The following is a 72,089-nucleotide window of genomic DNA, read 5'->3' as shown; positions in this document are numbered from 1 at the left end:
TCAAAGCATGGCAAATGATAGCTCATAGAAGTCAACAGCAAGACTTGCATCAAAAGTCAACTCAAACATTTCCAAAAATTACCAAATAAATCATGACCAATCATAACACATAGCATGGTAAGCATGTCAAATTTCATCACATTTGGACAAGTGGAAGGCAGTCAATGAAAATCAGAAAGGCAAGGCAAATTTGAACATGCTCAAAGAAGTCAACCAAACATGCATCAACTTGAAAAATTCATAAATCAGAGAGGGCATATGATAAATGAATGGGACTAAAACCATGGCAAAGTTTAGGATGTCTAGTTATCTCATGTAAAATTTCATGTCCATTTAATAAAGTATGAGGATTTCACAAATGAAATGGCAACATGCATCACATAAGGTCAACACTTTGGTCAAACAGGGGAGAAAATCTCAAACAATTAGGAAATGCCACAATTAATTCCAAGAAAAATCATGTGCAAGCTATACATACAAGAGTAGGTTCATGCAAAAATTCACATAAATTGGAGGTCAAGAAGCATGGTATCAAAAATCAACAAGTTACACATCAATGGTGTGACACAAATTGTCACACCCTACTTCAAAAATTCACAACTTACAATCCAGAAATGAGAAATTCACAAACTCTACATCAAAATAAACATGAATGAGTCTAGTTTGAGCACAAAAAATTTCAGGGCCATTGGATATATCATCATCATTTCACAATTGAATTGGCAAAAGGTACAAAAATTGGTCACATGCTACAAACCCTAATGCCATTAAAAATCCAACCATCAAAAAAATCAGCAAAAATCATGATAAAAAAGTAGAGATCCAACAGAACATGATGCAAAAATTTTCATGAATTTTGGAATTGAAATGAAGATGTTATGATTTTTACAAAATGATGCATCAATTTGGAATAAATATCACAAACAAACATGGTTTAATGAGTCAAAGTGGTTGACCGGTGGCATAATGGTAAATCTGTGAATCATTTATCAAAACGCAGCGTACAGCATAGGGTCACGAAATGTTTTGATTGGTTGTCATCAATGGAACAGTAACAGCAAACATGCAAACACGTGAAAATCAAATTTCTGGAAATAAATTAGGGTTTTAACAGCAACAGTGAAGCTTCATCACTTTCATTCAATCGAAAAAATCAAAATGCCCAGAAATAGCAATTAAGCATGGCAATCGAAACAACAAACCAAGCACATTCATAATATAGCATCTACATTCATCAAATCGAGCTAACAAAAGAGAAAGAAGCAAGAACAAGTTTGGTCATGAAGTTTAAAATCCAGATTTCTCTTAACACAAGCAACCACAATGCACGATTCTAAGCTTAATGCAACCAGCAAACAAAGATCTACAAGAGGCATGGCATAATTTAATGAAATATGAGATTCGAAAATTTACTTGGTTATGAAGAAACTTGAGAAACAGTTGTTATTTTGGAGATGTAGGCTCAAACAGATGAAGCTTGTGGTTGGTATTGATGGATACTTGAAGAAGTTTAGCTCAACAAATCCAAATCCAACTTAAATCAAAACTTGCCATGGCTGTGTGCTTGGTGAAAACAGACTCGAGATGAACTTCCAGTTGGTGATTGATGCTTGGAAATGGCTCACAATGATGGTCAGGTGATGAAACCACAAAGGGTTGTTCGAGTCTTTTGGAGTTTTTGGTCAGAAAATGCAAAGTGAGAAAAATGGTGATTTTGAGAGAATGAGTTTTCTGTGCGATTGATGGCTGCTGCTAGGGTTTTGGACAAAAAATATGCTTTATATCTTCTGTTTAGTATTGCATAAGTGAGTGTTAACCATGATTTGCTCAAAATGAACCAATTTGCTAATTGTCCAATTTTGGTTTGAGTGGTGGGGTGTATGGTACTATGCACGAATTGGGCCTTCCAACAAGTCAAAAATATCATTTCTGAACTATTTTGAATGGTAAAAGTGTTTGGAAATGGTTAATTGGAAAGTTCAATTTTCACCTCACTTGAAATTTAAACATGATAGTTCAAAAAGGGTCATTTTGATCCATAGAGTTTTGGTACATGAAAGTTACATTTTTGGAAAGAGGAGGTTAAATATGACTTGTTGGAAAAAACCTCACCAAATTTGGCCAAATGGTTTGAGAGATATGGCCTTTTGAAGTTCAAGAAATTTTGAAAATGAATTGATCATATCTTGCCAACCATACATGGGAATTGAGAGTTCTTGGACTTTTTGGAAATGGGAGAACAAGATCTTCAACTTTCATGTTGGGCAAAAATTCATTTGGAGCTTGTATCATGATGTAAGTTTGGGATCAAGAAGTTTCCATTTTTGGCAGTTAAAATTACAGGTCCAGTTTCTATTTTTGGAAATTTCTGATTTCGCTTCAAATTCTTCAATGGTGATGTTTGCCATGATATATGAGGCCTATTGGGACATGAATAAGCTCTCTCAAACCAAATCCATCCATCAAAACCATAAAATCAACCACAGTTGACCAAGTTTGACTTTCTAGGGTTTCTGACTGATTGTGCATTGAATGATGACCTCTGAGCCTCCAATCTTTGACCTGATCACTTCAAATGGATCCCCAAGTCATGTGAACATGTTGGACCAACCCTAGGGCCTTGGCTCCTTGAGAAACACACTTGCTTGCTTGATTGACTGATCTCCTGATCAGTTTGACCTAATTTCTTGATTGACTTGCACTTGAGGCAAAGGGACAATGCAATGCTATGCAGTGGACCATGTTTAATGTTATGACCTAATATGAGAATGTATGTACAATGATAGGTGCAAATTTGAGGTGCTACAGCTGCCCCTATTCAATCAGCTGGGAACCCGAATGGATGAGAGCAACGGCTGTCAGACTTTCAGGGTAAACAGGGATTGAATACTAAGAACCGTAGAAATTTGCACCGACTGGATATAATACAAGAATGCCTGTCAGGATCGGCAAAGAAAACAGTCTTGAAAGAATAATCCGTCTGGAACGGAAAAAAGAAAATCGGCCTGAATACCGAAATAGAAAACGTCGACCTGGATACCAAAATAAATGGTAACACAGGGATAACCACGGCCTGAGCGCCGCTCGTCAGTCTGAATACTGAGCATCGGTGTATGAGAGATTTGATGTCGATCTGAAACATCGGAAATTGGCCTGATCGCCACCTCGGTCTGAACACCGGAAAATTGGCCTGAGCGCCATAAGTACATCGACCTGATCGTCGGAAACTTCTTCGGTCTGAATACCGGAAAAAACATAAGTACATCGACCTGATCGTCGGAAACTTCTTCGGTCTGAATACCGGAAAATTGGCCTGAATGCCAAAGCGTGAATTGGTTTGTGTTCCAAAACACTCAACATCCTGAAGAGGGCTAGAAAAGCAGTCTTGTTAAAGGATGAACATTCGATTCCACAAGAAATACGAATCTTACTCGACTGGGGAGGACGACTTCGACCCAAGAGCGCATGAGACATATTATCTATAGCCGTCAGAACGTAGATAATACACTCGCATGGAAGATTATCCATAACCGGGTTGTAGGTTGTTAAATGAATAATCGACCGAAAACATCCTGAAGAGAGCGAAGGCAAACTTGTTAAAGGATGGACATTCGATTCCACAAGGAATACGAATCTTACTCTGCTGGAGATAACAATCGAAAGATTGACCAAAGAGTGCATGAGATATATTATCTATAGCCGTCAGAACGTAGATAATACACTCGCATGGAAGATTATCCATAACCGGGTTGTAGGTTGTTAAATGAATAATCGACCGACATCATCCTGAAGAGAGCGAAAGCAAACTTGTTAAAGGATGGACATTCGATTCCACAAGGAATACGAATCTTACTCTGCTGGAGAGGACGACTTCGACCCAAGAGCGCATGAGACATATTATCTATAGCCGTCAGAACGTAGATAATACACTCGCATGGAAGATTATCCATAACCGGGTTGTAGGTTGTTAAATGAATAATCGACCGAAAACATCCTGAAGAGAGCAAAGGCAAACTTGTTAAAGGATGGACATTCGATTCCACAAGGAATACGAATCTTACTCTGCTGGAGATAACAATCGAAAGATTGACCAAAGAGTGCATGAGATATATTATCTATAGCCGTCAGAACGTAGATAATACACTCGCATGGAAGATTATCCATAACCGGGTTGTAGGTTGTTAAATGAATAATCGACCGACATCATCCTGAAGAGAGCGAAAGCAAACTTGTTAAAGGATGAACATTCGATTCCACAAGGAATACGAATCTTACTCTGCTGGGGAGGACGACTTCGACCCAAGAGCGCATGAGACATATTATCTATAGCCGTCAGAACATAGATAATAACCTCGCATGGAAGATTATCCATAACCGGGTTGTAGGTTGTTAAATGAATAATCGACCGACATCATCCTGAAGAGAGCGAAGGCAAACTTGTTAAAGGATGGACATTCGATTCCACAAGGAATACGAATCTTACTCTGCTGGAGATAACAATCGAAAGATTGACCAAAGAGTGCATGAGATATATTATCTATAGCCGTCAAAATGTAGATAATAACCTCGCATGGAAGATTATCCATAACCGGGTTGTAGGTTGTTAAATGGATAAACGACCGAAAACATCCTGAAGAGAGCGAAGGCAAACTTGTTAAAGGACGGACATTCGATTCCACAAGGAATACGAATCTTACTCTGCTGGAGATAACAATCGAAAGATTGACCAAAGAGTGCATGAGATATATTATCTATAGCCGTCAAAACGTAGATAATAACCTCGCATGGAAGATTATCCATAACAGGGTTGTAGGTTGTTAAATGAATAAGCGACCGGAAAGAAAGGCATCGGGGTACCAGACTAGGTATGCAAAAGATGACCAATCAAAAGAGGATAAGGTTGCTTACTCGGAGCAAGTATCCAAAAGGAAGGGAAAGACCCAATGGGGACAATACTGCTTGATCAAGGCAAGTATCCAGAGGGGAAAGAATATCAATACCGCAAAGAGGGGATTACATCTACCGGTTTGTAGGCAGAAAACCACGGAAAAGTAACCAGTCATCGATAGGATGAGCACAAAGGGTTAACTCCACCAAGGGGAGAACGTGGGATTTTACAACTACCAGCTTGTAGGTAGAAAACCACAAAGATAGGACTTACAGCTACCGGTTCGTAGGTAGAGGCCACAAACAGTCTGCTGAGAGACAAAGTGAGAAAAAGGATTTACAACTACCGGGTAGCGGGTAGAAGACCGTAAAGAAAGGACTTACAGCTACCGGTTCGTAGGTAGAGGCCAACAAACAGTCTGCTGAGAGACAGAGTGAGAAAAAGGATTTACAACTACCGGGTAGTGGGTAGAAGACCGTGAAGAAAGGACTTACAGCTACCGGTTCGTAGGTAGAGGCCAACAAACAGTCTGCTGAGAGACAGAGTGAGAAAAAGGATTTACAACTACCGGGTAGTGGGTAGAAGACCGTGAAGAAAGGACTTACGGCTACCGGTTCGTAGGTAGAGGCCAACAAACAGTCTGCTGAGAGACAGAGTGAGAAAAAAAAGGATTTACAACTACCGGGTAGTAGGTAGAAGACCGAAAAATCCGCCAATAATCAGAATGAACCACAAAGGTTACCTCTGCTAGGGGATGAAAGTGGGATTTTACAACTACCAGCTAGCGGGTAGAAAACCACAAAGATAGGACTTACAACTACCGGGTTGTAGGTAGAGGCCAACAAATTCCACTGAGGATAAGATGAATGAGTGCCGGTTAGTGAGCGACTATTCATTTATGCCCCAGGGAAGCACGGGAGACAGCCAACAGGAAGCCAATTTAGGATCGATCCAAAAAGGCAGACTGAAACAAGACTCATCCTAATGAGGAAAGAACTCAATAGGGACAACCCATCCCGTGTAGGGAGGGAACGAAAGCAACCGTCATCCACGAGGATGTATCTCAGTGGGGAAATGGCAGGAAAGGATAGACACTTTCTGCTTAAGGGGTTGACTCTACATGGAGAGATCAGACACACCCAACTCTGCTAGGAGGATCTACTGGAGAGATCTGTATTAACAAATAGCAGGAGACAACCATCAACAGATACACGGCAACAGCTGCATCATGAGTATCCAAATGCTATGATTATGCATGTATGCATTCTACCTAAAATGTATGATGAATGCTGACAAACAGACATGCTCAAACCACAGGTCCGGGAATCAATCATCCGGAGAGAAAACCAAAGTCACCAGAGAGCCAAGAAAATCCACTGGAGACTGGGACAATAGGGAACAATCATCATCCTGCAGGGGAGGAAGAGCCACAAGAGGCTTCCGGAGGGATCGTCGGTCACAACCGAAGAGTAGCGTTTAATACACAGGCGGACGTGCCAGAACAACTCGTGCTGAAAATCAGATATACCAGGAAGCAACTCGATCTCTGATGAGGATAGATAGGCATAGAGAAAGCTCATCATGCCAACAACTCCGCTCGGGGATCTACCTGAGGACATGATGGAGTGCTGGGTGTTAATCCACGAAATACCGAATCTTTGCAGAAAAGCACCCACGCCGGGGGGAAAGGAAGATTGCTCTGCTGGAGAGGCGAAAGTTGAAGTCTTCAGTAAACACTCTGCTAGGGGAACTGCTCCACAAAAGTATTTCAAAAGCAACCTTGCTGGGAATGCCCCACGGTAGGGCTCAAACAAACCTCTACTGGAGATGCCCCACGATAGGGCTAAGAGGGACTTGGAGGAAGAATGTTGTACTGCCGAGAACATGAAGATAAACAACTTCAACCAACACTGCACTGAGCAACCTTGCTGAGGAGAAACCAAAAGAGGTTTGACAGAAAAAAGATACAGTTACGCTCGAGATACGAACAAATATCTTACCTGTTGGTAATCATACCACCCTCGGGAGAGCACTGCGGATCTCCTAAGTATCCTTCCATCATTGTGAACGTTCACTTTGCTTAAGAACAATTTTTTTGAAAATTTTTGTTTATTTTGAAAACAATGATACCTTATCAATTAAAAACATGCAAAACATTCGTTGAGTTGAAACAAATAAGAGTGCAAACAATTGGATAAAAGCTCAAATTGATGTAATGGAATGGTAGTCTGCAAAGGGCGAGACTCCATAGATCTGTACAAGTTTGAAATCGGTGATATATATTGGAGAGGGCTACATTGAACATAATGACCTTTCCTCTACCGTTCCGAATTTTCGATGTATTCGGAGCTTCAGTCGACGACGAATCGAGAATCCCTGACGGATGACAGATATAGAGCACAATCTTGTCAAGATGCAGTTACTTGCCAAATCCCTAATTTTTGCCTAGATTGCCCCAGTGTGAGGTGCTCAATCTAGCGGGATGCGAATTCTCTTTTTTTCAATGTCTCTAACTTTTGCCTGGATCGCCCTTTCGGGTTTTCAATCCACCGAGACGCTCCTTTTTGCCTAAGTCGCCCTTTGGGGTGTTCGACTTAGCGAGCTATTCTGTTTTTTTTTTGTTTAGGCGAAGTATTTCTTGACTGCATCGGGATTCACAGGACGAGTGAACTTCTTCATCCATTGTAGTAAGTGTCAGAACACTGCCTGAAAAGGCTCTCTTGACAACATATGGACCTTCATAGCTTGGAGTCCACTTGCCCCTGGAATCGGGCACGAAAGACAAGACTTTCTTGAGCACACGGTTCTTTTCTCAGAACTCGAGACTTGACCTTCTTGTCGAATGCTTTTTCACTCTCTGCTGATATGACTGACCATGACACATGGCAGTTGATCTCTTCTTTTCGATCGAATTCAGCATCAGTCAACTTGGGACTTTGAGGGTGCTATTTTCCTTTTGTTTTCTTTTGATTTTGCTTTTGATTTCTTTTGATTTGGGCTTCTTTTGATTTTGCACCCTCCTCTTTCTTTTTTTTTCTTCTTTTTTTTTTTTTGATAAATGCCCCAGTTGGCTGTTCTGCTGATTCTCGAGATGCAGCTGAGTGATCTTCTTTTCTTGCTCAAGAAGTTGGGAAATCTCGTCAGGAATCCCTTCAATCATCATCTTCTTCCGCTTCGAATACAGGGAATTCAAAATTGGGAGATGACGTCCGATCATTATGTTTAATGGGTTTGAGAAACAACCTGCATAAAGATTTTGATATGAAAAGCTCTTTGAAAATCAAACAAGACAATCGTTATGCAGATGAAAAGATTTGCTTTTATTCTTGTTTTTAAAGGTTTTTTGTGATCACCAATTTCATGTAAATAGCGAAAAGAGAAAACAAATGGAAAAACAAATGTTTAACATGAATTTATTTGAATGAAAATATCATTGCACAAAATGTTGCCAACAATGCCATCACGTCTCCTTTTGGCATGGGAGAAGGGTTTTTAAACAAAGTGATTATTACAAAGACTTATGAACAACTGTAGGAATGCCCACAGTGACCCAATTGTGATAGATCCCACCGGGGATGACAATCGTCAGTATCTCTTGCATCAGCAACTTCTATTTTCTGAACAACCCTTCTGAAGAAAAAGTCGGCGCCAGCCCAGGACTTGTTATCTTCAAGCTTGATTAACACGGGGACCTAAATCCTCCAAGATCAGAATACCTGACCTCACAAGGTCTTGAACCTTCATCTTCAGTTGGAAACAACTATCCACATCATGACCAGGAGCACCCGAATGATACACACAATGCTGTTCAGGCCTATACCACCATCGAGGGTTGACGGGTATTGGCGGCGGGTCTCTGGGAGTAATCAAGTTCCGCTCTAACAGAGAGGGATACAGTTCGGCGTAGGACATGGGGATTGGATAAAAAATGATCTTCTTCCTCTCATTACTTGTACCAGCTTGATTATCAATGGGAGGCTGGTAAGCCTGCTGCTGAGGATGACGTTGTGGAGTCTGATACTGCTGAGTTGGTCTTCTCGGCTGTTGTTGAGTTTGAGTTACTGGAATAGTCACAGCAGCAACTTGCCGATACTGTCCTCTATTCATACTTCTCCGACGGTGCACAACATTTGTTTCACCCTCTCCCCTTTTGGGTGCCCCAGAGGATGGCTTCTTAGCACTCGAACAACCTGAAGAGCCAGGGTCTTGTATCCTTCCTGCTTTGATAAGACTCTCAGTTCTTTCTCCACAGACAACAACATCAGAAAAGCTGCTGAACGGGCAACTTCCCAAACGATCCATGAACACACCTTGCAAGGTTCCAATGAACATGTCAGTCAGCTCTCTCTCCAACATCGGAGGTTGCACTCTTGCGGCTAGCTCACGCCACCTCTGGGCATACTCTTTGAAACTCTCCTTAGATTTTTGACACAAACTCTACAATTGGGTTCGGCTCGGCGCCATGTCCATGTTGTGCTGGTATTGCCTCAGAAAGGCTTCTCCCAAGTCTCTCCAGCTTCTGACTGATTCTCTCTTCAACTCCATGTACCAGTCCAAAGATGCCCCAGATAGACTATCTTGGAAAAAGTACATCCACATCTTCTCATTGTCAGTGTAAGCAGATATCTTCCTGAAGTAAGCCTGCACGTGGGTGCGAGGACAGGAGGTACCGTTGTAATTTTCGAATGAGGGTGCCTTGAACTTGTACGGGATTCTCAAACCCTCTACCAGCCCCATATTTGTAACATTAAATCCGAGGGAGTTCTGGCATTCCATCACACGGATCTTCTCAGCCAGGGCATCAACCTTACGATCCCTATCCTCCATTCTGACCACTTCATCTTCCTCACTCAGCAACGTGAACATGTCCTCTTGTTGGTCGACAAACGGAGCTGGATGACGAATCGGAGCCCGGGTAGCTCTGACATTGACCTCTGCAGCGAGAGGTTGTCCATTGATTCTGATGCCCCCCAACTCATCAACCCCATCAAAGTTACTGGCGGGAGCGGCAGCAGCAGCATTATCATCCACAGGAACACATACTGGTGAAGCACGGTTGGCAATTGGAATCATAACTTCTTGTCTCTAGGCTAAGGCACGCAGCTCCTCTTGCCCCTGAACGACCCCTTGCATCATGTTCATGAACTGGGCCATGTTCGCCCTCATCTCAGCCAACTCAGTCTGAACCTGATCCATACTTCTTTGATGATTGAGTCTGGTCGCGGTGCGGACGGTGATCAACAATCCTGTCTCAGTCAGGAACCAAGGTGAGAAGTCTCTCCCAAACATGTTTGTAATGCAAGGATGATATGTGTATGATATGCATATGATGCGAATGCTATTTTATCATGAATGATCCTGAAAAGGATATGCGTATGCGAGTTAACTTTTTTTCATTTTCATGCATTACTATTTTTTGAAAATAAATATGCTATGATGCAAATGATGGAGCCAAGACTGGCAGGAACTGGCATCTGAGGAACCATATGAAACCCCAAAGTCATCTGAGGAGCTGGCATTTGAACCCAAGTCTGGAGAACTGAGTCACCATCTGAGCGAGTACCCTCAAATTCAGCCCAGGGATCCGAAATAAACGGAACCCTCTGATCAATACCAGGGTCAAACCTCCGGCGTCCAGAAATATAACTCGTAGTCACTATCAGTATCAGGAGTCACCAACTGTACCTGTTAAAAAGATCAACCCTTCCCCACTCACGGGTGTCGTCTAGGCCAGGGTAAGGTCGAGAGAAACACAGCATAAATAACCTTTCGCAGAATACCATCATATACACACCTGAAGTATGCAACGACAATATCCCACCAGGGTCTGAACTGTTCGTGATATCAATGTTCCGCTGAGTGGCGCAATACCACCCGCTTCCCATGAATCACTCTATTCCTAGGTATCCTAGATTTCACTCATAGCCTGGGTACTGGGCCTTTTACCTCAAGTAACTCCCACCCCAAACAGAGAAACACAGCCAGATGAACAGATGAATATGAATGAATGCAAACATTAATACAAACAATAAATGCAAACAGTAAATGCAAATATATACAAATGAATGCAATAAATAAAGCACAAAGCAACCAAAACCCTAACCTAGAGAGCGCTAGGAGAGACTCGCTTAGGGAAGATGGACCAGCAAGAGGTCAACTTCTCTATATTCCCCAGCAGAGTCGCCAGCTGTCGCATTACGCGAAAAACCGGCGGGAAACGAAGAACAACAGAGCCGCCACCGTGCGTTATTTATCCCAAAAGAGGGAAAGGAAACGCTCAGAGTAAACCTGGAAAAGACGTGGTCTCGCGACCAAAGAGAATGGGTTCGGGAGTCGGTTATGCGAAGGGAAGGTATTAGCACCCCTACGCATCCGTCGTACTCGACGGGATCCACGCACAATAGAAAGGAAAATGGTTGCTAAAACGCTGCTCAAAACACACACACACTGGCTGAAAGAGACGCAAGAAAACAGACAAGACGGACTCGGCAGGATATCGCATCCTGGGCCTACTTAGTCTATCAGGCATAGACATCAGAGTCGAAGTAGTTCGGACTGGGGAAACGACACATGCTCGCTAGGATATCGCATCCTATGCATACGTATCTCCTTGGACGAAGGAGAATCAGAGCATTCGTAGCTCGGCTGACACGCACACAAACAAACACAGGCGAAGGCAAACGTGGAGCCTGAATGCCAACCACTGGACTTACATCAGCATCCGAACCAAACAAAACCACACTGGAACCCGAATGCCACTCGATGGACTTACATCAGCTTCCAAGCACACAACAACACACACAGAGGGGTTGAAGACAAAAGGGGTGAAAAAGAAAAAGGGCGCCCGGAGAGATCAGCTCATCTCCTGCCTACGTACCTCATCTGGTATGAGGATCAGGGCGACGTAGTTCCCCTACGCAGGGAAAAAGGACTAGCCTAACCAGATAACAGAGGAAGACACAACACTAGGGAGACTACGACTCGAGCCTAGATGTTGTCATGCAAAGTCGTCCCTAAGTTAAGGTTTCTAGCTAACTTGCACAGGAAGCAAGCCTATCCTAAACATGACTTGCACAGGAAGCAAGCCACAACTAACCTAACTTGCACAGGAAGCAAGGGGGGTCTCGATTGCAACTAGGGCAAGAGAAAGGGGAGGTCTCAATCGCAACAAGGGCGAGAGAAGAGAATTAGTGTTAGTTGTTAGTCAAACTCGACAAGACATCGCATCTCGTGCCTACGTATCTCATCTGGACATGAGAATCAGAGTTGCCGTAGTTCGGCTAAACTATTCCCGTTGGTTTGTGTTTTTTAAGTGGACAACGTCACTGCGCAATCTACCTGATGCTCGACCTTTGGAGACTTACTCACCTGTAGTAAAAGGAGTGGACGTATCCTTTAGAGGGGATAATGTTTGTCTGTGTTTTAGGAAAGCTCAAGCAAGAAAGGAAGTCCTATACGAAGGAACCGTGCTACCTTAATTGACATGCAAACGAGACTACACGGAGTCTAACAAACCTAGGGGATACAATCACACCACACAAGCACATACAGCATAAAATAAACACACCAACAAGGGGGCTCAAACATCAAGGCTAGGTTTTAGTCGAGGGGTCATATCAACCTCAACAAACAAACCTCTGGAACTGGGTAGATGTGCTCTTAACCTTGCCATTGAGGGGCTAAGGTGAAGCAGATGAAAGGTGAGTGAAGATGAGACTTCACAGCTCTTATCCCTGGCCTGGGAGAGCTTAAGACAAAAATGTGTGGGTTCAGAAAGTGGGAACCCTTCTACACATGTGAAACTGACTCAACTGTACAATTGTACAAGATCTTGGTTTGTATCTGCAATGCATCAACACAGTGGTGTGAGCAGAGCAGATGACACACAGAATAGCAGGGGATAGATTGCATATCCCTTGGGTTCTGCCAATTGCCTCTTCACTTAGGAGGTCTTTGACTCTATACAAGGACAAATTGTAAACATACACAAGCATTGCCTCTTAAGGAGGACTTCAGACAGTTGCCTGGCCAAGTAACAGGCCAGGTCTTCCAGACTACATGAAGATAGAAAGGTATACCTCAATGAAAATTGCTTATCAAGCAAAGCAAAGCAAAAAGTTCACAAGGAACTGAGCAACTAATGGTACCTGAAATAGTCAAACAGATCAGTACACAATTCAAAAGCAAAACAAAGGGAAACAGACATCAATAGTTAATCAGAAGCAAATGGATGTGCAAGGCACAAGGCTTAAGGCTTGAGAGCCAAGCCACCTACAAAACAAACAAGTTAAACAAAGATATTCAAGCAAACTCAATCAAAAGAATTGGCCTCATTGGTCATTTGTTGGTCAACCAGAAAACACAAGCTCAAAAGTGAGTAACAGGACCACTAGGGCAAGCCTAGGGTCAAAAGAGAATGAAAAAGTCAAAACAGCAAAGGGAAAGCATTCAAAATCATTTTTAATCAATCAAGAAACAAATCCAATTGGGTTCATGTTCATATCATGCATCATCAACATTTCATAAGCAAAAGAAATCAAAGCATGGCAAATGATAGCTCATAGAAGTCAACAGCAAGACTTGCATCAAAAGTCAACTCAAACATTTCCAAAAATTACCAAATAAATCATGACCAATCATAACACATAGCATGGTAAGCATGTCAAATTTCATCACATTTGGACAAGTGGAAGGCAGTCAATGAAAATCAGAAAGGCAAGGCAAATTTGAACATGCTCAAAGAAGTCAACCAAACATGCATCAACTTGAAAAATTCATAAATCAGAGAGGGCATATGATAAATGAATGGGACTAAAACCATGGCAAAGTTTAGGATGTCTAGTTATCTCATGTAAAATTTCATGTCCATTTAATAAAGTATGAGGATTTCACAAATGAAATGGCAACATGCATCACATAAGGTCAACACTTTGGTCAAACAGGGGAGAAAATCTCAAACAATTAGGAAATGCCACAATTAATTCCAAGAAAAATCATGTGCAAGCTATACATACAAGAGTAGGTTCATGCAAAAATTCACATAAATTGGAGGTCAAGAAGCATGGTATCAAAAATCAACAAGTTACACATCAATGGTGTGACACAAATTGTCACACCCTACTTCAAAAATTCACAACTTACAATCCAGAAATGAGAAATTCACAAACTCTACATCAAAATAAACATGAATGAGTCTAGTTTGAGCACAAAAAATTTCAGGGCCATTGGATATATCATCATCATTTCACAATTGAATTGGCAAAAGGTACAAAAATTGGTCACATGCTACAAACCCTAATGCCATTAAAAATCCAACCATCCAAAAAATCAGCAAAAATCATGATAAAAAAGTAGAGATCCAACAGAACATGATGCAAAACTTTTCATGAATTTTGGAATTGAAATGAAGATGTTATGATTTTTACAAAATGATGCATCAATTTGGAATAAATATCACAAACAAACATGGTTTAATGAGTCAAAGTGGTTGACCGGTGGCATAATGGTAAATCTGTGAATCATTTATCAAAACGCAGCGTACAGCATAGGGTCACGAAATGTTTTGATTGGTTGTCATCAATGGAACAGTAACAGCAAACATGCAAACACGTGAAAATCAAATTTCTGGAAATAAATTAGGGTTTTAACAGCAACAGTGAAGCTTCATCACTTTCATTCAATCGAAAAAATCAAAATGCCCAGAAATAGCAATTAAGCATGGCAATCGAAACAACAAACCAAGCACATTCATAATATAGCATCTACATTCATCAAATCGAGCTAACAAAAGAGAAAGAAGCAAGAACAAGTTTGGTCATGAAGTTTAAAATCCAGATTTCTCTTAACACAAGCAACCACAATGCACGATTCTAAGCTTAATGCAACCAGCAAACAAAGATCTACAAGAGGCATGGCATAATTTAATGAAATATGAGATTCGAAAATTTACTTGGTTATGAAGAAACTTGAGAAACAGTTGTTATTTTGGAGATGTAGGCTCAAACAGATGAAGCTTGTGGTTGGTATTGATGGATACTTGAAGAAGTTTAGCTCAACAAATCCAAATCCAACTTAAATCAAAACTTGCCATGGCTGTGTGCTTGGTGAAAACAGACTCGAGATGAACTTCCAGTTGGTGATTGATGCTTGGAAATGGCTCACAATGATGGTCAGGTGATGAAACCACAAAGGGTTGTTAGAGTCTTTTGGAGTTTTTGGTCAGAAAATGCAAAGTGAGAAAAATGGTGATTTTGAGAGAATGAGTTTTCTGTGCGATTGATGGCTGCTGCTAGGGTTTTTGGACAAAAAATATGCTTTATATCTTCTGTTTAGTATTGCATAAGTGAGTGTTAACCATGATTTGCTCAAAATGAACCAATTTGCTAATTGTCCAATTTTGGTTTGAGTGGTGGGGTGTATGGTACTATGCACGAATTGGGCCTTCCAACAAGTCAAAAATATCATTTCTGAACTATTTTGAATGGTAAAAGTGTTTGGAAATGGTTAATTGGAAAGTTCAATTTTCACCTCACTTGAAATTTAAACATGATAGTTCAAAAAGGGTCATTTTGATCCATAGAGTTTTGGTACATGAAAGTTACATTTTTGGAAAGAGGAGGTTAAATATGACTTGTTGGAAAAAACCTCACCAAATTTGGCCAAATGGTTTGAGAGATATGGCCTTTTGAAGTTCAAGAAATTTTGAAAATGAATTGATCATATCTTGCCAACCATACATGGGAATTGAGAGTTCTTGGACTTTTTGGAAATGGGAGAACAAGATCTTCAACTTTCATGTTGGGAAAAAATTCATTTGGAGCTTGTATCATGATGTAAGTTTGGGATCAAGAAGTTTCCATTTTTGGCAGTTAAAATTACAGGTCCAGTTTCTATTTTTGGAAATTTCTGATTTCGCTTCAAATTCTTCAATGGTGATGTTTGCCATGATATATGAGGCCTATTGGGACATGAATAAGCTCTCTCAAACCAAATCCATCCATCAAAACCATAAAATCAACCACAGTTGACCAAGTTTGACTTTCTAGGGTTTCTGACTGATTGTGCATTGAATGATGACCTCTGAGCCTCCAATCTTTGACTTGATCACTTCAAATGGATCCCCAAGTCATGTGAACATGTTGGACCAACCCTAGGGCCTTGGCTCCTTGAGAAACACACTTGCTTGCTTGATTGACTGATCTCCTGATCAGTTTGACCTAATTTCTTGATTGGCTTGCACTTGAGGCAAAGGGACAATGCAATGCTATGTAGTGGACCATGTTTAATGTTATGACCTAATATGAGAATGCATGTACAATGATAGGTGCAAATTTGAGGTGCTACAAGCAGTATGCGAGAAACTATCATGAGCCAAATCCTTCCTTCAATACCTATCCAAGGTGGGAATCACATTCAAGTTATAACTAGGACAACAATCACATTCAAAGTTTCAACTAAGAAGCGCCTCAAGATCCATCACTAGGGATATCACCCACATTAGAAGAAGCCTTGGCAAGTTTTATGCAAGCCACTCAAGCAGGTTTTGATAGGGTAAATAAGAATCGTAAAGAGATTATAAAGAACCAGCTGATAGTAAACAAGAACACATAGGCCTCTCTTAAGAATTTAGAGTTGAACATCGTCCAGCTGTCGCGACAAATGGCAACTCAGCTAGTTCAAGTGGGGGATTTATAGGCAATACGATGGATAACCCAATGGATGAGAATCATAGCTCCATGGAGTTGATGAGTAGAGTGTTAAGTTCTACCCAAAATACTACTGGGCTTAAGAAAACAAGACACATGTGCACTACTGGATGAAACAACTGAATCATGATTAAGCAATTTTAGTTATATTACTTTTTGTTTTTATATGTGACCCACATGTACCAATATGATGAAGAGAGAGAACTACTAAAAATTGCTCTATCTAAAATTTTATACTTAGTCATCCTCTCTAATTAATGAATGTATTTGTGCATGACACATGGCAGTTACCTCTTCTCTTCAATCAAATTCAGCTGATCATACCTGGTCTGATACCATTCAGCCTCAGTCAACTTGGCTTCCATCAAGACACGTAATGATGGGATCTCCACCTCTATCAGGAGCACAACTTCCATGCCATAAACAAGTGAGAAAGGGGTTGCCCCTGTTGAAGTGCGGGTGGATATACGATACCCGTGCAAAGCAAATGGGAGCATCTCATGCCAATCCTTATATGTCACGACCATTTTCTGAATGATCTTCTCGATGTTCTTGTTTGCAGCTTCAACATCCCCATTCATCTTGGGTCTGTAGGGAGAAGAATTATGGTGTGCAATCTTGAAATCTTTGCAAAGAGCTTCCACCATATTGTTATTCAGGTTCGAATCATTATCAGTAATGATCTTACTTGGCACACCATAACGGAATATGATCTGATTTTTGATAAACCTTACAACAACTTACTTGGTTACACTTGCATACGATGTTGCTTCAACCCGCTTTGCGAAGTAGTCAATTGCCACCAAAATGAAACGATGTCCATTCGACGCTTTGGGCTCAATCATACCAATCATATCAATTCCCCACATGGAGAAGGGCCATGGGGAGGAAATGACGTTCAAAAGTGTTGGAGGAACATGAATCTTATCTGCATATACAGTCAGATTGGGAACCTCATTCCAATATTTCACTATAATCATTGAAGCCAACGTTGCAAGAGCATCTGCCATCCGGTTTTCATCTCGAGGGATATGATGAAACTCAACCTTTGTAAAGAAAGTTGAAATCCTCCTCGCATAGTCTCTATATGGTATCAAATCGGGTTGATTCGTCTCCCATTCACCTTTGATTTGATTCACAACCAAATCTGAATCTCCATAGACGTCCAAATATTTGATCCTGAGATCAATGGCCTCTTCAAGCCCCATAATGCAAGCTTCATACTCAACCATGTTATTTGTACATTTGAAAGTCAATCTAGCTGTAAACGGAAAATGAGTGCCTTGAGGAGTAATAATCACTACCCCAATGCCATTACCATACTGATTAACAACTCCATCAAATACCATGCCCCAACGGGAACCAAGTTTTGGCCCCTCTTTAAGAAATGGTTCATCACAATCTTTCATTTTTAGGTACAAGATCTCTTCATCGGGAAAATCATACTGCACTGACTAGTAATCTTCAATCGGTTGGTGAGCCAAGTGGTCAGCCAAGACACTACCTTTGATAGCTTCCTGAGATCGATATTCAATATCATACTCTGATAACAACATCTGCCAACGGGAAATCCTCCTAGTTGAAGCAGGGTTCTCAAAAATATACTTGATTGGATCCATTTTGGATATCAAGCAAGTAGTATGATTCAACATATATTGACGCAGGCGCTTAGCAGCCCAAGCCAATGCACAACAAGTCTTTTCTAGCATAGAATACCGAGTCTCACAATCGGTGAACTTCTTACTAAGGTAGTAGATTGCATATTCTTTCTTTCAAGTTTCATCTTGCTGACCAAGAACACAACCCATACTCTTTTCAAGCATAGTCAAATACATGATCAATGGTCTTCCTTCAACAGGCGGAGACAAAATCGGAGACTCAAGCAGATACTCTTTGATACTGTCAAAAGCTTTCTGGGAGTCTTCGGTCCAATCACAAGACTGATCTTTCCGAAGAAGCTTGAATATAGGTGCACATGTGGCAGTCATGTGTGAAATAAATCTAGAGATATAATTCAAGCGATCGAGAAAACCTATGACTTGCTTCTCAGTTTTGGGCGCAAGCATCTCTTGTATTGCTTTGACCTTGGCAGGATCAACTTCAATACCCTTCTCGCTGACAATAAAGCCCAACAACTTACCAGAACGAACACCAAATGTACACTTATTGGGATTCAAGAGGAGTTTGTACTTCCTCAAACGCTGGAATAACTTCAACAAATGCTCAACATGTTCCTCTTCATATATAGATTTAGCAATCATATCATCAACATAGACTTCGATCTCTTTATGCATTATATCGTGAAAAAGAGTAGTCATTGCTCTTTGGTAAGTTGCACCAGCATTCTTTAAACCGAAAGGCATCACTCTATAACAGAATGTTCCCCGGGGTGTAATGAATGTGGTCTTCTCCATATCTTCGGGTGCCATCTTGATATGATTATATCCAGAAAATCCATCCATAAACGAAAAGACTTTGAATTTAGCTGTATTGTCTACCAACATATCAATGTGTGGCAGAGGAAAATCATCTTTTGGTCTGGCTTTATTCAAATCTCTATAATCAACGCACATATGGACTTTTCCATCTTTCTTTGGAACAGGCACAATATTGGCCACCCACTGCGGATACTCAACAAAATAACAAGGAAACCAACATCAGTCTGCTTCTGCACTTCTTCTTTGATCTTCACTGCCATATCAGGATGAGTTCTCCTCACCTTCTGCTTGACTGGTGGACATTCTGGCTTCAACGGAAATCTATGCTTCATAATCTCAGAATCCAACCCAGGCATGTCTTGATAGGACCAAGCAAACACATCTGAATATTCTCGGAGAAGATCAATTAACCCCTTCTTAACGTCTGGACATAGTCGAGACCTAATCTTGACTTCCTTCACATCATCCTCGGAACCCAAGTTGACTAGATCAATCTGCTCTTCAAAAGGCTGAATGTCTTTTTCCTCGTGCTCAAGTAGAAGAGACAATTCATCAGATACTTCTTCATCGCTTTTCTCCTCAGCCTCAAACACATGGAATTCAAAATTTGGAGAAGGAGAAGGATCATTGTATTCAATGGGTTTAGAAACCAACTTGCATAATGATTTGATATTTTGATTTTAGAGAAATGAATTGTGACCAAATATTATGTAGATGGACAAATTATTATTTATTTATTTATGTTTTTTGTGATTACCATTTTCAGAATAAAACGAAAAGTAAAAAAATAAAACATCATAGATATGGATGATTAGAATTATATTTTATTGATGGTCAAATTTGAAAATGCCAAGCAATGTTCACTTCTCCCTTAGGCATAGGAGAAGGATTTTCAAAAACAAATGAAAGCAATTACTTAGATCGATGCACAATAATAGGAACATCAAAAGAAGTCCAATTGTTGCAAGCTTTTCCACGCGTCACAAAATTGGTGCAACCTTCGTCTTCATTACCCTCGATCGCAGCAACTAAGTGTTGTTCATTACCATGAATGAACCCTCCGCTACAGAAACTGGGTTGCACATCTTCAACTCTAGTCACAGACGACCCTTGTTGGAATCCCAAACTGGCCCTGTTTTTGTTGTCGGAGACCTCTACCATTTGTCCCCACTGGTCAGACTTACCATCTTCAACAATCCTTTGCGCATCTTTAAATGAGGACATCGGTGCCCCAACTCTCTTTTCCTCAGCAATAGACAAGGCTTGGAACGGAGTTCCAACCTCATCCTCAGCTTCTACATAAGATAAAGATGATAGGTGGCTTACAAACAAAGCCTTCTCCCCACCAACAATGAGAAGTTTACCATTCTTGACAAACTTCAGCTTCTGGTGCAACGTTGAAGTAACAGCTCCTGCCTCATGTATCCATGGCCTCCCTAACAAACAGCTATAGGCCGGGTGGATATCTATTTCTTGGAAAGTAATCTGGAAATCGCTCGGACCTATCTTCACTGGAAGGTCCACTTCACCTATCACAGTTTTGCGAGAACCATCAAATGCTTTGACGATCACGCCACTATATCTCATAGGAGCTCCTTGGTATGACATCCTTGATAAAGTTGACTTCGGAAGCACGTTCAATGAATAACCAGTGTCAACCAACACATTTGACAGAGCAACCTCCTTGCAATTCATCGAAACGTGTAGAGCCAGGTTATGATTTCTACCCTCCTCGGGGAGTTCTTCATCACAAAAACTGAGGTTGTTGCAGGAAGTGATGTTAGCCACAATATGATCAAACTGATCCACCGTAACATCGTGTTTCACATAAGCTTGCTCTAACACCTTTTGTAGTGCTTCTTTGTGTGCTTCTGAATTCATTAGCAAAGACAACACTGAAATCTTGAAGGGATTTTGGAGCAGCTTCTCCACCACATTAAACTCGATCCTCTTGATTAATCTGAGTACCTCATCATCATCGTTAGGCTTCAAACCGCTAGATTCACCAGACTGATACTTTGGAGCGCTAATAGGATCTACTACAGGAACCTCAACCTTCTTATTAACAAATATATCCTCCACATTCTTTGGGAACACCGGCCCGAAGACACGACCACTACGGGTCACCTTAGTAATATCAGCTATACTCACAACAAAACTGGTCGTAGGCAAAGGAACCTCTTGACCATTCTCTAACATGGTAGCATTGTATTGATATGGGATAGCCTTATCAGATGCATTCGGGATGAGGCCCGCTAACCGTATAACCAACAACGATACCGATCTATTACTGACACTATTACTGCTGCTGCTATCATACTGGATCACCACTCTCTCTGGAGTTTTGAAAACGGGGACTATAACATTCACATCATTATCCACGTGACGAGACTCGAGAATCTGAATCGTACCTTCATCCATCAACCTCTGGATATCTCTCTTCATAACCATACAACCTCTAGGATTGACACTGCAAATTACACAACCATCATGGTCATGTTCACAATCACTAACCAAACAGATATTCTTGTGCATCCTCACCAAGGACCTTCTAATGAAGCGGACGTCAAATACTTTGAATTCCCCAGGACAGCCATCCACCATGTTAACAGATGAATTTCCAGGGGCAGGTAGTGGGTTAGCTTTGACATTCGGCGCACGGTCCTCAAAGGACACCATTCCGCTTTTAACCAGCTTTTGGACTTCGTACTTCAGGGGGTAACAATTCTCAATATCATGATCGGGAGCTCCTTGGTGAAAGGCACAGCGGAGTTCCGGTTTGTACCACCATGGAAGTGGTTCAGGAATTTGAGGTGGGTTTCTTGGTTGCAAAAGGTTCTTGAGAACCAACGATGGATACAATTTGGCATAAGTCATAGGAATTGGGTCGAAAGAGACCTTCTCCCTCTCAAAATTTTATTGTTGTTGATGATTGTTGGTATTGTTGTTGTTGTAGGTGTTTGTTCGTTGTTGCGGCAGTTGTTGACGTTGTTGTTGAATTGGTGTTGATTGACTGTTCAGAAATACTGGAATGACAGATGATACTTGATGATGATGTTGACGGGGTTGTTGACTTCTTCTTACATGAGGCCTCCTCTGCCTCCCAACAGATACTGCATTAGCCTCGTTCTCTTTCTTCTTAGAAAAATTGTTACCATACCTATTGCTGGTTGAAGTTTCCTCCTTAGATAATCGTCCATCTCGGACACCCTCTTCTAGTCTCATCCCCATGTTTACCATTTCAGTAAAATCGTTGGGGGCACTGGCAATCATTCACTCATAATTAAATGAGCTCAGGGTCTTGAGGAAAATCTTGGTCATCTCCTTTTCTTCCAAAGAAGGGGTAGTCTGAGCGGCAAGTTCTCTCCATCGTTGAGCGTACTCCTTGAACGTCTCCTTATCCTTTTGAGATAATAACCTCAACTAGTCCCTATCTGGCGCCATGTTAACATTATACTTGTACTGCTTTACGAATGCTTCACCCAAATCATTGAACGTGCGGATGCTTGCATTATCCAAACCTATGTACCACCTCAAAGCAGCACCAGTCAGACTATCTTGAAAATAATGAATCAATAACTGATCATTATCAGTTTGCATCGACATCTTTCTTGCATATATGATGAGATGACTGAGCGGACAAGTATTCCCCTTATACTTTTCAAAGTTAGGGACTTTGAACTTCATCGGGATTTTGACATTAGGAACCAAGCAAAGTTCCGCAACACTCTTACCAAACAGATCTTTACCCCTTAAAGTTTTCAACTCCTTTCGCAGCTCAAGGAATTGGTCTTTCATTTCATCCATCTTTTCATACACATCAGATCCCTCAGATGGCTCAGAATGATAGATGGTGTCTTCAACACAGGGTAGAGTATGCACAACTGGTGGTGGCACGGACATGACCGGGCTAGATGCCGGCATGGAAGCAAATATAGGCGCAAAACCTTCAAGCACAAAATTGGGCGGCATTCCCCACGGGAATCCGACAGGCATGGCAGGCGCAAAGTGAGTAGCAGTAGCAGGAATGGTAGAGGTAGCAACCTCGTAAATAACAATCCTCTGAGGAGGAGGAGTCGCATGCGTTGGAGAAGATTGGCTCTGAGCAGCTAGGACTGACTCCATCATGGCAGTCAGGTGGGCGATCTCGTCCTTCAAGTCTCTATTCTCTTCCTCTAGATGTTCCATCATTCTTGAGTGATTGGCGTGGGTATTGTATCGATGAGTCAGCTTGGCTGAAGCACATAAAAAATACTAATAAGACATCTGGCAAAAGAGAAACTTGTATGCAAATGATGCATGAAATGCAATGCTTGATTATTTTTTATTTTCCAAGGAACTTACTATATTATTTGGAGATATATATAATAATAACAACTGCAACAATTTTATTTTGACCATAAAAATCTATTTTATTTATATAATTGAAAGGATTACACTGAGTACAATTTCAGAAATCAAAAGTACATAATACAAGAGAAAAGGAAACTAGTCATCCTAAGGATCCCTAATAACAACATCAAAAGATCTAACTGTAGGCGCGTACTTCCTTCGAATGTGTCGAATCTCGTACTCAAAAGAAGTCTTCATCTGAGTCTTCTCAAGGACAAGCTGATCAACAATCTTCTTTCAAGCAACGGAAGGCTGAGGCATACTAGAGGAAGATGAAACCTTTGGCTCTCTCTGTCTCTTTGTCACTCGGTCTTCAAGAAGCTCAATAAGTGCATCTTTGTCCTTAGACTCAAGCTGCAACTCCTCATGATTTATGCTCAAAGCATGGAATTGCTCTTCCTGCATATCCTTTTCTTGCTTCATCTTGGTGAGCGCGTCTTCCAACTCCTCTAGATCTTGGTTAGGGAGAGTTAATGGCTCAACCACAACCATATACATAGGTCTTTCACAATCATAGGGCATCTTCAATTCCAAAGCTCTCTTCTTCACCCAAAGAGTGTAAGCTTCCAAAGCTACACAATTGTGTAGACAAAGCTCAGATCTTCCTTTCCTATGCACATTATGCCAAGCGTACACAATCTTATGCTTTAAATGTTAGGGATCTTTACCCTCTTGATAGAAAAGACCTTCTAACAAAGTGTTATTAGGTTTATCTCTCAAGAGGAACCCAAGTTGACGGCGAGCCAAAGCAGGGTTGTAGTTGATTCCACCTTGTGTACTAATGAGAGTCACATTAGAGAATTCACCACAATTGTCAATAATCTCCAAGCTACTCAATGAAGAGTCATACCAAACTATATCATCATTAGTGAGAGACATAAGTCTCTGAGACCACTGTAGACATTGTTTGTTCTCCATAAAAGCAGGTGTCTGAGGCAAGTGCGCAATAAACCACTTGTGTAGAAGAGGAACACAACAAATGATAGTTCCACCACCCTTAGAATTCCTTAGATGTAAAGAGAAGTACATATCTCCTAACAAAGTAGGCACAGGATTCCCAATCAAGAAAATTCTAATGGCGTTAACATCAACAAAACCATCAATGTTAGGGAACAAAGCTAAACCATAGACGAGCAACACAAATATAGCTTCAAAACCATCCACACTACCAGCTTGAGCAAAGGCAGTAGCTTCCTTGATGAGGAACTCAGAAGTCAACCCAAATAATCCTCCTTTCTTCACCTAATGAGCCTCTATCTCAAACTTCTTCAAGTGAAAAGCTTCAACTATAATATGAGATATGGGAATCTCTTCTAATCCACTAAATGGCACTTTGTTAGAAATAGGTATTCCGAAGAGATGGGCATACTCCTCTAACATTGGCACAAGCTGATAATCAGGAAAAGTGAAGCAATGATAGAGAGGGTCATAGAACTGAACCAACACACTTAAGAGTCCTTCAACCACATCAGCAGACAAAATAGATAGAAGCTTCCCATGACATTGCTTGGAGTCCAAGGGATCTAATACAAAAGATGATAGCTTCCTTAACTCTTTCAAGTCCGGACATATGAAACTTTACTTCTTAGTGTTCCTTCATCGATAATCCATGGTCTGAAAATATTTGCAAATAAAACCTCAATTCCTTGAAATTTTTCGTGTGATGAATGTTATGATGCGCATGAATGCAACAATCACAAATAAGGGATCACACACAAGGCAAACAAACAAAGATCAAGGGATGAATCGAGTCATTGTCAAGATCAATCATCTATTTTGGTGGATTATGGCTTTCACCTTATCAACACCCAAGTTCCATTGATATTGACAAGACTTGATTGGATCAACCAAGAATCAAGGGTTTGTTGTGAGTCATGAGCATGGAGTCTGGGTAAGAACCATCCCAAAGGAGTGAACTAAGGATAAAAACCTGTAAATCATGTTCTAAAAAGTTCCCAGAGTCTTAATTCCATCAATCGGATATTACAGGTTAGGATGACTGACTCATCAACCCATAATATTCTCAAGAGAAACTCGTATGAGTGTAGTATCGCGTAACAACTGTTATCAAGTCTACACCTGAACAGTCTCCGCACTACGTCCTAAATAGGCCAAGAGGGGTTAAATGTTCTATGGTCCTCAGCTTCTCAGACCCTAAATCAGAGAAAGTAATGCCTAACCACAAATAACTTGTGTGACATTCATAACTCTAAAAGGGTCTCCACTTAGTAGATGGGTCTCAATCCAACTTGTTAAGGACTACTCCACATAAGTCGAACATGACTATACCATCCTCCTATCTTAATTGCACTCATGTTCGGGTTAGAACTTATCTCACTACTCAAGATCACCAAGCACAACAAGCAGATTATATCATACAAACAAATATACAAACATCAAATATACAATTATATACACACAAAAAAGTAGGCTAAACCCACTGGAGACTACTCCCCAACAGAGTCGCCACTTAATTTCTGTAGCGGTAAATTCATGACCATCAAGCTATGGATAAGCTAGACGTCAATAAAACCAGAGTCGCCACCGCGCCTTTATTGTTTCCAAGGGAAAAGGGAAAAGTACGAACAAAACCCAAAAAATAAGAAGTTTTCAAATCAAAACTAATTAAATGCCAAAGATTACAGGTAAGGGGGTTGGTTACACAGAGGGAAGGTGTTAGCACCCAAAGTGTCCTAGGTACTCCTAGGGTGCCCTTTCTTGTGCGCATATGTGTTTTTGTACAAAATGATGTTTGCAATAAATAGAGTGGGGGTGAGAAAAGAATTCATTGATTATATTTTTGTGTTTCACAAGACCTTCGGACTTGTGCCTACGTACCAACATAAAAATGAGGGATCAAAACCTCGTAGTTCGTGGTATCAATTTCAAAGTGAGTGAGTTGCTTTTAACAAAATTTTAAGTTAAAAAAAGGCACAAAGGGCCTAAAAAGGTTTGGATGAGTGTTCGTTCTTTTTGGATGTTGAAATTTTAAGTCAAGTATAGTTAAGTTCATTTACAAGTTTGATTAAGAAAAGAGTTTAAAAATTCAATGGCATAAGGCCAAAGTTTCTAATTTGCAAAGAGTCTAAGTTTAGAAATCACAAACAAAGAAGATTTTAAAAGGAGGGAGAGATTTTTGAAATTAAATAAATGGGGAGGAGATGAAGGGACTAATCCTAAGCACAATTTTAAAAGTTAAGAGTTGAAAAGATCTGACCAATGGGCCGCAATCCAATACACAAGAATGTCATATAGAAACTCAAATTTCCCTGGGACTTTAGAATCAAGCAATATCAATACACAAACAGCAATATGAAGAGCAAGGTATCAAATAAACATAGCCATATCCAAGCTTAGCAACTCCATGATTTTCTTCAAAATTTCCCATGCATCAGATGACTTCAAAGGTAGGCATTAGACACAGGTTCAAAATAACAGCTTCAAAATGATCATGTTGCAGATAAACTCAAATGGATCTTCAATAATTATATCAGATGAAAGTTCATTTCACAAGCACTTGGTTTCATGAAAGTTGGAATTGACCAAGTCCTTTGCATAGGGAGTGTTGCCTAATTCTAAGTCCAAAGTCTCAGATCAAATCCAACAGTCCACACAAATGTCTTTTAGGGTTTTTCTTTTTATTATGTACATTAAGGTCAAAAGACCATACAAACAAATAAGTATATATAAACACAATATATTCACAAAGTATGGCTCAAATGAGCAAAGTGAAAATGACATTAAAGTAAACAAATTGAATGGTATGAATAATGGCAAATGAATAAAGGCTCAAAATTAAAGTGCATAAAAGTAAATGACTTGAAATTAAATGTTAGTTGTTAGCTGATTAGAAGTTAGTATTGCTTTTTATTTTATTTTATTTAAGTCATTCTTTGGAGAACACTCAACCCACTTTCACAAGCATGAGTCCTTGAACCAAGGCATCTTCCAAAGGAAGGAAAAAAATCCAAGTTTCCACATAATACCATGAAAGAGGGGAGACTTACAATCTCACTTACTAGAATGCTATGCCTTTTGTGTCAAAAATTTTAGCGCTATGTTAAGCAATCGTAATTGGACTTATGTAGAAGTCACAACTATTTGAGGTCGGGCAAATTTTTTTGGTGTAAATGCATATTAGAGACATAGTATAATGGACTATGCTCATGAAACATACCACACACAAAAAGAATATGCAAAGTGGTGGACCTAATCTCATCCATACTCATGTTAATTTTGCAATCAATTAGCCTTAGGATATAGAGATATCATAGGTCCATGACATGAATGAATAGAGAAAGGGAATGAGATGAAGAGGGAGGGGAAATAGAATCAACACAAATTGGTCAAAGAAGGACTTTTACCAAATTAAGATCATTCATTCATTTTGGGAGATGAAATATATATTTCATCAATCCCCTAAATCCAATGATCTTAACTTAACAAAATTAAATCAACCTTGACCAAGGCCCAACAACACAAGTCAAACTCAACAAGTCAATTAAAATGGCTCAACACAATTTATTTGGCATTTAATCAATTAAAAATAATTAAAATATGCATTAAATTAAATTATGGTTTGTCAAATTCCTAAAACCTCATCAAAACACCAAAGAAATGACCATGAGATTTATCATAGGTCAAACAAGGTCAAAGGACCTTGGAGAAAAAATTTCATCATTTTTAGAAACTTAAAACTATTTTTAAATAATTAAAAATATTCAAAAAAACAATTAGATCATGAAAAATATTAATAATGATCCAAAAAAAAAAAATTTAATTTAGAAAATTAAAGAGGAATTTATTTAAATTTTTTTGGTGAAACTCTCATATTTTTTGGATCAATATTAAAATTAATATGAATTAATAAAAATAACACAAATAAAATGAAAATCAAATAATCAGAAAAAACGTGGACCACTTGATCTCCCTCATTAATTGAGGTGGCAGATCAAGTGGCCACAAGCGCGCATTTCATGGTGGACTTGAGTCAGCGCGCCACAAACCAGGTAATCAAAACCAACGCTCGTGATTAAAACATTTTGAACAGATCATGTGGCTTTGGACCTTGCCAACTCACCGCCGAAGCAAATCTCCGGTCTCCTTCTCGGGCGAGCCTCGGCGGACTGGTCCAATCATAACCATCACTAAAATAAAAAAGAAGGACATGATTTTAAGGTAAAAATGGCAATGAGCACGAATTTGGCCTTAATTTATCCTAACTCCAAGTATATTGAGAGATACAAGGAGTTGAGATTTGAGGTGCATGATCTGAGTTGCTTCAATTTGAACTTAAAACAACTCAATCTTGTTGCCTAAATTGGTAGGACTTCAGACAACCAAGGATCCAAGAGAATTATGGAGAAATGAGCGAGAATCAAAGAGATGAATTTTTCTGGAAATTACCTCCAATGCAGGCCTGGATTCACTTGTTCTTGTTTTGGCTCGTGTTTGATCTTGTTCAGGAAGCTTGCAGAAGTAAATTAGGATGCACAAAAGGCCTTGGATCCCTGGAGTTTTGAATATCAAAACAGTGAGATTAAAACTCAAATTCACAAGGAAATTATTAGGATTATCCTCTCAAATGAAAGGGTTTGGGGTTTGGGATCCAAGCTGGTGTGAAGGAGTCCCCAATTCTGAACCTAGAGGCCTCTATTTATAGTTGCATCAAGTGTTATTTGCACCTTGCAAGTGAGTTTCCAAAATTGGCAATGAGTGATGCATGTGTGCATGAGTGTGTATAGGCCTATGAGATCATTCCTTTAGGTCAATAATTGAGTGTGAGCAAGTCTGAAATCAACTTGGAATGCATGGCAAATGTATATGCAAGCTTGAAGTTTGATCTTTGTCAAATGATGATGCAATGTTCAAGCCATGCGCAACCCATTCAAATCTTGTCCAAAATGGATGAAATTGGACTTTTTGGAAAGCGTAGATCAATAAGAACAACTTTCATGTTGAACACTTTTTCATTTGAAGCTTGTATCATGATGAATTTTGAGGTGGAAGTTTGGAAATTTTATCATATAAAAAATCTTTCTAAGTGTCAAGCCATATGTTCACTTATTCCACCTTGGCTAACTTTTTGTATGAGCTTCAAATGAGAAACGTTCCTTCATAAAAGTTATAGCTCTTTCAAATTAATTAAAAATGGTCACAAATTTGACCTCATTTGGATTTGATATAAAGGAGTTATGCATTTTTGAAGTTGAGGAAAATAACTTGTTCAATGGTATTGGTCCAAAATGACCTATAATGTATCCTCATATCATATGCTCATAAAAGTTGAATTAGCTCTTCCTCCAAACATAAAAGTTGAAGTAGGCACCTTTAATTTTATTGTGCAACTTTTAAATCTTTCATCTCACAAAAATTGAGCAAGTTATGGTCTTGGGAAGTTGACCTCTAAATTAGGGTTTAGACAAAATGACATATAATCTTTCACCATAAAAAATGACTTTCCAACCAAAACTAGATCTAGACCTCAACATGAAAGTTGTTTGGAATGTCATTTAGAGTAACGTTTATCTTGGAATAATTTTCATATGATAAAAATTGTAGGAGATAGGGTCTAGGGGACCCAAGATTTGATCAGATGAATTCCTCTAGTCAACTACCACAAACAAACTTGCTAACTTGCAAATCTCTTGACTTTTGGGACTCATGCGAGATCAAATATGCATAATATGATGAATTTTTAAGTATCTCTTTATATATTTGAGTAATTGGTGAAGAAGCTTGTTGATGAAGTTACATAAGATACCCAGATGAACTAGGGTTTCCACTGCAAACCAATTCCAAACTCTTAATGAATTCTTGATCAAAATAACATGTGAAGCTCATGGGGATCCATATATGATGCCTAGAGCCATTGTGGATCATTTCTTGATTAGTATCCTTGCACTGAGAATCTTAAACCCTATATGTGAGCTTGATAGATCAAATATGATCATGTGCCCTACCTACAAAAGAGTTAGATAAATGCAAAGACATGTTTTTGGTATTTTGGTTAGTAAAGATGATAAAAATACAAAGTATGATACAAACAAATGGTGCTTGGTGATCTCTCCCAATACAAACCCAAGAAATGAAGGGTTAGGAGGATGCCAAGGTATGATCTCAATGCTAATGCATATGATGAGATAACATGAGGGATCTTATGGTCAAAATTGGGGTCTTATAGAGGCATTTGAAATTTTTTGTGCAACCTGGTATTGCAAGGCATAAAACTACTGCAGGTACTCCCCAACAAAATAGTTTGGCTGGAAGGTTTAATCAAACCATTTTAGAAAGAGTTAGATGCATGTTGACTAGTACTGGGTTAAATAAGGTGTTTTGGGTAGAGGCTGGTTCGACAACAACATATTTGATAAACAAATGTCCTTAGACTGTGTTAGATATGAATACACCTGAAGAAGTTTGGTCGGGACATCCACCAGATCTCGAAAAACTTATAGTATTTGGTTGCATAGCCTATGCTCACATTAGGCAGGACAAGGTCGAACCTAGAGCTCTGAGATGCGTGCTCATGGGATACCCTGAAGGAGTCAAAGCTTATAGGCTATGATGCCTAGAGCCAGGTCACAAAGGTGTATCACCAGTCGAGATGTAGTTTTCAATGAAGCTGAGATGGATTTCAAGAAAACTGATGACGTTAGTCGAAGTGCACAAATATCTAAAGAAGAGTTGGAACAAGAAGAGATTCCTGTTGAGGTGGAGCATGTCGATGCTGAATTATGTATCCCATATCAAGTTGAAGAAGAAGCACAAGATGCTGAAGATACTGAGGAAGATGAAAAAACGGTCGATGACTACCTATTGGCAAGAATAGGCCGAGAAGAGTCATCAATCCACCTCAAAGACTTGGGTATGCAGATTTCATTGCTTATGCCTTAATCTCTACAAGTGAGGTTCTAGATGAAGAATCTAGAGACTATAAGGAAATTATGAGGAGTCGAAATAAGACTGAATAGATGAAGGCCATGGATGATAAGATGAAGTCTCTTCATGATAACCACACTTGGGAACCGATCGAGAAACCTGCTGAAGCCAAGTTAGTCAGATGTAAGTAGATTTTCAAAGTTAAGGAAGGAATGGAAGGAATGGAAGGAGTGACGTCGAAGAGATACAAGAAAAAACTGGCCATAAGGGGTTTCACTCAGAAAGAAGGTGTCGAATTTAATGATGTGTTCTCTCCTCTTGTGAAGCATAAATCCATTCGAATGTTACTTGCCATAGTGGCACAGTTCGACCTAGAACTGGAACAAATGGATGTGAAAACTGCTTTCTTGTATGGAGATCTAGATGACACAATCTTGATGAAGCAACTGAAGGGTATGCAGAAAAGGGTATGAAAGATTATGTGTGCAAGCTGAATAGATTTTTATATGGACTGAAACAATCTCCTAAATAGTGGAATAGGGGATTCGACAAGTTCATTGCACACATAAGTTTCATTAGAATTCAGTTCGACCAATGTGTTTACTTCAAATTTCAACCTGGAAATTCATTTGTTTTTTTGTTGCTTTATGTGGATGATATTCTCATAACAAGCAACAATGTAGAGGATGTAATGAAGGTGAAGGCTGAACTCAATAAGGAGTTCGATATGAAGGATTTGGGATCAACATCCAGGATTCTTAGGGTTGACATCCGAAGAGACGGAAAGCAGTCAAAATTCTGCTTATCTCAAGAGACATGTTTGGTATGTCGAATTCAAAGCCTATTGTGACTCCGAAACCCCCCCAATTCAAGTTGAGTACATACCAGTGTCTCAGTACTGAGGTCGAAAGAGATTATATGAATAGCATACCATATGCTAACATAGTAGGTTCTTTGATGTATGTTATGGTATGTACTAGACCTGACATAGCATATGCAGTAAGTCTTGTCAGCAGGTACATGTCGAATCCTGGAAAGGCTCCCCGGCAAGCATTGAAGTGAATTCTAAGGTACATAAATGGGTCTCTGAATAGAGTCCTGATTTATGATGGAGCATATGGTGAAAATAGTAAATCAGAAATCGAAGGGTATGTCGACTCTAATTATACAGGTTGTATGGATTCCAGAAAATATATTTCTGGATATGTGTTTACTATGTTTGACACATCAATCAGTTGGAAAGCAACACTTTGGAAGGTTGTTGCATTATCAACCACTAAAGCGAATATACCGCCCTTACTGAAGTTGTGAAAGAAGCATTGTGGCTTGAGGGTTTTGCTGAGGAACTAAAACTTCAAGGTCGAGTTATCACTGTTAAATGTGATAGTCAAAATGCTATACACATGTCGAAGAATTCAGCATATCATGAGCGAACCAAGCACATCGATGTGAGGCTGCATTTCATTAGAGGTGTAATCGAGCGTGGAGAAGTCCAAATGCTTAAGGTTTAGACATATCATAATGTTGATGATATGATCACCAAGGCATTATCAAGTTGCAAGTTTTTCCACTGTATGCTATTGATAAAGCTGCATGAGGAAAGCTAGTGTGTTCCCTTGATGTTATAGAGTTTGTTCCAAGATGGAGATTTGTGAGATATTGGATCGAACTCTAGTATGGTCGAAGGGTAACTTCTTGGTTCGACAATTCGACAAGACCTTAGCATGTCGTTGAAGTATGTAGATATTCTGTAGTCGAAGTATGCTAGGATTGGTAACATGTCTTTGACCTATTTGTTATGCCCAATTGTTTAAGTTAGCTTGTGTAATAGGCATGTGTGTGTTAGTTTTCTACTTAATAATATACCGGTCTCTCATCGTTGAATAACACAAATCCTAATTAGGGTGAGAGAGGTTATTTGATATTCTGTAACACTTGTAATCTTGTCTCAAAGAGAAAGTAAATAATAGCACTTTATACCAATTTCATTGTGTTCTTCTTTTCTACCCTTGTGGGTTTCTTATCGATCAAGAAACCAATTATACTTTGTAATCCCGACATCGTTTTCAAAACACAGTTTTTAATTAATATAATGATATATGCTTTAGGAAAACATTCTTCTATTTCTTATTTTATTCTATGGATTAATCAACAAAATTAATCATTTTGATTGATGAATATTAAACAACTAAATTAAACTAATCCTATTTGAATGTGGACGACAACCCTTTACTTTTGAATAAATCTCAAAATTTATGAGATTTTGTACCGGAAATTCCAAAATAATTGGGATTAATTCTAACAATTTAACCAGAAATTTCAAAATTCCCTTTGGTTTTTCCAGAAATTTCAGAATTTCCGGTGGTTATGAACACTTTATTTTTTACTGTAAATTCTGAAATTTTCGGTATAGATAAATTTTTTGTTTTGTTACCGAAAATTATGAAATTTCCGGTAGCTGCTATTTTTAAAAAATATTTTTTTAATTCTTTTGCAGTGAAATATAGAGGCAGTGACGACACTATTGTAGACAGAGCTATTGATAGAGTTATAGTCCAAGCTAGGGCTGCTGAGGCCGAGTCTTCCCAGATACAGACTGGACGAGTGGTTCCAATCGTTTCACACCGGAAACCCGTGGGGGAGGGGGGTGGCTATTTAGACGTCTTTTATGTATTATGTATTATTTGTATTATTTGCATATTCCTCTGATATCTTCAAAAGAAAGTTTTTTATTAGATAATATTTTTGATCTTCCATTCATGCTACATCAACGTAAACTAACATTTGATAAACGGTTACATAACTTAAGCATGACTTAAAAAAGTAGTGATAAATAAAAAAACCTAAACACTACCAGATGATTCTGGACGTTTCATCATCTTCATTATATCGTTGATGAACCTTGAAATCTTAACATCTAACTCGATCGATCTTTGTTATCCTACAACGAAATGATCTCCATATATCCTTCACATCTTCAACCCTCTTCAACTCAACAACGTTGTATTTCACCATTCCGTCAGTAACAATCCAATCTTTAAGAAACTTGATCTTTCTCACCTTTCTGTTTTTGGTATCGGACAACAATTCATTCAACTTGGACGTCATACCGACGATAGATGTGATGCCATCTGAAAGTCAAAACTCTACAGGAGGTGAAGCTCCGTTGAAGTACACTCCAGCCTTAATCAAAAATTGAGGAAGATACATTTTTTGAGACGTTTTTATCAAACAACAGGTCACCTCTTATTTATACAACTTTGCATTTACTCTGGACCAAACAAAACTGTCAGTACAATCACAATCAATCAAATATGTCGGCAAAATCTTGAGCATTCAAAATTTCAAACAAATAAGATATCAGAAATTTCACTTTGGTTGAAATTTCCGATATCACCTAGTAAATTTCAAATTTATGGAATTATTTAGAACATATTAAATTTTTTTGAAATTTTCGATATATAAAAAATTTATAATACATTACCGAAAATTTTATTCGTATCAGAAATTTTATTTCCATCTATCAAAAATTTCAAACGTAAATTTTATTCACATTTCAATCAGAAACAATTTTGATAATATAAAAGAATAGGGTGCCAAATTTTATTGTGTGTATTAAATTAAATGCTCTTTACTTTCCTATCAACTTGAACCACAATTACAGGTTGGGCATGCTTTTCAAAGTGGTCCACACGAAACTAGGTTATTACTATTTCCTTTAGATATTTTCTTATTTAATATTTTCACATATATATTACACTAATTAGTTGACACTCTTTACGACTCACAATAAATCATTTATTTATAAATCCCTTCTTGAAAAATATTTATAAATAAAAATATTTTAAATTAGTTTTTTTATATTAATTAAAGAGTACAATTAAAAATTATAAAATTTTCAAAATGATATCCATTTGATTTTTTAATTATAGAATATAATTTTTTAATTATTAACTTATAAATATTAGATAACATAAATAAATATTGTAGCGATTGGATTCTAAATCAACGGTTTACATTTATTTATAATAAATAAACATAATACATTTAATATTTAATTTTATATAAAGATATTTTCAGAATATCCTTTTGTTTTTATTTCTCCTTACTTCTAACTTTTCATGACACTTACTAATACCAATTATAACCTATTTGAAGAAAAATCTAACAATTTAAAAAAAGTAAAAAAAAACACTTTGATAAAGTTTGATTCTTAATAGTTGGTCCTCTTCTTTTCGTACACATATGTTCCTTGCTATATAGAAAAAGTGTCTCTTTCTATTTTCCCCCAACCCCACGCATCTAACACAATAATATATTCCTATCAATCAATCTTTCTTCTATAATGCACGAGATAAATAATTTTTGGAACCTAACAAAAGTGATGGCCTAACCCAATCAATTCAAATTTCCATGTTTATCTATGTTTGCAAAAAAGGACAAAGCTCATATACAAACCGTCCACTCACCTTTGTCTATATTTAGCTTTAATTTATGGTCCTACGGCATAATAATATTATTTTTCTTTATAGTTGATTGATGAACCAAATGAATGTTACTTTGTTGTTCACATGGAGAATAGATATAGCAAAATAGCATCAATTGAGTAGAGTGTTTGCATTTGTCTTGTCTAACCAAAGTTAGCTAACAAGGACGTGTGCGTGTGTGGTGTGTGTAATTGTTAATTTACGTTTCTTCAATTAGACTACTTATTGAGTTATACAATACATGAAATTCATGTTTAAAACTAGCAACAAAATACAAAAGAAAACAAGTCCATAAATCAAAAGGTGGGTAACAACAACTATCCAAAAACCAAGATCATGAAAAACAACAACATGAAACAAATGAAAAGAAACATCAAAATTCACCCCAACAAAATCGCAACCACAATTTGAGAAGGGGAAGTAAACAAAAAAGTCTTATCAAGATATAATTTTTAAGAAAAAAATAATCGATTTTTTATTTATTTATAGTTTTGTTTAAAACTAGAGATGATAGGTGAGACAACGAGATATTGCTTCATTGTGGTGGATTTAATCTTTCGAAGTGGTGGAGAGGGAATTGACATGTAAAATTAGTACTCTAATGTCAAAGTCAATGAAAGAATAATAAGTAATGTATGAGTGAAGATTTAAATCATACATTTTTTTCACGTGAAATCTTATAAATCTTTTATGTATGAGAGTTAGTTAGGATATTCAAGATCTGAATCAGATGTGAGTTTTCTCTTATTGAGTCTTTGGTCAACCAAAGACATTTGCCCCAAGGCTTCTTGTGATATGGTAGCGAGAAATCTTTTTAAAGAATTGGATCGGTTTCCTTACACCTGGTCGTTGTTTGGAGAAGGAATTTATATAACTTTTATGACGAGTCTTTGTAATTTATTGTCATTTGTGGCGCTTGTAATAGATTTATACCGAACAACTTATGATTTTTAAAAAAAAATATCCTTTCCATCAGTTAAGTGTTTTGTCTTGCTTTTGTTTTATCTTGTGTAATTTTGTTTCATCACTTAGTCGTTGATAACCATGAAACCTATAGTATTTTCTGACTCGATACGCATGCATTTTTATCCGTTTTATATCTATTTTATGTTTGTATGTAGTGTTAAGTTGGTATTTTGTTTGTGTTATAGATATTCTCTAAGTAGGAGTTAGCACAAGAAAAAATGAAGCAAAAATTGGTCAAAAATAGAGAAAAGGACACATCAGCATGAAAAAAGTCAAAAAAGAACATTTTTAGCTTGTGGCGTTCGTCAAAGGAGCATGACACTCGCCATGACCCCCTTGTCAGCCATGTTCCCCATGTTGAACTCATGGTGTTCGCCATGAAGTTGTGGTGCTCGCCATGACCTTCATGCCCAGAATTTCAATAGCATAAATTGCTCATGTCTTCTCCCACTCTCACATATTTTTCTCAACCGAACTCTACACGATTTCAATCCACATTCAGCATATGGAACACTATATTTAGGCTTAGTTTTTAGGTTTTTAACATCCAAGTTTTCTAGTATTAAGTAGGCAAATAAAATCACTATGTAAAAGTGTTTAATTGTTCACATCGGCCAATAAGTACACCATAGCTGTGAGAATTCTGAAGTTTCATGCCTGTACTTGGATCATTCGCTATTTAAGCTTGCCGTTATTTTAATTCCAGAAGTTTTCGTTCAAATTTTTCGGTTTACAATTTTCGAACTGCGTTTATTTTCCGTAGGCATTTTCCCCTTTAAATTTTCTACGCTTATTTACTTTGAGTCTTAATATTGTTACTACTGATGTTAATTGGTTAATCCATTCCAATTGTTATTGTTTTGAATTGTAAGTCTCTTATATCATCATCATCTACTAGTATTACGTACATATATATTTGAATTGATTCACACGTACTATACTAGAAATATATACAGAGAGACAATAGATAGCGATTAAGTCGACAACCTTTTATACTCTGATACATTTTAAGCACTTGCGGAAAGCATCTAAGAGAAGGAAAACAAGAAGCACGCATCATTCGTTTACGATTTTACTTTATGGTTATGCTTTCATGATTTTGTTTCATCGTTTATTCATCTACGATTTTATTTCATCATTTTCTCTTTCATAATTTATTTCATCCTTTATTCGTCATGCATTGGGGATTGGAGTATGCTTTAACGTCTTTGGGGACCCTGCTCGGGCAAAGGTCAGTTCCCCTTCCCTACCCCCAGGTGAAGACTCTGTTCGAGATTCTTATGTGACATTGTCTATGGAAATAGACTTTTGATTCTTGCGAATTTCCATAATTAATTCCATTTTATTCAAGTCGCGATTGATGTAATAGTCATCTAATATGAATAAATCAACTCTTGATCATGTTCTTAGAGCACCTCAGATCTTTCCAACTTCTGATCACATCTGATCTTCGTCGTTAATTTCGTTGATCGAAAGACTCATGGTGTGAGAGAGCCTCAGTCTCAAAGAAGTATTTAGATCAAGAAGCAACAGAAGGATAAACCGAGACTAGGTTTGGATACCACGAAAAGGTGGACAAAACTCTAAAACAATACTTCCACTAATCGTAAATGTCGCCATAGCCAATCATTTAGTGTCATGAATCCTTATTGATGATGAAAGTTTGTGAGACTTAATTTATCTCCTAATATTTAAGAAGTTAGGGTTACACATGTGATATCTGAAGCCATGTGAAGTCAAGAACTTCCTAGAATTCAACGATTCCTCAAATCGACCATGTGGAACAATTGATCTCATGTTTTCTTTTGGTGAAGGGAGGAACAAGAGAATTGTGAATGTCCTTTTCTTCATGATCCCTTGGAAAATTTCTTCAACATGTGGATCTATGTGCTTGCATGTATGATCAATAAGTGATCCAAGATGGCGAAGCTCATGGATAGCAAGATGCAAGTCAATTAGTAGCTGCTTTATTTTGATATTGACATAGTTTTTATGCATAGTCTTGATGAATACAAGGTTTTGATTACAACAATACTTGAATTCAAGCAAATTCAAAAGATAGATCAAGCAGTCAAAGATGCACAAGATGGTTGATCAAGCTATCCTCTCAGGTCGAGTTACACATTTGTTTAAAGTCAACACTACAGTCGAATGACTCTCAAGTGAAGATTGAGGTTTCAAGGATCATAATTGGTTTAATATTTCAAACACTCAGATGATGGAAATCAAAATGTAAATATTTCAAGCCTCGTCAAGAAGACTTGAAGCTTCAGAGTGTGGAAGCTCGCCTGATCATGTTTGTTTGAATGATCAGTGCCTTATAAAGACACAAGCACATTTCTAGAAACATTCTGGTTGAATAACACACACATACACTAAAAATATTGGTAAGTCTAATTTTCTAAATAAAATTACCAAAAAAATGTCTTTGGGGCCTAGCCAGTTGATTATGGGACTGTTTATCTTATTGGGATGATTTTTACAATTGTCTAATTGATAAAAATATTATGCCTAATCGATTAGATGATGCCTAATCAAGCCCATAATTTATTTTGACAGTTTTTTAATGATTGGAAATGACTCTCTATCAAAACCTTCCATTATGGGCATCAATAATTGATTATTGGAAGTGCCTAATCGATTAGGTGCATTAGAAAGCCCATGGATTTTTTCTAAATTTACACCACTCCTTGGCCTATAAAATAGAGAGGTTCTCTATCATTTTTACACATCCAGAAAACATGGAAACCTCACTATTCATTTTAATCATCACCTTTCTAAATCTTTTATATTTTATCACATATTTTAGCCATAATGTTTTGAGAGTGTTCTCCAGTCTTGTGAGGATTATTGGGTGAGGGTGTAATTTTAAATTTACCAAGAATAATTTTTTTTTCTTGAGTAAATAATTCTTCCTGAGGAAATTGATATTTTGGTTGTGAGCTAAAGCGTTTAAAAAGCTCACGTTTTTATTTGGGGAATAGTGTAAGTCTCAGTTTAGTTCGTGAGATTCATCATTGAAGAAAAAGCTCTTTATTGGTTCGTGAAGATCAATTAGTGAAAATCTCGACAATGGTTTTTGACCTTCGCTCGGTTAAAAGGAACTATTTAAATTAAGTACTAACTTAGTCACGGGACATTATAAAATTTAAAAGCGCAACTTATCTTAAAAAATATATTGAATTTCTAGAATGAAACGCTAGAATATGAAATAGAAAATCTTAGAAACCAAGCTAGTAATTGTGAGACTCGTGTCTCGGTGAAAAATATAGTGAAATATATGCATGAATCCCTAATTAAATTTATTAAGGGGAAAGAAAACCTAGATTTGATTCTATTAAATCAAATGCCTTCTGTCGCATTACGCGAAAAACCGGCGGGAAAACGAAACAACAGAGCCGCCACCGTGCGTTATTTATCCCAAAAGAGGGAAAGGAAACGCTCGAAGTAAACCTGGAAAATACATGGTCTCGCGACCAGAGAGAGATGGGATCGGGAGTCGGTTATGCGAAGGGAAGGTATTAGCTCCCCTACGCATCCGTCGTACTCGACGGGATCCACGCACAAAAGAATAGAAGAAAGGTTGCTAAAACTGCTCACAAACTGCACAAGGCTGGAAACAAACACATATAGAAGACGGAAGAAGGTAACTCGGAAGGATATCGCATCCTGGGCCTACGTAGTCTGTCAGACACAGACATCAGAGTCGATGTAGTTCGGGATAGGGGAAACGTGCTCGCTAGGATGTCACATCCTATGCATACGTATCTTCTCTAACCGGAGAAGAATCAGAGCACTCGTAGCTCGGCTAACGCACGCCAAAGAAAACCCACACAGGAAACCGACTGCCAATCGCTGGACTTATGTCAGACTCCACACAAACAGGCAAACACGAAAACCGAATGCCAATCGCTGGACTTACATCAGACTCCGAACCAACAAACACACACACAGGAAACCGACTGCCAATCGCTGGACTTACGTCAGACTCCAACAAGCAAACAAGACACAGGAAACCAACTGCCAATCACTGGACTTACGTCAGACTCCAAACACACACAAAGGGGGTGAAAAGGAAAAAGGTTGTCCAGAGAGATCAGCTCATCTCATGCCTACGTACCTCATCTGGTATGAGGATCAGGGTGACATAGTTCCCCTAAACAGGGAAAGAACTTCTAACCTAACCAGAGACAAAGGGAGATAACAAGCTACTAGGGAGACTACGACTCGAGCTTAGAAGTTGTCATGCATACGATCCCTATGTTGAGGTCTCTATCCTAACTTGCACAGGAAGCAAGCTAGCCTAAACAGCACAATCAAGCAAATACAAGCACAATAAAGCAAGCACACACACTATATGCAAACAAATGGGCTCATACAAGGCTAGGCTGCAGAAACAAGCCAACTGGAATGGGGTTTTTTAGCTCTTAACCCTAACATTGAGAATTAGGGTGAAGCAGATGAAATGGGAAGTGAGGGTAAGACCTCACAGCTCTTATCCCTGGTCTGGGAGAGCTTGACTCAAATAGAAAGTGTGGGAGTTCAAAATGTAGGAACTCTTCTCCACATGACTGACGCAACAAGATCTTGGGTTCTTATTCACAATGCATCAACACATGGTGTGTGAGCAAAGTGAATGACACAACTAAATAGCAGGGGATGGATTGCACATCCCTTTTATCTGCCAATTGCCTCTAAAGAGGTCTTTACCTGCTTGGCACAACATTAAACAAACACAAGCATTGCCTCTTAAGGAGGGCTTCAGACAGGTGCCTACCAATAACAATAGGTCTTCCAGACTACATGAAGTCAAGGGAGTTATACCTCAGTGGTATGCAAACCACAAGCAAGCAAAGCAAAGTTCAAATGAACTTAAAGCAACTTAGGTACCTGTGGAAACAGCTAAACCAATCAGTACAACTTTCAGACAAACAATCAACAGTTAATATCACACAGACAGACAAATCCAATCAGACAACAATGGTGCAAGGCATTAGGCAAACACAAATGAATTGTCCTCAAAGCCCTACAAAACACACAATGTTAGCCAACAACCAATGATCAAGCTCAAAGGAAGGAGCATCATCACTCATGGAGATGTACATGAACCTGAAATTCACAATCCAAATGGTAAGTCCAAACCACTAGGTCAAAGCCTAGGGTCAAAGATGGGGAAAAAATTCAAAACAGGGACTGAAATTTAACACAAAGCAACTTCAAACACATATTGACATATCCTAAAAAGGCTCACATCAAAATCATTAACCAAATGCATTTCATGATCAAGTGAAGTCAAAGGCAATTTCAAAGCATCCAAATGGTCAACATGAATGAAAAATCTCAATCAAAACAGAAATGATTCAAATAAATCTGGAAAAATTCATGAGCAATCAAGACATCCATAAAATCCATCACACAAAAAATCAGAAGCATTGGAGAACATTTGGCATGGCAATCACATTGTACAAATCAGACAACCAAATGTGTGACACAAATTGTCACACCAAGTTAGCACAAGCACAAAACAGAAATGGCACATGAGAAAAATGTCAAACCAAAGCCAAAATGTCCATCAATGTGTCTAGGATCAGCATGCAAAGTTTCAAGTTCATTGGATTATTTTTGTGCATTTTATGATGGAAAGAACAAGGCAATATCACACATGCATATGTATTCAATCATCCTAGAACAAAATATTTTTTCAGCCAAGCACAACTTGCACATTTATGCTCATAAAAAACTAGACAGAATAAGGAGCATTTTGCAAAACATTGGGATGAAATTGGTGCATTTTTCAATTTATTGTGATTTTTCTAAGTTGAGGAAAAAAATTGAAATCAAATGAAACAAGCATGACCAAATATGGAGGGAAACATGGAAAGTGGCAAGGCAGTTTGAAATTATGCGCTCAGACGGACTCGAACCCTGTCCACTTTCAAATTTTGGCGCTAAGCAAAACGGCAGCGTTTCAACCTAAAACCCTATCGCCCAGAATTCCCAGAATCGTAGCTAAATCCATGAACATTTCGTAGCTAAACCGAAGCAAACTTGTAGCCAATCTGGAAACGCTATGAACTTCATAGGTTGAAGATGAAGATGAAGATGATCTTCATACGAATTTCCAGAAAATCAAAAAACGTTCCAGAATCCAACAAAAATTACACCATTCGAATAATCATCACATGCACATGCAAGATCAACAATCAAAACATGCCAAAACATCATAACAATCTTGAATCGAAGAAAATCAAAATCAACATCAAACTTTCAAACTAGCATAACTTCATGAATATTGCGCTATTTCACTCAAATTTTATACTAGCATCATCACCAATCAAAGATCTATACAAATATAACAAAGAATTTGAGAATTAGAGAGGTCGAATCCTGACCTCTTGAAGAACAGCAAGCTGAAACCGTGTTATCCAAGGCTTGTAATGGTTCCAAACTCTTCTATGATGCTTAGTGAGATGATTAATGGAGGAATTGAAGCTCAAACGCACTTGAATCCAGTAGATTTTGAAATCACCATTGAACCTTCAAGCTTCGAGTATGTTCAAATATGGCACGATTTGCTTCAATTCCATGTTCAAACTTGCTCAGAAATACTTCCTAATCATGAATCTATCAAAAGAAATGGCTCTTGTGTGAAGAAATTGGAAAATATTTTGAGAGAAAATTTTTGGTTGATTTTGAATCTAGATCTGGAAAAAATGGATGTTAATGATGAAAGCAGTTGTGTTTAACCTTATATATCACTTGCTAATGATACTGAAATCATGTTTAAGCCAAATGCAATTAAGATTAACAAATTGTAAGGTGTATGCATCAATTGGTATTTTCACCTCATGCACTTCATGCATGCGTGAACAATACCAACACAAGGCCCAAAACCACTTAAAAATAGTCCATGCAAGCTTTGGAAATGGTTTTTTATGCCCATGATCAACCAAAATGATTTTAGAAATTTTCCTTCACAAAACTTCATGAGTGAGCACATGATTATGCAAGTGGAATTCAAGCCATGTAATGAGATGTTTGGAAACTACAAGTCATGATGAACAAAATGCAAAAAGAACCACTCGTTTTGGAGCTTTGGTTCAAAAGTTATGCCCATTTGAATTTTGGAACACACTTTGCCATGATTGGATCATATATCCTCAACCACACATTAGAAATTCATGATTTTGGACTTTTTGGAAATGGGAGAGAAAGATCTTCAACTTTCATGTTGGACAAAATTTCATTTGAAGCTTCCTTGATGATGTAATCTTGAGTTGAAGTTGGTCCAAAACCTTTCCATTTTTGGAAACTTTCAAATTATGGGTCACTTGCTATTTTGGGAAATTCTTGACCTGACTTCAAATTCTTCAATGTGAGTGTTTGAAATGTCAAATGAGACTTGTTTGAACATGAATGAAGCATCTCTAACCACTTCCCACCTCCAAATCCACAGTTGACTTTGCAGTTGACTTCTGTTGACTTCTATGGGCCTCAAATGATTTGATCATGCACTGATGAATTCTGAGCCTTCAACACTTGGCCAAGCTACTTCAAAATGATCCTTGAATCATGTAAGCTCAATGGAACCACCCTAGGGCTTTGATCTCATGTAAAATGCTCTTGTTGCCTTGCACAGCTGAACCTCCTGACCAGTCTTGACTGATGAGATGTAACATGCTATGCAATGCTAATGCAATCCTAATGACCTAAAAATGAAATGAATGTACAAAGGGGAGGTGCAAATTTGAGGTGCTACAGCTTCCTTAAAATTGGATTGGGGTTTAAATCTTATAGATCACATAGTAAAAGTTTTAATAGGAAGAAATTGAATCACCATATGTATAAATGTTATTGTTGTGACAAGCTTGGTCAAGTAGAGGATTTTTGTTATAATAAGCGAAGAAAGTATAAGGATGGTAATCCTACGCCTCTTAGAACTACTAACACACTAAGACCCAAAAATATTTGGGTACCAAAGATGAAAACCTAGTTTGTTCTTGCAGGAATACTTTGCAGCTTTAAATGAAGCCTTAGTGTATGTTAAATGAAGTTGTGCAAAGCAATATGTATATCTCTGAGTATACAATATATACCTAATGCAATATGATGATACTGATTCTTGTGATCCAACAATATCCTTTGATGGTGTATTTCAACGGACTTGATCAAAGCTCTTTTCATTAGGATGATCTAAACACTCGTGATTTGTGATGATCAATTAACCTCTCAGTAAATTAAGATGATAAATCTGTAATGAATTTATCTATCTAATTATGTTTAATCAACTCCCGTATCCAACGATTTACAAAGAAGAATTTACGACATTGTTTTTGTCGTTCCATTGAAACGAGGAGTTTTTAATCAAGGTCACTTGATATTTAAAGTGGTGCACTTTTAAGAGGTTGAAAAATTCGGAAAATCTTATTAACCCTCTAAATAAGTGGTTTATTATTTGATCATCAGTTAAAAACTATTTCTTCTAATATAATGGCTATGCTTTTAGCATTTTTAAACAAAGGGGTGCAAACTTGATGAAAAGGGGTGTAAAAGCAGTATGCCAAAGTAAAATCTTTACCCAAGTCCCAAAAAGGACCAAGGATGCTAAAATTAAGGAAATAATCTATTAGATACTTCATGTGTTTCAAAGTTTAAATTAAATCAGATTGTATCTTCGCCTACAAGTCCCAAAAAGGACCAAGGAGGCTAAAATTAAGGAAATAATCTACTAGATACTCCATGCGTTTCAAGATTTAAATTAAATCAGATTGTATCTTCGCCTCCAAGCAAGCCAAAATATGTGCATTGATGAAGAATGCGTGAAATCTTCAAAATCATCATTACCTAGTCGATTATGGCTTTAAAATAATCAATTAGATGGTATATTTTGGAAAGTTTTGGTTTGACATTTTCTGGGCCAAATATTCAAGTATTGTGTGGAGTTTTTGTACACCTAAACCATCATAAGGAACACTATAAATAGGTAATTATATTCCCTTCTTTTGCATCATTTTATCTCTCTTATCCTTCTCTATTTTTTTATTTCTCTTTATTTGTAAGAATGCTACTTTAGTATTCCATCATCATCATGGCACCTAAGAGGTTGAGATTTGCTTCGCATGTTCTTCTCATTTATGACTTCTCATCTCAATAACAAGAAGGAATACTCTTTCAAGAATTCACAAATAGGACTGTCTTAGGAATTCATGCCTTAGATGCTGGAATCTTTCAAGAATATGAATTTTCAATATTTTTGAAGAATTGAACTTAATAACATTGATATGCAGCCCTTCAAGGAAAGTGTATACATCCTTATTCAAGATGTTTTATTCAAATCTCTACTTCACCAATGGAATCATCTACTTCGAAGTAAGAAAACACAAGATATATCTTCCTTCGGGTGATTTTGATGATATCTTGGATCTACCCCCATGATGAACCTCACTTCAAGCCAGATGAACAAGAAGAAGGCGATAATTTCAACTACAAAAGTAATGACTCGTCTTTTCTATTGAATCTAAAATCACTGGTATCCTCTCCATCCGTTGTAGGCTATGTATGCCCAAATATTATCCTAATTAATTATGTGGAAAATCTTATACTCTTTGAAATTAAAAGAAACTTTAACCACTTAACAAGGTCTAATGTTGTCATGGTATAGATTCTTGCCAACAAGATTGAGACAAACTGGGAAAATGGGGTGATCCAACACATTTTAGGGAGAGAAAGGAAAAGGATATGCTTGACATATAATTACTTGTTCGCAAAGATCTTAGAACACATCGGGTACAACTTTCAAGAGAAGAATTTAGGCAAGATATAGCAAAAATAGGAGAAGCGTCATTAGGGACTATGCCATATAAAATTGTCAATGGGAAAGTGATTCAAAAATCTTCCAGGGGGAAAGAAAATAAGTTGGAACAATAACATCAAGAATATTCCATGAGTATAGAAGATTATGACTATGATATCCCTGAAACACTCTCAATTGAAGATCTAATCAAGGACATGATCAAGAGACTGAAACTGTCTAATGAGAAGATCAATTTATTAGCCTTTCGCTTTTCCCAAGACTTAAGGTATCTACCTCCAGGGATATTTCACTGATGATGACAAGGATACTAAAGAGTAGTCTCACTTTTGTGTCTTAGTTTTAGCTTTTGAGTATGTTTTCGTTTTCTTTTTTTCACTTTCTAGAATGATTTTAAGTCTCGCTTTTTCATGCTTTATGAACCTTTAATTAATGAAGCAACGATTTTCCCTTCTTTATTAAATATGTTTGACCTATGTGAACCATGTGCTTTATATATATATATATATATATATATATATATATATATATATATATATATATATATATATATATATATATATATATATATATATATATATATGGTTAAGTAACTTAGTGTCTAGTGAAATATCGTGGGTTCGAACTCTCACCCTTGCACATGATGTCCTTATACAACTATCAACTGAGTTGTCTTAACGAGATTGTGCTTGCATATTTGTTCTTACTATCTATCGTTTATACCCGCCTTTTGTATTATGACAAAGGGGAAGAAGTATAATGTCAGAGGAAGTATATCCAAATTTTATCTATCTATTTTAACCACTCCAAATTTTATATGTATATATATGGTTAAGTAGCTTTAGTGTCTGGAGTTCACTTTATTAAAGATGAACAAGTGAAATGTTGTGGGTTCGAACTCTCGCCCTCGCACACGGTGTCCTTATACAACTACCAATTGAGTTGTCTTAACGGGATTGTACTTGCATATTTTTTCTTGCTATCTATCATTTATACTCGCCTTTTTTATTATGACAAAGGGGAAGAAGTATAATGTCAGAGGAAGTATAGTATACTCTATACTCATGTAAAGGGAATTTTAACCACTCCAAATTTTATCTATCTATTTTCCCTTTTACCACCTCCATGAGAGATGCGTTGTCATAATCAAAAGGGGAATAATGTAGATCTGCTTGCAATTATAATCAAGAAGTTATCTAAGATGGCGAAGCTTATGGATAGCAAGATCCAAATTAATCAATAACCGCTTAATTTTGATAATGACATGGCTTTGATGATGACAACACATGAATTCAACCAAATACTGAAGATAGCTCAAGCGGTCAAAGATTCACAAGATAATTGATCAAACTATCCTCTCGAATTAAGCTAGACATTTTTTTAAAGTCATCATTGTAGTTCAATGACTCTCGAGTGAAAACTAAGGTTTCAATGATCATCGGTGGCTTAATCTTTAAAACTCTTAGATGATGGTAATCAACATGGAAATGTTTCAATCCTCATTAAGAAGACTTGAAACTTTAGAGTGCTAAAGATAAGAAGTGTGAAAGATTACTTAATCGGGCACGTTGGAGTGATCAGTTTCTTGTAAAGATATAAGGGTATTTTTGGAAAAATTATGGCAGAATCACACGCACACACACGCACACACACACGCACACACACACACACACACACACACATATACACACACACACATACACATCACACATACACACATATGCATGCGTGCACACACACACACACACAAACATTTAGAAGTGTCTCATTTTCTAAATTAAATCACAAAAATATTTTTGGAGGCTAGCCAATTGATTAGGGAACTTTCAGTTTGGTTAGGAGAATTTTTATAACTATCTAATCAATTAGATCTTTGGCCTAATCGATTAGATGATGCATAATCAAGTCCATAATAGATTAGGATGGTCACTTAATAATTAGTAATTACTATCTGTCAAAGCCTTCAATCTTTGGCATCAATAATTGATTATTTGAGATACCTAATTGATTTTGTGTATTAATAAGCTCATGGACTTTTTCCAAATTTACACCATGCCTTAGCCTATAAATAGAGAGTTTCTCTATTTTTTTTACACATCCATAAAACGTGAAAAATCTCAATTTTTATTTTAATTATAATCTCTCTAAATATATTATATTTTCTCACATATTTTAGTCATAATGCTTTGAGAGTGTTCTTGAGTCTTGTGAGGAATATTATTTTGGATTAGGGTATAATTATAAATTTACCAAGAATAAAATTTTCTCTTGAGTAAATTATTCTTTCTTAGGAAGTTGACATTTTGGTTGTGAGTTAAACCATTTAAAAATATCTTGTTTGTATTGGGGAAATAGTTTAAGTCTCATTTTGGTTCGTGAGCTTTGTCATTAAAGAAAAAGCTTTTTGTTGGTTCATGAAGATCAGCCAATGAAAATCTCCATAACAGTTGGAGATCAATCTAGTTAAAAAGCTCTATAGGTTCGAGATCAACACAGTATAAAATCTAACTCGATTTCTAAGTTCATCCTGTTATAAAAACTGAGTAGGTTTGATATCAACTCGATAGACATCTCAATTTGATTCATGGTCATCCTATACAAAGTTGTGGTTCGGATCAGAGGATGGTCAATTTAAAACTCTATCTTGGCTCGAGATCAACTTGTGTAAAATCTCTATTTGACTTAGAGACTAACCGCTCAAAGCTCTATTTGGTTTGGAGACTAACCGTTCCTAGCCTTGTTTGCTAGTTGGTTTGGAGGCTAACAGTTTGAAGCCATGTTCGGTGTTTGGTTAAAAGTTAGCTTGGAACTTCATTTCCTTGTATAAGGGGGTTTGTGGGAAATCAAAACAAGGAATGTGCTTCTTAGACTTCAAAGCCCTCCTAAAACCAGTAACATGTGTGACTGTCAGAAACATATGATCACCCTCTCAGAATTCAAGAGCCTTCCTCCGCTTATCGTGATAGCTCTTCTTCCTACTCGGATATGCCTTCATCTTCTCTTAGATCATCTTCATTTTCTCTATAGTTTATTGGACAATCTCTGGTCTAAGAACAACACTCTCTTCAAACTCATAAAAACACCGAGGAGTCCTACACCTCCTCTCATACGATGCTTTGAATGGTGCCACCCCAATGCTTAAATGATAGTTGTTATTGTAAGTAAACTCTATAAATGGCAGAAAAAAGTACCAAGCACCTCATTTCCCTAAGATGGTTTTAAACTTTGATTTCTCAATTGATTTTGTATTAAATCATCGGTTTTCAAACCTCCACAATTCACCCCTTTTGTGTATGGAGTCATATGTATAACACAACAAAATTATTGAAAGATCATTCCTGGTAGTGTTAGATGTCGTAGCATCTCTACTCCATTTTTTTTAACAAGTAACTTACAACACTAGAGGGGGTGAATTATGGTATTTAAAATTTGCGATTACTTTAAGTTTAATTTCTTAAAAAAACCAGATGTGTTAGTATAGTTAAAAAGAGATAACAATAGAAAATGGAAGGAAAGAAATGCAATGGAAAGTAAATAAATGAAAGTAAATAAAGAGAGTTTTGCACCATGATTTATAGAGGTTCAACCACTACTTTACCCTAATCCTCTTCCCAAGAAACAAACTTCTTGAGAGATCCACTAATAATAATTGTTAAGCTTTTGCTAGGTTATGGCCACAAACCTTATTATAGTATGTTAAAATATTTTTCAATGGCTAATCCCTCAAACCAAAAACGGAGCTTTTCACACACTAAACTCATGAACCAAGAATGAGATTTCGATCATCTAATATAGAAAACCAAATAGAGGTTTTATAAGACAACATCCATAACCAACCAAGTGAGACTTCTAGAAAATCGCACTCTTGATAGAATAGATGAAAACCAATACAACTAAAAACTCACCAAAGTATTTCACTCAAAAAGGTACTGCGACAACTTTTAGTGAAAGTAAGAATATAAGAGAAAGAGGTTTAAATGAGAGAAGAGTGATTTAAAATCAAATTCTGGTGTGAAAATAGTGAGGAGACACCCTCCTTATACAAGAGAAAATATATCTCAAAAAGGAAAATGATCCATGGGCTTTTTAATGCTCATAATCGATTATGTAGTTCAAAAATGAAAGTTTTCAATTGCATTGTTAATAATAAAGTACAAACCCTAATTGTATATTATGAAGTGAAATAACCGATTAAGCATAAAGGATAATTGATTATCCAATGTGATTTTCACTCATAATTGATTATTTTGTCTTATAATCAATTAGCTATATGCAAAAACATATTTTGGTGATTTTATCAAAGAGACACGGTCCCAAACAACATTTTGTGAGTGTGTGAGAGTTTACCTAGTAACTTATGATTTACTTTACCTTTTTCCAATACTCTGGTCACTTAGACACTAAGCTAAGCATACGACCGAACAAGCGAGCTTGGAACTAAGAATGAGGTGACTACTTCATACACTTCACAACATAATGGCATTGCTGAAAGGAGAAATAAAACTCGGCTTAACATGACAAGAAGTATGCTGACATAGAATAATTTACCTCACACATTGTGGGGTGAAGTAATTGCCACATCAGTATATGTGCTCAATAAATGTCCAACAAAGAATTTAAAGGAAGTAGTTCCTATTGAGAAATGGATTGGAAGAAAGCAAAATGTGATCCATTTCAAGGTGTTTGGTTCTGTATGTTACAAACATATACCAAATGTTACTAGAAGGAAATTGGATGACAGAAATAGAGTCATGTTGCTTATAGGTTACAACTATACAAATGTGTATAAGCTTTATTGCCTGGTCGCCAACAAAGTTGAAGTCAGCAGAGAGATCATAGTGAAAGAATCAAAAACATAGGATTGGAATAATTCTTAATCCAACTCTAGTGTAGTGTCAACAGTAGAGTCTGATTCTTCCTCTTAAGAAGATTTTTCCTCTGAAGGAGAGTCTGACTTTTAAGGTGACTTTGACTCTGAAGGTGAGTCTGGCTCTGAAGGTGATCCAACCCCTAAAGATAATCCAACCTCTGAATGTAAACCAACCTATGAAGGTGTCCTTGTCTATGATGGTGGACCTGCCTCTGAAGGTAAACTTGCGCAGTTTCAAAGACCATAAAAAAATTGATAATTACCGAGGAGACTGACAGACTTCGATTTGCTGTATGATATATAGATTGAATTTGAAGTAGAAGTTATACAATGTGCCATGATGGTCGAATATGAACCTGTCAGCATTATTGAGGCACTCAAGAAGAAGGTGTGGGTGAACACCATGAAGGAAGAACGTGAGGTAATCGAAAGAAATAAGATATGGGAATTGACTGTTCTACCTAAGAACAAGAAAACCGTTAGTGTGAGATGGGCTTTCAAGATAAATCTGAAGCCATATGGTTCAGTTTCTGAGCATAAAACAAGGTTAGTGGCTAGAGGATTCCTATAAAAGTCTAATTTAGACTACTTTGAAGTGTTTGTACATGTAGTTAGACATGAAACCATAAGATTGGTTATTGTTATAACTGCAAATAGGAATTAGCCTCTGATACACTTACATGTAAAATCATCTTTTCTATGTGGTCATTTTCAAGAAGATGTTTATGCATTACAAGCTCCTAGATTTGTGAGAGAGAATAAAGAAGGGATGGTGTACAAGCTGCATAGAGCCTTGTACGGGCTTAAACAAGCCCCGAGAACTTGGAATCTAGAAAGGGATTCATTTTGAAACATTTGGGATTCAAAAATGTGAAATGAAGTATGGTGTGTACGTGCAACATAGTTCTAATGGTAATGTGATCTTGGTGTGTATTCATGTAGATGGCATATTGCTAACAAGGAGTTGTACTTTTGAGATAAACAAGTTCAAAAAGGTATTGATGAATGCATTTGATATGACTGACATTGGAAACATGGTATATTTTCTATGGATGAGATTTTATACTTAGATAAGGTAATCATTATGCACCAACTGAAGTATGAGCTTGAGCTGTTAAAGACATTTGAACTGATGAATTATAAGTCAGCAGTCACACCTGCTGCTACAACCTTCAAACAGTTGGTTGGCTCTCTAGGATATTTGTGTAACACCAGGCCTGATATATGTTATGCAGTTGGAATGATAAGTAGGTTTATGATTAAGCTAAAATGGTCACATTACCAAGCTGCATTTAGGATACTAAGGTATGTAAAAGGGACTATGACGTATGGTATTTTATTTCCATTTGGAGTGTCAGATGATGTTGGGTTGATAAGGTATTCATACTCACACTGGTGTTGGGGCATGGTAGACAAAATAAGCACTACAAGATACATGTTTATGTATCTAGGAGCTCCCATTTCATGGTGCTCCGAGAAACAACAATTGTTGCACTGTCAATCTATGAGGTAGAGTAGATAGCTGATGCATTGTCAGCATGTCAGAATGTTTGGCTTACGAATTTACTGTAGGAACTGACGTTCAAGATGAGCAAACCAGTCAAGTAGATGATAGACAAAAAATCATCCATAAGTCTTACCAAGAATCCAATGTTTCATGGAAGAAGCAAGAACGTTGATACTAAGTATCATTTTCTGCACAATCAAGTTCATAATGGAGTGCTTGAGGTTGTTCATTGCAACACTCATAAGCAACGTGCATATGTGCTTACTAAGGCAATCAAAACTAAACATTTCACCAATTTGAGGGATGTAATTGGTGTTGTTTACTATTAATCTTGAATATGAATTAAGGGATGATGTTAAATGTAATTCAAATTCAAGTTTGTCATTTCAGTTTCATTTGGTATTCATTTCACTTGAGTTGGAATGTATATAAGTTGAAACTTGATTTAGTTAGTAATACAATAAAAATTTGAGAAGTTGAGATTTAAAAGTTAGTTACAATTTAGTTATAGTTCTCTCTCTCTCTCTCTCTCTCTCTCTCTCTCTCTCTCTATATATATATATATATATATATATATATATATATATATATATATATATATATATATATATATATATATATATATATATCTGTCTACAATTCTTTCATCATCATCTTCTTCTTCTCGTGTATCAATGGAGTTTCTGTGTTAACTCCAATATATTGAAACATATTCAATTATAGCAATTATGGCCTTCACGAACCCTCTTATTGTTCTTCATGGGTTTAGCCTTGGCCCCACCTTTTGATCTTCTTTCTTAATATACGAGATTATAAAAAAATATTTTTCATACCCTTCAAGTGTTTGTATAGTAGAGATAATCTTTTGTAACGTCATGAGATTGCGGCATGCATGATTGAGTATGATGAGACAATAACTAGTATATCCTATTTATAATTTTGTTTGTATTTAATTGATATTTTTAATTATTCACATATTATTGTTAGTGTTTAGCATAGAACATGTTGAATCTCACACGGTTTAATGTCAATGTTAAAGGTTTCTAAACAATTTCAAGAGGTGTGAAAAGATGAAAGGGAATTTCCTGTTCCACCCTATAGGGTGGAAAAATCCCCTATGGAAAATCTAAAATTCCCCTTAGATTCCGGAGATGCATCTTTGAATAAACTCTTGCACTACCTTATGACACATCAATGAGTGTTATCCTAGAGTAAAATAAAATTTTATTTCGGAGATTCATCTACGAAATAAGGAAACATGATTTTGATAAAAACAGTCACCTGCATGATCACATACCCATACTTATTTTTCACTTCAAACCCTTTTCAAAAATCCTTCCTTTATTAATCAACATTTTCACTCCAAATCTTCATTCTTGTGTTTCATCACATCAAAAGGAGAAAAAGAAGTTGGAATTCCAGGTAAAGATCATTCATTTCAAACCTCATCAATCACATTAAGTTTGTTTTTAGTGTGTGCGTTGAATCTAGAGATGCATCTCCGAAACCTCCACTAATACAAGATAGAAATTTTGAGGTCCATATTTGTCTACAACCATTATAAATATAGACTCTTGTATCATATCTCATACAAATAGAAAATGTCGTAAGCGAACATCATCGGGTATGTCGTAAATGTCTCCTTTTCCAGAATGACAGTTAGGCGAGAATTTAAGATCAATGAGTACACCCCTTTTGTAAATATGCAATATAAAGTGTAGAATCTCCTTCCTTACGGAGATAATCAAAAAATTATGAAGCTCGAGTATCATTCACCGCCAATTAACAATGAATGCAAGATTGAGTTTAACAACTATGATCTCAAGACGAATGTAGATGTAAAGGCTATGTGTAGTATATTTTTCTGTTTCGAAACAAAAGTTCTAATCGAGGTGGAAATGACAATTTCAAGATCGGTCGAAGTTATTGTGAAGATGTTGAAGCGTCCACCTGAATATTGAAATGTAACGTTTGATTTTATGTTAACATCACCTATGTAATGTTGATTTTATGTTATGAATGATACTTTTATTTTGTCAAAATACAACTTTCTAGTTTTCTGCTTCTATTTTTGTTTCAGTATGTTACGAAGATGCATATACGAACATGCTACAGAGTTGCATCTTCAGATTTAAGAAAGTCATACTCCTCATACGTGACTCAGAATTAACCTGATTTGTGTTTGAAGAGCGTTCAAAATAAATCTCTAAAATCTAAGAATATTTTTAGATTTTCATGTGCTACCCTAATAATATATAGGATGCATTTTTAATCCTAAAGATAAAAACCAAAATAATATGCAACGGCCCTATGAGCGGAAGCTCTTTATGACGTTGTTTCTTAGTTTTTTCTCTAAAATTTGAATTCTAGTTATTATATTTCAATACTCATTTTATGTTTTCTTGCTAGTCTTTATTTCTATGAACTTATTAACTTTTATTCTTTTGGTTTAAGGACATGCAAATACTGGTTATATAAGTCATTTGAACTCCTTTGTGGCCTAATAGTAAAAACAATTGTATTGTAAACGAAACTCATAATTATGACACATTAGTCTAGTGAATGTGATAGTTACCACTCAAAAGACACTTGAGAAATACTAAAAACAAACTAGTTATGAAATTCGGTACTCATTTCTCCTCCTCACACATATATTATTCTTCAGACAGCGGTTGAAATTATTTAGAACTACTCAAGAAAGGGTTTTTTTTACAAAAATAACCCATTTTTTCAAGGAAATTCCCAAAATACCCCTAGTTTTAAAAAACATCCCAAAATACCCCACTTTTAGGAGGAGACGTCAATTGAATTGGAGACTCCTCTTAAAACTTGAACGGAGGCGCCAATTAGATTGGCTAGGGCAGGTGCCCTAGCCAATCCAATTGGCGCCCCTGTGTAGGTTTTAAGAGGAGTCGCCAATTCAATTGGAGACTCCTCCTAAAATGCATTTTTTTGTGTTTTATGGTATAAGTGATAGATAAATTTGATATAAGACCACTTGATATTAATAAAATTTTCCGTTTACACAAAGAAACCTAATGGTGATGACCGGGATCACCTAACCGACCTCCGGTCCCACATCCTCTTGCTACCCTAACCCGTGGCCCTAACCCATGTTGACGATTCGGTATTGGTGTTTGATCATCTGAGGGGCCATGAGCGTCACTACCAACTACAGGAGAAGGTCTGTTGAGGTAGTCAGATAATTCGGCATAGTCTTCAGTATACATCGATGGTGTACCGCCGTAGCTGAGCTCATGACCCATGCCAGAGAAGTTGGGATGTGGTTGACTCATTGATGGACGGCCGGGACGGTTGAAGGGAGACATGGGTGTGAACGATGCGTCGAGGAAAGGTTGGAAAGATTGTTGGGGGTGTTTGGTAGAGATAGGGTTGTTGGATGTTTTGGTTTTGTGAGGTTTGGGCTTCTTGGCTACGGTAGGAGGAGGGGCGGTTGGTGTTGAATGATCGTTGGGTTATCTGGTTTAGGCGACTTTGGTGTTGAATGAACATTCACTGCAATGGTAAAACATACGAGTCTGAGCTAAATGGTTTTTGTTTTCGAAACACCGATACCATTAGAGTCACGATCAAGAGAAATGCAACCTTCTTGCATTTGAAAAAAAGAATACAATCATTTATGGGATCGGGTATTGTGTCAAAGATCACATATCAAAATCCAATATTTTTTTAGAATGGTCAATGCAAGTATTTCCCCCTTAAGGTACGAGACGATGAAGATGTTGAATACATGTTTGTTAGTCATGAACATTCAGGCTGCAATTGTATTGAGTTGTACATTACTCTTCAACCATGTATACCATCTCAACAGTCTCAAATAATCGGTCAGGATGAATCTGGTGAAGATGATCGACAATGGTCAGATTATGTCAACCCAAAAGCAGAAGTGGACATCGTTGATGAAGAAGAAGAGGAGACCGAGATACAGGTTGATCACATGCTGAACAACAACGATGAAGATGATGATCAACCACCACCAATACCTCTTAGTCATGTCTACAATCCGCCTCAACATATGACAAATATGGATCTTCACGACGATGAAACATCCAACAGTGTTTTCTATAATCTGTATCCGAGATTAGAAGGCGAATTAAAGGTGGGAGACATGTTTCGTACCAAAGAAGAATGTGTTCTGGCAATCAAAAAATTCCACATGAACAACTCTGCTGACTTTACAGTGAAATGCACTGATTCTAGAAGGTATGTTATCGAATGTCATAACATGCTTTGTAAGTTTCGTTTGGCTGCGTCTTACAAGAAGAAAAACGACTCTTGGGAGATCGCTTCAATAGACCCACCGCACAGTTGCATTGCAACTAACGTTGAGCAAGATCACTGTAAACTAAGCGCAACTTTGATATGTCAAGACATTCTGTCGTTGGTTAATAAAGACCCATCAGTGAAGGTGAGTATAATTATATCCCATATCAGAACAACATATGATTATACTCCATCTTACAAGAAAGCCTGGATTGCGAGGACAAAGGTTGTTGAACAAGTTTTCGGCAACTGGGATGATTCATACAAGGAATTGCCACGGTTTTTATGGGCACTAAAAACATATGTCCCAGGAACTGTGGCAATTATGGAGACATTGCCAGCGATGATGCCAGATGGAACCTATGCTACAGGTAATAGAATATTTCACCGTCTCTTTTGGGCATTTGACCCGTGCATCAAAGGTTTCGCATTCTGCAAACCTATTATTCAAATTGATGGCAGTTGGTTATACGAAAAATACAAGGGTACTTTGCTCATGGCGGTTGCACAAGACGACAACAACAATGTCTTTCCCATTGCCTTTGCTCTTGTTGAAGGTGAAACGGCTGGTGGATGGGGTTTCTTTCTTCGACATCTCAGAACGCATGTGGCTCCACAAGCCAATCTCTGTTTGATTTCTGGTAGACATGCTGCCATTGAGAGTGCCTACAACAACCATGACAACGGATGGCATGATCCTCCTTCTACCCATGTCTACTGTATCAGACATATTGCACAAAACTTCATGTGTGCTATAAAAGATAAGAATCTTCGCAAGAAGGTGGTGAATGCTGGGTATGCTTTAACTCAGCCGTCATTTCAATATTATCGTGATGAAATTAGACTGTCTAATGAAGACGCAGGAAGATGGCTAAATAACATACCAGTATAGCAGTGGACAAGGGCATTTGACAGAGGTTATCGATGGGGCCACATGACAACAAACATTGTGGAATGCATGAACGGGGTATTCAAAGGAATTCGAAATCTGCCGATAACCGCCTTGGTAAGATCAACCTATTATAGGTTGGCTTCTATGTTCGCAACCAGAGGTGAAAGATGGAGTGCGGTGTTAATGTCCGGGCAAGTATTCAGTGAGTGTTGCATGAAGGTCATGAAAGAGGAGAGCATCAAAGTTAGCACACACGTTGTAACAGTCTTTGACCGTCATAGACAAAATTTCAGCGTCCAGGAAACAATGGACCACAACGAAGGAAGACCAAATTTAGCCTACGCTGTTAGACTAAACAGAAGTTGGTGCGATTGTGGAAAATTCCAGGCCTTTCGCATACCTTGCTCCCATGTCATAGCAGCATGCGCTTATACTCGTCAAGACACTTACAACCATTTATCTGATGTGTACAAGGCCAACACCATCATGAATGTATATACTCAAAGCTTCTCAGTACTACCAATGGAGGATTACTGGCCTCCATATGAAGGTGATATTGTTTGGCACAATGACGAGATGCGTAGAAAGAAGAAAGGAAGGCCAAACAGCACACATATCAGAACAGAGATGGATTCCACAGATAAAATGATAAGATTATGTAGTATCTGTCGTCAACCAGGACACAACAAGAACAACTGTCCCAATCGAGGAGCATCATCTAGGTCTTAAGCTTTTTGTAACATTGTATTTCTATAACCTTCAATCATTATATATCATTAAGTTTTTGTTACAACGAGGTTCACAACAAACATCAGTATAAAATATCTGAAAACATATATATGTCTAACTGATTACAACAATCAAATTGATATCGTCTCGACCGAACATCATTTCCCTAGCATCCTTATCAGTCTTCATTCCCACCCAACCAAAGATACTGTCAAGTCTCTCAATACTTCTGATTTTTTTTCCTTCTGGTATTTTCCCATCTAACCAACGAACCAACTCCCTCTTCAGTTGATCGAACGTGGTGATGTTCCAAAACAGCATTAGCATTTGAGGTTTGTCTCTCGCATAACTCACCTTTCCGTATCAGCAACGAACACCAAACATGATTGCCAAATGATTATATGAGACGTGGAACAATTAGTCACACAACGCATCTATTTATAAGACAAAAAATGCATTTTAGGAGGAGTCTCCAATTGAATTGGCGACTCCTCTTAAAGCCTACTGTAATACCCCAAAATTTACCCTTCATTTTTCCTGGAAGCATGGGATTATGTTTTACACTTCATTAGCATCATATTAGGTCATACTCATTGCATACTGCATTAGTGACATGGAAATCAGGGTTTGATTGATCACTCCTTAACAGAAGGTGCCCACACAAAGCAGGATTGAGAATTGGACTTCATTCTCTAAGTACACAAGTCTCAAGGGGGTCCAGGTATCTTATTATGGTCTTCAGTTCATCAATGAAGGATTCAGAGCCATTAGAGTGCTCATCTGGATTTAATCAAGAAATTAGGGTTTCATGGCTACCTACAACATGCAATGTTTGGTTGGAAGTAGAGGAGCTCATCCATGTCATGATTAGAGAGGCATCTTGGCCTAGGAAGATTCACAATCATCTCAGAAAGATCCATTGGCAATCAGTGCAATCAGTTCTTGATCATTTTGCCCTAAAACTAGGGTGTGGTATAAAATCAGTTTATTTTTTATTCTTTGGGTGAAACTCTTTTCCATGGCCCTCCATATGTCCACAAGGGTCTACCTACAAAAAATCAGCTCTTTATTTGAGCTAGAAGTGCTTCAATTGATTAATGGAATCGGGAATCAGACAATTTAGGAAAAGTCAACTGTGGGGGCAGAAAAGTCAACTCTTCACTTTTTGAGAGTGGAATCTCAAAATCCATGACTAGGGGATCCTACATGTGAAATTTGATCAAGGTTGGATCATGGATTCATCATTTAATCAGGAATTGGAAAAGTTACTTAATTTGGAAATGGTTGACTTTCCATTTAGGGCAAGTTTTCATGATCGTTGCACTCACTTTAAGCCCATTTTGCATCAAGATGAAAGCTCCATTTTAACATTTCTCCAACATGAAAGTTGTTCCTATTGTTCCAAGATTTCTAGAGATGTAAAGTTTTCTCCATTTGGATTAGAATTGAGAAAGTTATGCTTAAGGAGCTGAAACCCTAACCCTAAAGGAGCATTGGAATTTCTTCTTATTTAAGAAGCTGAAACCCTAACCCTAAAGGAGCATTGGAATTTCGTGGCAAGGAGGCAAAGTTTCATCACATATCAGATTCCAATCCACTTCTATTTTCCATTAGGTAATCATCTCTTCCATGGCCATCTTTTGATATATCTACGCTTGCTTACCATGTTCATCACCATTAATCCATCCATTTTCATATTTCTTTTTCTTATTTAAAAAATTTTCTTTGTCCATAAAATTACTCAAAAATATTTTTCACTTTTCTTAACGTTTTATTTAATTTTATATAATTTTTATTTTCGTATTTTTTTAATATTAATATTTTATTCTAAATGGTCCATTTTAACACACTTTTTTTATTGATTTTATTTTTATGACTTAAAATTATTGTTAGCATTTGATTCTTGGGATGAAGGTTGACCACTGTCTCATGGTCAACCTGACCTTTTCTTGGAATTTTATTTCATATTTTCAATTTATTCTTGATTTATTTCTAACCTAGTCTTATTAATTGACTTTTGGTTTGACCTATGTTTTGTTGTAATTAATTCACGTGCCAATTTTCATTATTTTTGAAATCTTATTGGGGAATGATGACATCCTGACCCTACCTTATTTAATTTAATTTTTCATAATTTTCTTGATTAATTTACTATTTATTCTTGATTTATTTCTAACCTAGTCTTATTAATTGACTTTTGGTTTGACCTATGTTTTGTTTTAATTAATTCACGTGCCAATTTTCATTATTTTTAAAATATTTTTGGGGGATGATGATGTCCTGAACCCACCTTATTTAGTTTAATTTTTCATAATTTTCTTGATTAATTTACTATTTATTCTTGATTTATTTCTAGCCTAGTCTTATTAATTGACTTTTGGTTTGACCTATGTTTTGTTTTAATTAATTCATGTGCCAATTTTCATTATTTTTAAAATCTTTTTGGGGGATGAGGATGTCCTGACCCCACCTTATTTAGTTTAATTTTTCATAATTTCCTTGATTAATTTGATATTTATTTGTTATTTTTTATGTTGACTTGAATTTTCAGTTGACTTCTTTATGATCGATGTTTGACTTAGGGATTGCTGATGGCAATTGAAGAGATCTTTTGATCCTCCCTTGTTCATCTCATATGCCATGTATTAGAGGCCTTTTACCTTGATTTTATTTGGTCCTTACCTCATTTCCTGATTAAATTATTCAGTGGACCCTTCGTGTGTATATTTTCATCTGTTATCTTTTATACTTGTTTCTCTCATTCATGCTTTCTATTGCTTGATTATTTAACATGTTCATACTCCCATGCATTGTTTAAATGCTCCATTATTTTATTCTTTGGTTTGATTATATATTGTTTATTTATCCGATCTGATTGATAACTGTTGCCTACTTGTATGATGTATGAGGCATATATTCTTATTGTTTGTTTGCCATGAACAATCCCCACTCATAACAAATGCACCCCTCTCCCATAAAGTGTATAATATTTATTTCTTTATTTCTTTAGTCACCTATTAATACAAGAATTAAAACGAACATCCGATAACCATTTCAAAATAAGATCAAAAGCTCGATCCAACATCGAGTAATCATTTTCAAAACTTAACAAAACCAACACGCATTCATCCATCCTCTTGTAAGTCGATTGCCTCAGGCATCACCATCTACCTGTAAGTCGATTGCCTCCGGCATCGCCATCTACCCTTATCCATAACTCCTCTCCGCGCTCCATACGTCAACTCTTGTTCCGTTTAGGTAGCACCCATTAGGTAGAACCCTTTGTATGATAGCATAAGTAGAATTCCCCTATTCTTTGCATGCTAACATTAGGTAGATGTTCCCCTTTGTAAATCCTAACACATAGGTCCATATTGCATGACAACTCTAGAGCAGAGCTTCCCCACTTTTAGACCTTCCATGCATCTCCGATCTTGTGGCATGTCAGTCCGTTCTATTGCAAAGAGGTAACTGCCTAAGACTCGATTCAGCGAGCTGCGACACCTACTGCTAGGACGTTGAACACACTGCCTACCCTCCTTTGACACAGCTGATGTCCTCTTTTGTAAGTCCATGTTCAGATGGAAATCCTTAACCCCTAGTTAGCCGAACTACGACAACTCTGATCTCATGTTCAGATGAGATACGTAGGCACGAGTCACGATGTCTTGCCGAGTTTGACTGACGATTAACAACTAATCCTTGTTTGCTTTCGCCCTTGTTGCGATTCTTTTCTCTCGCCCTCGTTGCGATCGAGACCGTCCTTTTCCCTTGCCCTAGTTGCAATCGAGACCATTGTTCCCGTAGTTAGCCGAACTACGTTTTGCTCTGATTCTCATTCCAGATGAGATACGTAGGCATAAGACGCGACGTCTTACCGAGCACACTTATCTTTAACCCATAGGTAGCCGAGCTACGAAGACTCTGATTCTCATACTCAGATGAGATACATAGGCAGTGGATGCGACATCCTTGCGAGTCATTTTCTTTAACCTTCCTTTTAGTAAATAGTACTTTAGATATACCTACACCCTTTAGACTAGAACAACACTTATGAAAAGGGCTCCCTAGGAGTACCTAGGATGTTTTGGGTGCTTAAAACATTCCCATTGCATAACCAACCCCCTTACCCAGATCTCTGACATTTTTACTAGTTTTTTATTCGATAAAACTTTTAGGTTTTTGTTCGCTTTCTAACCATTCCTTTGGATAAATAAAAGTGCGGTGGCGATTCGACTTGTATGGTTTACCTTGGATTTAGTCAATATCTCTAATGGTAACGAATACCCCGCTACAGAAAAGTGGCGACTCTGCTGGGGACTATCATTTGCCTAGTGGGTTTTGCCTACTTTTCATATTTGTTGCATTGTATGGTATATTGATTTGAGACATATTTTTGTGCAATTTGGGATTACTATATTGTATGTAATGATTGAATTGTTTGAATATTAATTCCTTGTATGCTTGGTGATCTTCGTGAGATGAGTTGTATACCCGAACTTGAGTGCACTTAGGATAGGAGAATGGCATACTCTTGTTGACTTGTGTGGAGTTATTCCTTAGCAAGTTGACTTGCAAGCCCATTCACTTGGTGGAGGTTATGTTGGGATCAATAATGTCACACTAGTAGTCGTGGTTAGGCATTACTCTTTCCAATATATTCCTTAGAAGCCAAGGACCTTAGTTTACCACGCCCATCTTGGCCTATTTTTAGGACGTAGTGAAAAGATCGTTCAAGTGTAAGATTTGATATGATTGTTAAGCGATACTACACTCATAAGAGTCTCTCTTGAGAATATTTTTAGAATACGAGTAGTTGTTTATCCGATAATATCCGAAAGATGGGATGATGACTATGGGAACCTCTTGTAGAACATGATTGTCAGGTTTAACCATAGTACACTCCCTTTGGGTGGTTCTTAACCAAGACTCCATGCTCGCGACTCGCAACAAACCCTTGATTCATGGTTGATCTGTTCTTGTGTATCCTTAATATCAATGGAACTTGGGTGTTGATAAGGTTTAAACCATAATCCACCAAAATGGATGATTGATATTAAGGATGACTTGATCCATCCCATGACCTTTGTATGGTGTGATTTGCTTGATCCTTGAGTGTGATTGTTGCATCCATGCATTCATGCATTCATACACATCCATATCATCAACAATGAGAAAATTTTCAAGGAACTTAAGAGGTCTATTTGCAAATTTTCAGACATGGATAAGCAAAGAAGGAATACAAAGAAGTACAGTTTCAGACAACCCGACTTGAAAGAGTTAAGGAGTTTGACATCCTACGGTGGAATTCACCACAAGAGTCGATAATCTGCACACCATCATATACACGGTTATAACAAGGGATGTCTACGGTGGTCTACGAGACTTATGTCTCTCACTAATGATGATATCTCTTGGTATAACCGTGTATATGATGGTGTGCAGATTATCGACTCTTGTGGTGAATTCTCCAATGTGCCTCTTCTTGGTACATGTGGTGGGATTAGCTACAACCCTGTTTTAGCACGTCGTCAGCTTGGGTTCCCCCTAAAGGATAAACCCAATAACATTCTGTTAGAGGGTGTGTTCTTTCAGGAGGGTAAAGATCCCCAAGGCTTGAAGGGCAGGATGGTCCGCGCTTGGCGCAAGATCCATAAGAAAGGAAGGAAGGAGCTAGGTCCGAAGAACTGTATCGCTTTGGAACCCTATACCTCTTGGGTTAGGAGGAGAGCTTCCGAGTACCTCATGCCTTATGAGTATCCAAGACCCACACCTTTGGTTGTGACTGGGCCTTCAACCCTCCCTAGCCAAGGAGTAGAGGAGTTGAGAGACGAAGACCGTTCACGTGCTTGGATCTGTGAACGAGAGGAGTTGCTTCAGCAGATCAGAGAGAAGGATGCTTTTATAGAGTTCCTTGAGCACCAGGTTATTGATGATCCTGATGACGCATTGACTTCTCTACTTCCTCAGTCTTCCAAGTTTTGGAAGAGGAAGTATGATCGACTCGCCAAAGAGAAGGCAGATATGGAGGCAGCCTATGAGAGGGAGGTGAAGAGGCTTCGTGCAGCTTATCTTCCGGTCTCGAGGGCTTTGGACGATTGCTTCTAGGGATCCATAGGATGTTCATTTTCCTTCTCTCTTGTATTGTGTTTGGTTACCAAGACTGTACTTCTTTGGCGTAAAAACATTTCCAAATATTAATTAACGTGATATTTCCGTATGTGATAAACGTTTAATATTTCCAAAATTTGCAAATAAGACTATAAAGTTCCTCTGATATAAAAATTAAATCATAAGCATTACATGCATCATGTTTATCTATTCCTAGGGGTTTATATCTTCTTCTTGATTCTAGTCGGAGTTTTCTTACACTGTTTATCTAATGTGAGACTGGAATCAAGGGGTAGAATACCCTTTGAAATTGATAAACATGTCATTGCATTTGCATATTCATTAGCATGTCTTGCATAACAGGTATCGCCGCAGTGTTCTCATCTTGTTTGGTATTCCATTAGGATAGCTGACTCAGGCATTCACCGATACGATACCCGAAGGAATCAACAGAGAGCAATGGAAGGTTTACAAGCAGAGCTCGTTGAGATGAGGATTCGCATGAATCAGTTCATGGAAGTGGTCCAAGGAGTGGCTCAGGGACAACATGAGATTAGATTGTTGGTACAGGGGAATCCCCCTACTACTCAACCAGAGGTTGTGGCTGATCCTCCCGTTGGAGAGGCTAATGGACCCAATGGACCGGGGCCTATCCCAATCCCACATGGCAACCTTGGTCAACAACCCATCCATGATGATCAGGAGGATCAATTCCCCCTAGTTCAGGAGGACTTTGGCATGGGCCATGGTATGGACCCTATGTTTCAGAGACTGGAAGAGAGGTTGAAAGTTGTGGAAGGGCATAATGCTCTTGGTGTGGATGTTGCTGACTTGGGGCTGGTCCCAGGCGTGAGAGTTCCGCCAAAATTCAAAGTCCCCGTGTTTGATAAGTACACTGGCAACTCTTGCCCGAAGACTCATGTACAAGCTTACTTCCGCAAGATGATCGTGTATTCTGATGATGAGAAGCTGCTCATGTACTTCTTCCAGGACAACCTAGCTGGGGCATCCTTGGAGTGGTATATGAGGCTGGACAGAGCCCATATTCGCTGCTGGAGAGACTTGGCTGAGGCTTTTGTGAATCAGTATCAGTATAATGCGGATATGGCACCTGACAGGACTCAGCTCCAGAATCTGTCTCTCAAGAGCAACGGGTGCTTCAAAGAGTATGCTCAACGCTGGAGAGAGTTGGCTTCCCGTGTTCAGCCTTCGATGTTGTAATAAGAGATGGCCAACATGTTTATGAACACACTGCCTGGATCTTATTTGGAGCGTCTGGTGGGTTGCAACGCCTCGAATTTTGCTGATGTGATCTCTACCGGTGAGAGGGTGGAGAACTACTTGAAGACATGTAAGATCCAAAATGGGGTTGGATCATCTTCGGGGTCAAAGAAGTCGTTCTTAGGAGGACAGAAGAGGAGCGAAGGGGATGCAAATGCAATATCTTCTTATCAGAATAGGGGTAACCGGAGGAATAACTTTCAGAATTACCATCAACAACCTTATGTTGCAGCAGTGACCATTCCGGCTGCAGCACCAGTGCAACAACAACAACCTCAACATCAACAAAATCAATACCAACAATAACAGGGTAACAGACCTGCTTATCAACAGAGACAGAGGATGATGGATAGGCGTTTCGACACTCTTCCGATGTCGTATGCCCAGTTGCTTCCCAACCTTCAACATTTGCAACTTGTGCAGTTACGCACTTTGGCTCCTCCCGTTGGCAGGCTTCCAGTGGGTTATGACGCCAATGCTAGGTGTAATTTCCACTATGGGGCACCTGGCCACACTATTGAGAACTGCAAAGCTTTTAAGCACATAGTTCAGGACCTTATTGATTCAAAGGCCATTAACTTTGCGCCGGCTCCTATTATTGTCAACAATCCCATGCCGCAGCATGGTGGAGCAAATTTTAACATGGTTGAAGGAGAAGCCAAACTAGTCAAGGAGGTGTTGAAGCTGAAGACTCCACTGTTAGAAATCAAAGAATACTTGCTAAGACAGATGTTTTCCCCGGCTGTGGGAGCGGTTGTTTGGGTTGTGTTGCACAGAGTGGGGGTTGTGTGAAGCTGCAGCAGGGTATCCAGGCCTTGCTTGACGATGGTATCCTCCAAGCTGAAGACTTATCTGCCCAAAGGTCTGTTGAAGGGGTTGTTGAAAGGGTTGTTGAGAATGCAGATGTTGATCCTCTCTTTCCTGAAGATGTTGAAGAATTTACAAATGTTGTTCCTGCTGATTTTGTAATTCCCAATGATGTAATTAATTTTTCTGATGTGATATTCCAAACATGGTGTTTGATTCTGATGTACTTGCTGAACTTGATTCCGATGTTTCGGATGTTTGTACTTCAATAAATAAGATTTCTGAGTATGACTGTGACGTTGCCACTATCACAATTTTCTACCCGACCGCTCAGATCAGTGCGCCAGTAGCGTAACCGGTACCACCAGTGCGACCGCATCAATCCACTATGACCATCACGACCCCTGGTCCTTTACCTTTCACCAGCGAAAGGGCCATTCCTTGGCATTACGGGGGGAGTGTGTACACGCATGATCATGGAGTGGAGCAGCCACTGAAAGTAGAAGAGGTGCAGAATCAGAAGTATGAACCTGGAATTGAGATAAAAGATCCCACAGTGGACAATGTTGGTGGAATCGGGTGATTCACCAGAAGTGGTAGACTGTTCTCACCACCGGTTACCCAACCTGATAGTGCTGACGCCGCGGCGAAGGCCAAAGGCAAGCAAGTTGTGAAGGAGGGTACCTCTGCACCACAGGCTGGCTCTGAGCCTGCTTTTGCAAAGGATGTGGACGAACTTTTGAGAATTATAAAGAAAAGCGATTACAAGGTAGTCGATCAGTTGATTCAGACGCCATCCATGATATCTATTCTCTCACTCCTACTGTGTTCGGAGGCACACAGGGAGGCACTCCTAAAGGTCCTTAATGCTGCATATGTGCCTCAGGAGATCTCAGTGAACCAACTAGAAGGGATCGTTGCAAATGTTCATACAAGCAACGGGTTGGGTTTTACTGATTTTGACTTGACGCCAGCTGGACACGATCATAACAAGGCTTTGCACATCTCGATGGAGTGTAAAGACACTGTGCTATCCCATGTTCTATTGGATACAGGTTCCTCTCTCAATGTGCTACCCAAGAGAGCCCTGTCAAGGTTAGATGTAGAAGGTTTGATCTTGAAGCCTTCCGATCTTGTGGTAAGAGCCTTCGATGGTTCTAAGAGGTCGGTGTTCGGAGAGGTAGAATTGCCAATTCAGATTGGATCACAAACCTTTAACACCGTATTCTATGTGATGGATATCAGTCCTTCGTATAGCTGCTTGTTGGGTCGTCCTTGGATCCACAATGCTGGGGCAGTCTCCTCGACCTTGCATCAGAAGATCAAGTTCCCGGTCAATGGAAGAATTATCACTGTCTGTGGTGAGGAGGATATTCTGGTCAGTAACCTGTCTACATTCAAGTATATAGAGGTAGAAGGTGAGATTCATGAGACCCTGTGTCAGGCCTTTGAGGCAGTTCAAGTCAAGGATGCAGCTCCAATGGAAGAGGTTGAAGTAGGTGCCTCTTTGTCGTCCTTCAAGCAGGCACAGGCCTTGGTAAATTCAGGTGTTGCTCCTGGTTGGGGACGTTTGGTGGATTTACCTGTAAAGAAAGACAAGTTTGGGATTGGGTATCAGCCGACATTGACTTCTACAACTTCAACGCCTCAGACTCGTCAGGGGCCGATTACTTTCTTCGGTGTTGGCATCATTCAGTACGGCCAGGTCTCTGCAATCAACGAAGAAGATGGGGATAGTGATTGCGACATTGACAACTGGGTGCGTCCAAGGGTCCCGGGTGAAGTTCTCCACAACTGGTCTTCTGAAGAGATTATCCAAGTCACTCTTCTTAAAGAGTAATTTTCTTTGTTTATTCATGCATATCCAAGTCTTACGTTCCGCCCAGGGCGTGATGACTCATTGTAGGGCTCATCTATGTGGATACCTGCATTTTTTATCATAAATAAAGGACGTCTTTTTACATTCAAATATTTTGTTCTCTGTCTTTCTATTTTTGCAGTTTTCAAAAATCAAAAATATAAAATAAATATATACATTTGGCAATGTTTTGTTTAGTTTCCACTACTTGTTCACACTCATAAGCACATCCTATCACTCATGCAGATGCACGTCACCGGATCCTATTGATAACAGTTCTGTTATGGCTCGCTTCGACTTTGAAAATCCAATCTTTCAAGCTGAAGAAGAGGGTGATGAAGACTGTGAACTCCCTGAAGAACTTGCGAGGTTATTAAAACAGGAGGAAAGGGTTATTCAACCGCATCAAGATTCTATTGAAGTGATTAATCTCGGAACCGAGGACGCCAAGAGGGAAATCAAGATAGGGGCTGTTTTGGAAGATAATGTGAAGAAGGGGCTGATTGAATTGCTGCAAAAGAATGTTGACATCTTCGCTTGGTCTTATCAGGACATGCCAGGGCTTGACACAGACATTATGGTACACCGTTTGCCTCTCAAAGAGGATTGTCCTCCGGTCAAGCAGAAGCTCAGAAGAACAAGACCAGAGATGGCTGTCAAGATAAAGGAAGAAGTGCAAAAACAGTTAGATGCAGGGTTTCTAGCGGTTACAAATTATCCGCCTTGGGTTGCAAATATCGTTCTAGTACCTAAAAAGGATGGAAAGGTACGGATGTGTGTTGACTACCGAGATCTGAACAGAGCTAGTCTTAAAGACGATTTCCCATTACCTCACATCGATGTTTTGGTGGATAACACGACTCAGTTCTCGGTATTCTCCTTCATGGATGGCTTTTCTGGATATAATCAAATTAAGATGGCACCAGAAGACATGGAGAAGACAACTTTCATAACCCCATGGGGCACCTTCTGCTACAAGGTGATGCCGTTGGGTCTGAAAAATGTTGGGGCAACATATCAACGAGATATGGTAACTCTTTTCCATGATATGATTCATCATGAAATCTAGGTTTATGTTGATGATATGATTGCCAAATCTCAGACGGAAGAAGAACATTTGGTGAATTTGCAGAAACTGTTTGAGCGTTTGAGGAAATTCAAGTTGAGGCTTAATCCGAACAAGTGTACTTTCGGGGTGAGATCTGGAAAACTGTTGGGTTTTATTGTTAGTGAAAAAGGGATTGAGGTGGATCCGGCCAAAGTGAAAGTGATACAAGAAATGCCTGAGCCAAGAACTGAAAAACAAGTCCGTGGTTTCTTAGGAAGGTTGAACTACATTGCAAGGTTCATCTCTCACCTAACAGCCACGTGTGAGCCAATATTCAAATTGTTGAGAAAAGATCAGGTTATCAGGTGGAATGATGATTGCCAAAGGGCTTTCGAGAAAATAAAAGAGTATTTGCAGAATCCTCCAATCCTTATGCCTCTAGTCTCAGGGAGACCGCTGATTATGTATTTGACAGTACTTGATAATTCCATGGGTTGTGTTCTCGGTCAACACGACGAGATAGGTAGGAAAGAGCATGCCATCTACTACCTGAGTAAAAAATTCACAGATTGCGAGTCGAGATACTCAATGCTTGAAAAGACATGTTGTGCACTTGCATGGGCTGCTAAGCGATTGAGACAATACATGCTGACTCACACAACCTTACTAATCTCCAAAATGGATCGAGTCAAATATAAATTTGAGAAGCCAGCTCTCACCGGAAGGGTTGCTCGTTGGCAAATGGTACTGACAGAGTACGACATCCAGTATACATCCTAGAAAGCCATCAAAGGGAGTATTCTGTCAGACTATCTTGCTCAGTAGCCGATTGATGATTATGAGCCGATGAAGTTTGATTTTCCGGATGAAGACATCATGTTCCTCAAGATGAAAGACTGTGAATAGCCAGTTGTTGAGGAGGGACCTGATCCAGATGAAAAGTGGACTTTAATGTTTGAGGGGGCCGTCAACGCCAGAGGAAGTGGAATTGGTGTTGTCATTACAACTCCGAAAGGTGCCCACATGCCTTTCACCGCTCGTCTGGCTTTCGAGTGCACCAATAATGAAGCTGAGTATGAAGCCTGTATCTTGGGTATTGAGCAAGCCATTGATTTGAGAATCAAGACTTTGGACATCTTCGGAGATTCAGCTCTGGTAATCAATCAAGTGAATGGTGATTGGAACACTCTCCAGCCTACTCTGGTCCCCTATAGAGATTACACGAGAAGACTGTTGACTTTCTTCACAACAGTAAAGTTGTACCATATACCTCGTGATGAGAACCAGATGGCAGATGCTCTTGCTACTCTATCCTCAATGATCACGGTGATCCGTTGGAACCATGCTCCCACGATCAACGTGATGCGCCTCGACAGGGCCGCGTATGTGTTTGCTGCTGAACTGGTAGTTGATGACAAGCCCTGGTATCACGACATCAAGTGCTTTCTGAAGAATCAAGAGTACCCTGCAGGGGCTTCCAACAATGATAGAAAGACTTTGAGAAGATTGGCAGGCAGTTTCTTCTTGAACAAAGACGATGTTCTGTATAAGAGGAACTTTGACATGGTTTTGCTCAGATGCGTGGACAGACACGAAGCAGACATGTTAATGCAGGAAGTTCATGAAGGCTCCTTCGGTACTCATGCCGGGGGACATGCAATGGCTAAGAAATTATTGAGAGTAGGTTATTACTGGATGACCATGGAATCTGATTGTTTCAAATATGCTCGGAAGTGCCATAAATGCCAGATTTATGCTGATAAGGTGCATGTGCCGCCGAATCCTTTGAATGTGATGTCTTCGCCGTGGCCTTTCGCTATGTGGGGCATCGATATGATTGGAAAGATTGAGCCGACTGCTTCCAATGGGCGTCGCTTCATCCTTGTTGCCATCGACTATTTCCCCAAGTGGGTCGAAGCAGCGTCATTTGCGAAGGTCACCAGACATGTGGTTGCCCGATTCATCAAGAAAGAAATCATTTGTCGCTATGGGATTCCCGAAAGAATCATTACTGATAATGGTTCTAATCTCAATAACAAAATGATAAAGGAGTTGTGCCAGAACTTCAACATTCAGCATCACAATTCTTCCCCTTACGGCCCTAAGATGAACGATGTTGTTGAAGCGGCAAATA

This window comes from Lathyrus oleraceus, chromosome 6 (genome assembly GCF_024323335.1).
Source record: "Lathyrus oleraceus cultivar Zhongwan6 chromosome 6, CAAS_Psat_ZW6_1.0, whole genome shotgun sequence".
NCBI classification, from domain to species: domain Eukaryota; kingdom Viridiplantae; phylum Streptophyta; class Magnoliopsida; order Fabales; family Fabaceae; genus Lathyrus; species Lathyrus oleraceus.
The sequence above is the reverse complement of the archived record's forward strand: the minus strand, read 5'-3'. Positions refer to the sequence as shown.